We start from the raw sequence: 72,089 nt of genomic DNA, 5'->3' as shown, positions 1-72,089 counted from the left end.
AGAAAAAACTTTGCAAGGGTTGATTTGGAACCAATAAGAAGAATGTCCATTTTATTACTGTTCAATTAAAGAAAACCCTCCATATTCTTAGGTCACACAAGCAGATAGTGAAAATATTGGGGAAACATAATGGAGGTAGGCTTGGTAGATAAATACAGCAGGGTGTAATCAATCTAACAGTGAAATTGATGGAAATTGGTGGAAGATGTTGCCAAAAGGCAGGAGGAAGATGATATACCAGGGGTGGCCACAAAACTGAAACCTGCAGAACTCCCTGGGTAACTACAGTGTTCTCTTCAATTGAACAAACTGCCTCCTGTCAGTAATGTAGGAGGTGAGCCATTGATATACAAAGCCACAAAACCCAGCACCAGCCAGACTTTCCAGAAGAAACGGGTGACGTACTGTATGAAAGGCTGAGCTAAGGTTGAGTAGAATGAAGATAAATGATAGCCCAATATCTGCAGCATGGAGGAGGTCATTAGTGATCTTGACCAGAGCAGTTTCTATGTTGAGTTTAGGATGAAAACCACATTTAAGTGATTCAAAGAGGTTATTATTTGTAAGATAGAACTGAAGCTGAGAGGTAACTACCTCTCCAGAACTAAAAGCTTCTGCAAGTTGACATGCTGGATTTTCCCAAAAGGTGATTCACCATCTGGGGGTTATTTATTAGAGCTGCCAGGAGTGTGAAAATGAACACTTAAAAAATAAGCCCACAATGACTTGGGAATGCTTGGAGCAATTCACTTGCTGCAGATAAGCATGTCTTTCCTATAACCTCAACTGTATATTTGCTTTAGAACTGAGCTAGTAAAAATAGGCAGGGAAGGTTGCTTACACTGACTGAAGAGGGTCAGGTGAATGAAGCATGGTCTTGTAAGCTATTAATGTTTTTTCCCTCTACATTCTCAATCCTCCATTTTGATTTAATTTCAGCAACCCAGCAACACAAATATATGTTTTACATTTTTTTTTATTTTGATGTATCATCTGGTTTTGACAGTAAACATATTGTTCATAGTTTATTGTCTAGCGAAACCTGTAAAATTATCACTGAAAACTGATAATTTGTATAAAATAGTATTTAGTACTGTTTTTAATTCACACAGTACCTTTTTCAACAAATTCAGACAAAAAGTAATTAATTAATTACTTATTCTTAAACTAGCTTACCTTTAATATGAACAACAGGTTTTGCTTATTTGTCTCTTCATTGTTAGTAATGGCAACACAGGTTCAAGTCAGTGAACTAATGCAAATATTCTGAACTCTTTTAAAATTTTCAATTGAAATTTGTATCTGAAATGTTTATATCCAACAACCCAAAAATATATAGCAATGATGGCAGGAAAGCTGAGATAAAGGATTTTAATAAGGTCAATTACTTTAATTTCTTTTTCTTTTAATTTTGGTGGTTGATGCTGCTTTTTATTATTCGTTGGTGAAGAAGGCTAACTTTATACGCAGTGTAAAAACTAGATGAATGTTCATCACACACCATTTTACCCAAAAGCTTAGGATCATTGGTTTTGTAGTTTGATGTTTACAATTCATAATTTAGCAGTAACCCTCCATTGCTGCGCAAAGTCATTTTGAGATACAAAACCTTTTATTTTTAAATGCAGTAAAAAGTTAGTTTCAAATTCAGTATATCATGTAGAGGATGATGTTTGTTTTGGTAGCACATCTGCAAAAAGTTGATGAAGGATCAAATAGCTGGGTACAAAATAGCTGATATTTCGTCATTGTGATGTCTGACTGGCACAGTGTAAGTTTATAGTTATTGCTATTCAAAGATTTGCATAATTAAATCTAAGTACCTACAATATATTTAAAGTATTCGGGACTATGTCGTGGAAAAAAATTTCCTTTGTCTTCAAAAGAGGCAGTACACTGAGCCCCGATGAGAATGCAGAACATTTCTTAATTTGCACAGAGTAGGCACAAATGTCTTAGTCCATGGAGTAAGCAGACTATTAAACAAATAGCCGATGCCCGCGATAGCATACAATAGGAATAGGAACAGCAAATGGTGAGAAAGGAATTCAGAAATCAACAAGAAAGAAATACTTCTTGAAAGACGCAGTTGTGAATAGGTGTTTTGCTGAAGACGATTTGTGTCAAGAAATAACCCACTGATAGGAAAAGGCAGTTGCCAGATCCCGGAATAGAGATGATGTTGTACAAAAACCCGTTGACAGAGAAGATGCTGTCATTTATTTTATAACAAAGGCTTAGGAAACAACCGTCGCAGTATAACAAAAATAGCAAGGAACGAAACCAATAGCAAGGAGCAAAACCAATGCCAATGGTCGAGAGCACTGACGTACAGTATAGACGCCACATTCACTGTGGTGCCCAGTTGACACGATACGTCAGCGCGTCCGCCCTATTGCGAGTGGCAAAAGTGCCATTTAAACTAATACAGGTAGACGTGGAAACTGGGCTTTCTGATGAAAAAACAATAACGTTTAAAACAGTATCGTTTACATACAACAGATTTTGGCAACACGTTTAAATGCAATTATTTATATCCATTTATACACCAATAATGGCAATTATTAAATAATAATTATTATTATTATTAAATAACTCCTTCCATATAACATTTCTCGGACTGCCGTCTTCCATCTCTCTTTTCTTACGCAACACAGTACTGAAGTATTGGTTATTGCCCGAGTCACCTCATGTATAGATTACTGTAATGCTATTCTAACTATCATCCCACAAAAACTTATCCATTGCTTACAACTTATTCAAAATTCTGCTGCCAGGATAATAACCTGCGTTTCTAAATCCACTAAACATATTACACCTACTCTCTCTCAACTTCACTGGCTACCTGTAAAGTTGTGAATAGGTGTTTTGCTGGAGACAACAGTTGCCGTCGACAGAGAAGATAGGTGTATGGGAGGCCGCAGACAGCGTGGGGAAGGGTTTGGAAGAGGACGAATAGGAATCGAGAAATGCCGTGTCGGCTGCATGTGGGCGGGACCGGTTTTGAAGTGGAAGCAGGACGAACCATAAGAGAAATATTTATAAGAGATTCATCTGCTTTTATACTTTTTTCATCATCATTTCATCTAATACATCACATCAACTGACTTAATATGCATAAGTTTATTACCTCCTCCAATCAACTACTTCTACCAGTAATTTCTGGACAATGTCAATTTTCACATTACCCTGGACACCGCATTATTAAAAGGGGTGTTTTGTAGATTGTTCTACTAATCTTAGCACTACATCAAAGGATGGGCTTTTCCATCAGTTTATCCTTGCTTTCTGGAGGGCACCCCTAGTGGACATTGGCAATACAAGGTCCTCCCATTTGGGCTGCACGGGGCCCCAGCGACATTTCAACGTCTGGTGGATAGAGTGCTGAAGCCCCACCAGTCCTATAGTGCCGCCTACCTGGATGACGTTGTCATCTATTCCGGCACCTGGGAGGAGCATCTATTGCAGGTCTCTGCTGTCCTCGTGACACTAGCTAAAGCCGGCCTCCGCATTAACCCCCGTAAGTGTTTTTTTGGCTTGAAGGAGGCCAAATATTTAGGCTACCTTGTGGGACGAGGACAGGTGAGACCCCAATGTTCCAAAATCAAGGACATCCTGGAATGGCCCCGTCCAAATACCAAGAGACAGGTGCAGGCTTTCTTGGGGTTGGCGGGGTACTACCGCTGGTTCGTACCCCGCTTCTCCAAAAGGGCAACACCCTTGACCAATTTAACAAAGAAGGGCGCTCCCCTGCACGTGGTATGGAACGACAAGGCAGAAACACGCATTCAGTGACCTAAAAAAGGCCCTAACGTCGGCACCTGTATTAAGGACCCCTGATTTTGGGCTCCCTTTAACTAAAAATTCCATTAATACTGATTCAATTAAATACATGACAATTTACTGATTATTAGGAGTATCCTGACAACGTTATAGCTAAAAAAAATACTGGAATTTCTTCCTTGAACCTTATATGTTGTTTTAATACATTGGAGGCTAGACATGTTTGTTCATTTTTAATACAGTACTTAAGTAAATTCAACTTTGAAAACAATGCCTGCTTATTTAATTTAAGTGAAGACTGTTTGGATCACCTAAGAAATGTGACTTATTTCCTTCAGATATATTAAAATGAGGAAATCTAGTAAACACAGCAACACATAAAAGCTGTGGATACACTTTTTCAAATGCTTTATCACATCTATAGTTTGAATTGCTGTTCCTAGATCTTTGGGGGTTTCATATATATCATACAATTTGTTATAATCACACAATTTCCCATGGCAATTTTGCTAAAGGTCTTTCAGTATGTCACTTTCATGGGTGATCTGGAGGCAAATGTGTTTTCAGTTAAAGTAGACTTACCAGGTGCAAAATATTTTATAAATAATAAGAAAATGTTTATCTTATGTTGCAGTAGTTTCACACATCCATCACTTAAAATCATATATTAGAAAATAGTAAAGTGTACAAGCTTCCTTCTGCTTGCTCCATATAAAAAATAGGCCAGAGGAGCTGTCCTATAAAGAGTTAAATCAACTTTAGCTGACTTTCTGTATATTTAAGACACATTATTCTTATGTTTAAAGTTGTCCTGGAGAGTTGTAAATATACAGTATTAGTGTTAAAGTGGCAATCTAGTATATGTATAATAAAACAGTATGGTATGTGTGTGCCCAGTCTCTCAAAGCAATCTAATTGGTCAGATTGGTTTTGGTGTGATTGGACTGTTTGACTTTGGTGAAACGATGGAAAGAGGAGGTGTGAGTGTGTGGCACATGAGGAGAAGAAAAGGCATAGGAGTCACAGTAAGAGAGATGAGAAGTATAAAACCGGACAAGAAGAGAGAAAGGTGTCTCAAAAATAATGACAGTCTAAGACGCAGACTCTGAGAATAAATTTGAAAGAGAGAATCCCGGTAAAGAGAGTTTCAGACTTAAGTGGCTAAAGAGGAAAGACGTTGAAGGTATACATAGGGCAAGACAGAGAGAAAATATTATTAAATTATTTTTTTTTACCAGTCTTTGTCAGATAGCATGGCTAGTTCTTAATAAATAAATAAATAACTCATTTTCATATGTTATGCTGACCATGTAGGATCACATTCTTGGCTAATGACGATAATTGGTATATGAACAGTTTTACAACTTGGTTGAATAGAAATGTCATTGTTATAGGAAGACTGTGCAATAAATAAATGCATGGCAGTGACCATTTAAGACAGAGATTCCCAAATGGTTGACATGAAAGCCCATGTATATGCCATTGACAACAGATAGGGACCACCAAGCAAAATGTCAGTGAACACAAGAAAAAAGATAGCCATATAGGGAGTGACAGAAAGTCCCTGTAGGTCTTCAAATTCAAATGTGGTGCAACAGTTTGGACAATACAAAGAACTAATTAACAAAGTATTGGTAGCTTAATCTTGAAAAAGAGTATCCTTAGGGGTTTACATTTTTAGAGGCCATTAAGGGTGTAATCACACTAGCAATTTGTTCTGTGCCTGAGCACATTTGTCCAAATTAACCCCTGAAGTCTAGTTTATTTGACTAGTGTGATCGCTACACACCAGGCCAACTGTACTGTGCCCTGGCATGCATGGAAGAGTAGGATTCAGGAATAGTGTGATCACCAGGAAAACTGACAATGGGCATTGATTGGATGGTTATATTGCATTATTTGTATATATAAGCAAAGATGCAGTAAGTATGAATCATGGGTAGATCTTTAAAGATAAACACAAAAGGTTGATTTTATTGAATTTTGTCATTATGCTAGGCTAGTCAGTTAAGTGCAAGGGCCTTAACTCTTTTAGGGTAGATGTCTTCATTTGTCGACACATAGCTCTGAGGGCTGATGTTGACAAAAGTTGTCCAGAGGAAAATAATTTGCTGTAAACATCAAGAAAACTTGCTGTTATGTTATAGGTAGACTCTCTTTGCTAGGAGGAATTTTAGACTTGTTGACTTCATGTCTAATGAACCCTGTGTGTGTGAGTAGCAAACAGCATTCATCTATCCATCGATTATCCAACTCGCTATATCCTAACTACAGGTTCATGGGGGTCAATCCCAGCCAATACAGGGCTCAAGGCAGGAAACAAACCCCGGGCAGGGCGCCAGTCCACCACAGAGCAAACATCAAATAATGGTAAAAATGGCATCGACACCTTGCGAGAGAGTGGAGCAAATGTGCAAAGGAAAATACTCAGTGAACAACATTTTGCATATTATTGCTGAGTTGGACTCTGACTTTTCAGACTCTGATTTTGATGTGAGTGATCTGGAGCCTCATGCATAACGCTGTGTGCAGAATTCACATTAAAACATGTAAAAACAATGTCAGGACAAAAACAGAAATATACCTATGCACAAAAAAATCCAGATGCATAAATCTGTGAGTATGCCACCTTCCACATTCTTCCACTACATAAATCTTGTCAGAGTGAAATATAACGCATGTGCATGCTCCTGCCGCCCCACCCCTACTCATCCCAAAATTATGCCTCTTTGAAATGTAAATCAATATTAATAGCCTCTTAAGTTCAGTGTTCTTGGAAAAGACAATGGCAAAAGCACGAGAAAAAAAGAAGAATTTCAGCAAGGAACAACATACTATTTGTTGGTTTAAGCAGTGGTATAAACAACAAAAGAAAGTCGATAGAGTGACATAGAGTGGTGAAAACACTTGAAAGTTCAAGGTCAGAAAGTTACACAGTGCCCGAAAAGAAGTGGTCAGATATCAAAGCTGCCGTGAAAAGGCGAATCTTTGTGTCTGAGTGTCATATGGAAGCATATTAGGGTACAGATTAAAAAAAACAGGGACATAGTGGAAAAAAGGTCAAAATTTCCACTTTAATCACGTAGTTTATTTTGTCATTAAAGTAGAACATCATAAACTTTATCTTAAAATTGTTTTTCAAATCCCATCGTAACTAAAGTAGCACATTACACGCTTCTTATTCTATGTGCTCTTCTATGTACTCTATGTGTGTGAATCACTATGTGCTTCTTAAATAGTGTGGTGGACGGCCGGAGTTGGGTTGGAGCGGTGCTTCGGTTTCCCTCAGGGCTCCATGGGAATTGGAGTTGGGTGCAGCCGTGTTGGGTCCCATAGGTGCCGCCAGGGGGTGTTGCAGCTGGGACTCCTGAGCCCGTCTGGGCAGCAGATTCACCACACCTGGAAGTGCAGCCGGATGTCGGCAATCAAGCACCTGGAGCATTTCCGGGTGCCCAATAAAAGGAGTAGCAACCACCACACAGCAGCCAGTCGGGTGGAGGAGGACGAGGTTGCCTGGGAGGAGTGGTGGTGCAGAGGAAAAGTGGTTTGCTTTTGTGTGGGTGTTTTTGGGACTGTGTTTTGGCTGGGGGACATGGTGAAGACGTGCCCTCAAACTGAAGAAATAAAAGTTTATTTATTTTATACATGTTTCTCCATGTCCAATCTGTGTCAGGTCAGGCGCATATATTGCACCTTATTATAACAGGCTTTCTCTTACGCCGAAAGGACACAGAATACATTACATTCATGATAGTACAGCTTTCTGAACAATTTAAATACTAAGATTTATACTTGATATCATTTTCATGATAATAGGCATTAAACCATGTATAAAACATGGGGGCATGGTGACGCAGTGGTAGCGATGAGCTGGCACCCCATCCAGAGATTGTTCCTGCCTTCCGCAAGATGCTTGCTGCACCTTGCGTGACCCTCGATGAAATAATTTGTTGCAGCTGAAAAACTACAGATTGTGTTGGACTAACTTTTTAGGAGTAATGATTATTTAAAAATTAAAATACAGCAATTGCAGGATAATTTACAGTTAATGTGCACCAGTTACTTTGTGTTGCACTTACAAATGATTTCTGTTCTGACAAGTTGAAGCTGTTCTTAGGATACATGTACACCAACTAGCTATAGCTTTGTGTCAATCTAATGAAATGTTTATTTAGTGCATATCATGTTTAATTTTGTTTTGATTATATAGTACTTAATGAAAAATAAGTAATGACCTTGTAAACCTGTCATGCATTAAGATATGTATCTATTGAGTTTGTTAAAAAGTCAATTATTTTTTTAACCTATTAAATGCAAAGTGAGGATATTTGTCAGAGGTTAAAAATAATTTTAAAAATTGGGTTTGTGACCCAAAGGACTGTTATCATAAACAGCAAGTCAGCAGAAAAGACTCTCAGTGATTCATACATATTAACCATGATTCACTCAACTGAGATTCAACAACAAAAGTTACACATTTATGGCAATAAAAATAAAACTCTTTTATTAGCAGTATCATCCAGAGAAATATACAGTTACCTGATCACTGTAAGCATACTGCATGAAACAGATTATTTATTGCTGTAGTGCCAATTATCTGGATGCTGTTTGCAAACGTCAGCATTGCCTAATTTCTTTTAAAAAAGTATCTTTAACATTAATGGAGATTGTGCAAATTGGAGAAAACTTGCACTATATGCTATTAATTCCTTTTTACACAGGACAGAATATTATGTATTTATAATACATAATAATACATGCATGTCTGGGGATCTCCTCATGAGCTCATTCGAGGTACGTGATAAGGTACTAGGGCAAGAGGGGGCACTGTTGCAAACGTTTTTCTCCTTCTTTCTCCACAGCACAGAGAAACCACCCAGTGAGAGCACTTAACTCCGCCCCTTCTAGTCTGCATAATATAAGAAGCCTGGCCACCCAGAAGTAGGTGTCTTTTTCAAGCTGAACAGACCGCCAATGACCCCAATTTGTGACGGCAAAGAGCCAGATATTTCTTTTGTTGTTTTTGCCCAAAAGGGTAAAGGGCCATAAAGGCACTTATTTCAGTTGTCAAGTCAAGTCAAGTCAATTTTATTTATAGAGCACTTTGAAAGCAACAACAGTTGACAAAACTGCTGTACAATTTCCATAAATACCTAAAAACATATACATATACAGATACAATAAATAAATAAACCAAAACTTATTAAATAAATTGTGTAAATAGTATAAGTAATAGTATTAATAAAGTAAAAAGTTTAAAAAGCTAAGGCAAAAAGATAAGCTTTAAGGCTGGATTTAAAAGTTTACCAAAGTTGGCGCTGACCTAATATTAAAAAGTAGAATGTTCCAAAGCTTAGGGGCAGCTGCCGCAAAAGCACGGTCCGCTCTAAGCTTAAGTGTAGATCTTGGCACAACCAATAACATCTGGTCAGAGGACCTCAGTGATCGTGAAGAAGAATAATAGTGTAAGAGATCAATAAGATAAAAAGTGGCTAAACCATTCAGGGACTTACAAACAAACAGTAAAAATGTTATACTCGATCTTGTAGTGAACAGGAAGCGAGTGAAGAGAAACTAAAATGATGTGATTCTGTTTTCGTGTGCCTCTTAGAAGCCTGGCAGGAACATTCTGGACTAGCTGAAAACGAATTGGACTTCCTTACTAAACGGGATGATCCGGTTGGTGTCCCAACTATTCTCCCCTTCCACGACCTGTCATTCCTGCACATGACCGAAATATATAAAGATAAAGTATTATAAAATTGATATTATTATTATTTTTTTTATATTTAAAACTTATATATTTACAGATTCAGATCATATTCAGATCTTTCTATTAACAGCTAGTGCAATACAATATCTCTGATCATAGTGGCATAACCACCATAACTGTTATTATATAAAACTTTAGCTGTGCCACTACCAACTCACTGAGCTTCTGCTTAGAGCACAAAACAACAACAACAACAACATTTATTTATATAGCACATTTTCATACAAAAAAATGTAGCTCAAAGTGCTTTACAAAATGAAGAATAGAAAAATAAAAGACACAGTAAGAAAAAAAATAAGTCAACATTAATTAACATAGAATAAGTTAATAAATAAAATAATAAATTATTAATAGAAGTTAATAGAAAGACAAGAATTTGCATCAGTGAACCTAAAAACTATTGATTAAATCAGTTTGATGTGAACCTCTTATCAATTTTGAGGTACACTGAAGAAAGTACTAATCAAAGACTTAAAAGCATAATTGCACTCATTATTGTCTTCTGCAGTCTATCTATATTTATGTACAGTAGATAAGTAATTAAAAAATGTATGATTTCTGAATTTCTTTTTAGATTAAGCAATTGTAAACTTAACAACACATTACAGCAGAGTATAAATTATGATGGATATAATTGAAGAAGACACCTTTTAATAGTGATTGCTGAAATATGGTCAGAAATATTATTCATGAAAACTATATAAAACATTACTTGAAAAAATTGCAAAGACAGACATGGAATGATTGTAGTAGCAGTGCAGACATACAAGCTGAATAGAAATAGTAGAGCTTTTCAGGTTGAATTGCAAATTAATTAAATGTTTTGTTGTTTTCCAATTTTTTATTATTTCACTTTCACTAGGTCATAGCTCTAAATAGTGCAGTATATCTTTTATGTAATACATATTGCAGAATATTGTATAATATTAGTATTCATTATTTTAGGGAGTGAATATTTAAACAGCATCAAAAAAGAATCCTAAATTTGTTCCAAAAAGATCACCAGCTAAACAATGCAAAAATAAAAAACAAAATAAATACATCTAAAAATAAAAAAGACACTAAATACTGTTAACTGGCGTTGAACTCCTTAGAGTTACTTTGAAGGGTATTATTATAGGATAGAGGTGTTCCTCTGGTTGCTCTGGCTTCCTCTCACAGTCCAAAGACATGCAGATTAGGTGCACTGGCAATCCTAAATTGTCCCTAGTGTGTGCTTGGTTTGTGTGTGGGTGTGTGTGCTTGGTGTGTGACTCTTTCAAGCTATTTGTTTAATTTTGCCTGCTCCACCCATAATGTGAGTGCTGCCTGTTTATTCTTGCATAGCAGCTGAAACAGGCAGTAATGGCCTAGAGGAATTTGTAGGGGGATGAAAATGTAGACATAACATTACAAACACTTTCATTTTTGAAAGCAATGCATGATTTCTCTTAATAGATGGAGAGATCACATAACAGACAATTTTTGTTAAAAATATGATTCCATCTCTGCCAAATCAATATCTTTTTACAAGTTCATTGTTTTCCAGCGTTTTCCAAAACATTCCACCTTTCCTTGGATGCACATGCTGATCTTTGCCTGAATACCATCTTCTGGCAGTTCCAAGCTAGTTAGGACAACTCCGAAGTTCTCCTAAATCCTGGTGAAAGTATGAGTAGTTTCATAATTTAGGAAAATTGATAAAATAATTGTATTCCTACTCCTGAGAGCAGGACCAAATCTGCATTACTCTGAGGTTTCTGAGTCAGTTAGTACTGTCTTTCTTCTTTGAAATACTTGATAAAATACTGTATGTACTCAGGGAATTACAGAGACTAGCAAGGCCAGAAACATACAATGGTTAAATGTTGGAGATCAACAGAACAAAAATATGCATGGTAAAATCAAAATGAACACCATAAATTATAGTCAAAGAACCTAAAATTAATAATTGGATGTCATTACCAACAGCAACAACATAGCTACAGCCAGGAAAAAAGTTCAAAATTGTTGTGTCAGAACCCATGGTAAAAAATGTGTTGACAACACCAAAATACAATTAAAATCTTTAACAATCAAAAATAAAATAAAGATGCAAAAATCCATAAAAATTATTCTATATTTTAAAAAACTTAACCATCTTGTCCAAGTATATGTATTTGTTAAAATAAAGTGCAAGAAAGGTAAACATTTTGTGTTTGACTACAGTAAATATGTTAGGCCTACACAAATGAATTATTGTTGTGTAATTTTGTTCATCAAAGCTTGTAAAGGGAGTTTACAGTCACAATCCTTGCTGGGTGCCACAGTGTCTGTGAGATGCTGAAGAGATATCACTTGATCTTGATTAACACCACTTTTATCGGATGGAGAGTGCAGCTTAGTGACCATATGTTGATCTGCATGTTGCTGATGCATAGTAGGAGGCCAGTAGCATCAGTTTTTTCACAAAAAAATATCTTTTTAGTGTTTTATGGAATTCAGCTTGGCTGTGGGCAAAGTTGTTCAGAATAAAACTCACGGCTTTTACACTTTCAGCCCCATAGCTGAGAAACAGATCTGCTGTTTTATCATGAAAGTGAAGGCAACAAGAATTAAGATGCTCCTACAAAATTGCTACATAAGAATGAACATGAAAAAGCACAGATATTCTCTATCTTGTTATATAAATTAAATTATTTACATATAAAAAGTTCTGAAAGTGTCATAGTTGGTGAAAAAACAGTGAATTCTGAATAAACACTTCAGATTTCCAAACTTGCTACTTTATGTCTTGGACATAAAAAATGCATAAAAATGTTAAACCAATGTAGACATTCCTGTCACCAGGTTCATGTGGTCTGTACTATCTTGAGATGTAAAATGCAAGATCAGAAGCAAAATGAAATGCAGATTCTCAACTAATTTTCCAAAAGTGTAAAGTAAACTTGATCTACCAGGGAGGGACTAGCAGGTTATTCAGTGAAAAAATCAACAGAGCAAATGGAGCAATTGCTGTTTTTAATCATTAAAAAACCTACTATGTTAAAGGATACAATTTTAAGTATTTGCTCCTTATTATTGTACTAAACTATTAAAAGTAATATATCTAAACATTCTCAATCCCATATAATCTAATTCAGGATAATAGGTGGCTGATTGGGCACAAAGCAGGAAAAGACCAGTGCAGGATTCCACTGCAAGGCACATCCACTCACACTTGGCCAATTAAGAGTGGCCAGTTAGCTTAACCTGCAAGACTTTGATTGTTGCAAGAAAACAGGAGTACCTGGAATTAACAAAAAGACATACACCAAGAGAATGTGCCGATTGCACACAGACAGCACCTAAGATAGGATTTGAACACATTACCGTGCTCTCATAATGGTTTTTCACTGTCAAAATGAAACAAAAAGTACAACCAGAAAATTTTATTTTAGTCAGGGTCACAGTGATAGGGAGTGGGGTCTTACATAGAAAAAAAAAAGTATTTGGAGTTGAATAGCTGATGGAGATAAAAATGATTCCTTTATTGATCCATTGACAGAACAGTTTCCTGCTTTGATAGAATCAGTGAAATAAGACATTTACTTGTTTAAGAATATTGTTTCATCTATTAGTCTGCTTTTTCCTTCCGTTTCAATTAAGGATGACAACATATTTTCCAGTCAGTTTTTTGTATTTGTTTTGTTTGCTTTCTGCTTTATTATTGGAATATAATTTTTGGTGGGACTTATTTTTGGGAATATTTGGGTGTTGCACCTTGTTAGCCATTATGGATATAGTGAGAAGTTAAGCAAAATGCCGCCTTTTATTGGCTAACTAGAAAGATTACAATATGCAAGCTTTAGAGACAACTCAGGCCAGATGTTGCCTGAAGGAGGGGTCTGAGTTGCCTCGAAAGCTTGCATATTGTAATATTTCTAGTTAGCCAATAAAAGGTGTCATTTTGCTTAACTTCTTATGAATATTTAACATATATACGCGCGGATAAGTCAGAACTTGATTTTACCGTATAATTTCTGGTATTTTATAATGTCGGTTGTATAAGTTGAATGCGGAAAACTCATGCTATTGGTCCAAGAGATTATGATATGCTAACGCCCACCTGAGAGAGTAACCATGGAGCACACTGCCTTTTTTTCTATGTATTGTGCCTACGTGACCACACGGTAATACCTAAACTATTCCGAAGCAGCATTTGCATTGATTTGTGTTTTTTGTGTCTCACATCCTCATACACCTTTATCATAAGAGCATCCCTTATCTACGATGGAGTATTCGATCAGAAGAAAACATGAAGCTGGTTTTAAATTAAACATCATTAAAGTAGCAAAAGAAATTGCAAGATTGGAGGAGACAAGATGTTAAAAAAAATTTAAGTGCCACTTTTTTGAAAGAGTGTATAAGTCGGGGTCTGATTTTAGGATTGTTTTTCAGGTTTCAAGAACTTATACGTGAGTATATACGGTATGTAATTCACATATATTTTACTCTACTGCAGTAAAACTGCTTATCAATAAATAATCTTGGTGTGTATGTACAGGCCATATTTCAGTCACATGGTCCTTGGACATGAATTGCAACTGGTAGGCATTCAATATCAACGTTGAGAACAGAATTACTGAATAAAAATAAGTGTTATATTCTGCTTTATAAGCAATTCACTGTCCCATGAGGTTTGTGGTAGAAATCAAACATATTAATTAAAGAAAGAAACTTCTCCTCTACCAGGACAACTTTGATAAAACCTTTTTAAGTCAGTAATCAGGCAGGAGAAAAATGTATTCATTGTGTCATTAATTATCTATTCAGTAAATATTGAACTGCGAACAACCTTCACAGCAGTCTGTTACAGAATGAACAAAAAACAAAGGGTAGACTTCCATTTTATAAACAATTTAATTTGCATACAATGTCAATCAATGCATACTTTTTACTGTGGTTGGTTCATTGGTTTACACATAACATAACTTAAAAGACCACTTTTATTACACTCTTGTCCTTCTTATATCATTAGCTTTAACTGTTATCATTGAAATTTCAGTTTATGTGACAGCCTTCCAATCTTGTTGTTTAAAGGACATCTAATGATCTCTGAGTATATTTTGTATATGACATCAACCTTCCTCTGGTACATACTTGTCTTTTCTGTACTTACCAATTTCAATATTTCTTCTTCATGATATTTCTTAAAACAAATGCTTATATATTTGAAAGTGCACTATTGTTACATCTAAATTATTTTCTCACAGGTTCCATACAGTAAATAAACAGAAATCAATTAAAAGGACAAATGAAACACTATATTTTATAAAAAGTTGTCATATATAAAATGAAGCACAGTATGTACAGAATCTATAATACAGTATATTAGTAAGACTTCATGTGCAATAATGTGCACAGTTCTTGTCACAATGGTGTATAAAAGATATGACAGGTCTAAAAACAGACCAAAGAGGAACAATTAAAAACATCCCTGAACAAAACATTATTTTCTGTTCTGTGAGGCCATCTTTAATGTTGAACAAAAAGACTAAGTGGCGAGCTAATCCAGGTCTTAATAATTCTTAAAGCCAAAATTTTATTTTTTAATAATGAATCAAGGCCGAAGTGAAAATCAAGGTCTATTGCATTCAACATGAAAGACTGGAAGCGTGTTTTCGCACACAGGGGCATGGAGGTCTGTTCAAATTTACTATCGTGCAGATAGTACAATTAAATTCTTAGCTGCATGTCTCCCATACTCTGGTGTCAGTAGCAACAAACAAAAAAAATCACACACACATTGGAAATCATGCATTGAATGTATTCATTAATTGAATGCAACATGTATACTGTATGTAAAACATATGATATGAAATTTGGCAAACAAGAGGAGACCATTCTGTACATCAAGCCTGTTTGTTTAGTTAATAGCTAAGATTTCCAAAATCTAAACCGGATACTTAATTTATACTGGTGTCCTTGTGTGCGTGATTCACCCTCTAGCTAAAAGATTTCTGCTGGATTTATTTTAGATAGATAGATAGATAGATAGATAGATAGATAGATAGATAGATAGATAGATAGATAGATAGATAGATAGATAGATAGATAGATAGATAGATAGATAGATTTCTTTAAAACGTATGATGCACCTTGTTTGTACTTCTCTGTAAATCTTCTACTTCTGCTACAGTTGTGTTTCTTACAAGTACATTTTATATTCTAAGCACAACATCCCTCAAGTTTATATTTAACAGTTTTTATGATATAACCTACCATTTTACTAACATGCATGGATGAGGAAAATGATACTTGAACTTAATCCTTTTGCGCTTAATTAAATCCTTTTCAGAGTTTGATTTCTGTATGGCATTATCTTACATCTTGTATTGACGTTCCTTTTACCCACGTGTAGTACTTTGTACTTTTCTACATAAAACTGCATTGCCCAAGCATTCGCCAAGTTCTGAAGCCTTTGTTGTCTCCTCAGTGTCTACCATTCCTCTAATTTTAGCATCATCTGTGAATTTCACAGGTTTACTAACAATACCAAAATCAATTTTATTAATATAGAGCCGGCAGGGTAGAATGGATGGAGTAGAGTGTCAGGACTAATTTGTGACAGACAGGAATCAGCAAGAGTGAAAAGGAAGGTCTACAGGATGGTTGGGAGACCAGCTATGTTACATGGGTTAGAAACGGTGGCACTAACAAAAAACGGGACAGAGCTGGTGGTGGTTTCAAGATATTAAGATTTGCATTGGGTATGACAAGGATGGACAGGATTAGAATGAGTACATTAGAGGGTCAGCTCAGGTTGGATGGTTTGGAGAAAAAATTAGTTAGGTGAGATTGCGTTGGTTTGGACATTTGCAGAGGAGAGATGCTGAGTATATTGGGAGAAGGGTGTTAAGTACAGAGGTGGACATGCAGGTGATGGGTGTAACAGAGCAAGATACAGAGGACAAGAAGTTATGGAAAAAGATGATCCACTGGGGCAACACCTAACAGGAGCAGCCGAAAGAAGAACATTATAAATATATATATTACAAATATAAATCAGAAAAAGTAACAGACCCCTGAAGGACACCCCATGATGGCCTCACGCCACTTGAAGCACTCTCCTCTAATCTGTAATCTGTATCTGTAGTTGTCCATTGCCAATTAACCAACTGGAGATAACAATTTGTAGGCTACTGCTGATGCCTATAGCTTCTAGATTCAGAATTAATCTTCATTGTGGGACTGTATCAAATGCTTTTTGAATGTCTAAGCAAACTATTGCAGTTGCCTGTTCAAAAAAAATATTGGTTTGGCAAGATTTACTTCTCATGCTGCAGTTATTTAGTATTTTATTTTCATATAAATAATTTTCTAATTTTTCTCATTATAGCAATTTTGCCTGGTACAGAAGTAAGACTTACTGGTCAGTAATTACCAGGATCCATTTTGTCTCCCTTCTTGAAGAGTCGTATTTGCAACTTTCCAGTCCTCTGATGCATTTTTATGAAGTGACTGATCAAATATGCATAATGCTATACAGTAAGTATTATTAAATAATGACTATAATATCTTTAAATACAATTGGTAAAATCCCATCAGGTGCAGGGGTTTTATTAGTCTTCATTGTATCAAGCGCTTGAAACAAATCTGACTGTTCTATGTTAAAATGAATGAACTCAGAATTTTATTTTACTTTTGTATTGAGCATTCCATTGTTTCTTCCTTCACAAGCATTTGGGTGAAATATTTATTCACTTCATTTGCAAACTCACAATGCGTATCTTATACCAGACTCCTTGGTGGACCTTACAATTGCACATCTCCCTAGTGCGTTGAGCTATTCACTCCATGCTGCTTCCCTCTTAGAGCTTCCTGTGTGAGTAGACAGAAAAAGGGATTTTTGTCCTGTTAAGTCTTCATTGCATCAAACTAATGGTGTGGTCCCCCATGAAGTCTTGATCACATCAAAGAAAAAGGAGGGGTCCCCCTGGAAGTCTTGAGTACAGTGAAGCTAGGAAAGGAGGGGGTGTCTCCAGCTTGTCAAACCTACTTTTAGTATATGCGGTTCATTGGTTCATCATGTACTGCTTTTTTTTTGGCAGATATGAAGCGGGGTTGAACAGTAATATTTACTTCCAGTATTAAAAATAACAAAATACTGGTACAGTACTGTTTTATAAATTGTGCTTTTTGTTACGTTTTCAGTAGTGGTATACTGAGCAACCCTAATATATAGTAAAAAAGCATTTTTTGTCAGCATGAATGTCTGTTTAGTAACCTTAGGTCCGGCGGATAAAACATCTCCCTGACTCTCAAATGCAAAAGATTCTATACTGTTTGACAGAACATTGCAGACAGATAAGGGAATGTGAATGATAGCTGAGTTCTTCAATAATATTTTTACCTTCTAATGCAGCACACTGAACATTATATATGACCTGAAAAGAAGGTAGCTTAGTGCCAGTAATAATACTGTGCCATCTTAACCACTCTCTGTAGTGTTTTGTATCGGTAATATAGAGCAGGCAGATAATGGAGCAAGCGAGGAAAGACTACAACGTACGCTTCTACAAGTTAGTGACCATAAATGCAGAATTCAAGGCTTTACTCAGATTTTTCAGAATATAAAGATATTGTTGAGTATTGTTGACAACAGCCAAAAAGTGTTGTGTCATGTCAGGTTATCTGTGATAGTACTTTTTTGCAGTGCACTTAACACACATTTGACAACTATTGTCTTTTTGTTGTAAAGCTTTCTGTGGCCACATTATCTTACAACTAATGTAAATTTTATGTCAGCTTTTTGGAGAACTGTTTTGTAAAGGGGGCTGTGAAGAGACTAGTGACTGTTCTGGCGTGGCAGTTGAACTTTGCCCCGATTACAAGCCAAAAAAACAGCTGAAGTCTGTTATCTGGGTTAATATGTTCTCATAGCTTTCTAGGTGGCAAAACATGTTTGGTGCCATTCCAGTTGGGTTTACCATTGGGTTGCATGGTTAATTTTGTTTAGACTGTTGGAGGAATTCAGGGCTACTGGGGGAGCTCCTGGGATGTAGTCTTGCTGTTTTTGTGAGGGTCCAGCTGACCTGGAAGTGTTTTGGGTATGCTCATGAAATGTCATAATGCCACTCCAGCTTCAGTCTTTCTCAGCCTGGGAATTTGGAGTCAGAAGTTTAGCAGAGGTGAGAGCTCACCCAATACAGGGGAAAAGGCCGGGGAAACAGGAGAAGAAGGGTGTAGACAAAGGCAAATGATGGGGTGGGAATAAAGACTACATATTATGTGTCGCTGTGCAGAATCTGTAACCCTTACCTTTCATCATCTTTAACTGAAACAATTTCTAATAAAACGCATGTTACTCTTGAAACTCTGGTAGCTGTGTTTTGGGCTTTGTGTGTGCATATCCACCATCATTTCTGTTCAGATCTTAAAATTAATAGTTTTATTTGGCAGATTTGGGAGGAGATAGTAGAATATATTCCTTAATAATGAAATTAAAGTGATGTAAAAAAATCATGTTTCTTAGAATAACTACCATTTAGCCTGCATCACGTTACTTTAACTGTGTCGGGGCCAATGAGAAAATGAAAAGAAAACAAGTTCGAAACTACGATCTTCCACCCATTAAATTATTGTCAGAATGTGTCCCATGCATATTTTTCACAATGATTCTATGATGAAAATGGAATTGTTAGTTGTTTGTCTTGCCTCTTGAAGAGATGCAATTAAAATATAGATTGCACCTATGATCTTGGAGCTAAAATTACTAAGCCCCACACACTCACCCCGCAGATGGTGCCTCAACCCGCTTCTATTAGCTGACGAGAATTGTACGGAATTTATATCCAAACAAATCAAATTTTTTCTAGAGACAAATACATCCCCAAGATCTCTGCAGGAATACTCTGGGAAACTCTTAAGGCCTTGTTAAGAGGACAGATTATCTTATATCTTTCCCACAGAAATAAATCTGAAGCCAAGAAAGTAGCAGAGATAAAAAGCAAAATTACTAAAATAGATGAAGAACATGCCAGACTACCAAGCGAGACTCTACATAGGAGGAGGCAGGGTCTACATTCGGAATTAAACCTCTTGACAACTAAAGAAACTGAACAACAACAACTAATCTACAATTCCAGACATCAGTATTATGAACATGGAGAGAAAGCTAATAATCTTTTAGCTCAACAAATTCACAAGCAAGAAGTGCAACAAATCTCGTAATCACTAACACAACGGAGATAAAATCGTCAAACACAAAAATATAATGCACACTTTCAGAGACTACTATAAATCCATATATACTACTGAGTTTAAAGAAGACAATACACAATCTAATGCATTTCTGGATACATTACAGATACCACAAATAGACACTTTTAGTGCGGAGGAACTTGAAAAACCTCTGTGTTATCAGAATTACTAGATGCTATAAAGTCACTCCAAGGTGGTAAAGCAGCAGGCCCTGATGGCTACCCTGCAGAATTTTACAAGAAATTCTCCGCTCAGCTAGCTCCCTCCTATTAGCAACATTTACAGAAGCCAGAGATAACCAATCTCTTCCACAAACCTTTCGCCAAGCACTAATCACTGTTTTCCAAAACAAAATAAGGACTTATTACAATGTGCATCATACAGACCAATTTCACTTCTGAATAACACGTTAAAATACTCTCTAAAATCATAGCTAGAAGGATGGAGAAAGTGCTCCCTGGTAATATCACAAGACCAAACTGGATTTATTAGGGGCCGACACTTATCTTCAAATCTTCACGCCTGTTTAATGTAATATACTCACCAACTAAATCAAACACCCCAGAAATATTATTATCATTGGATGCAGAAAAAGCATTGACATGATTGAATGGAAATACCTTTTACTACATTGGAGAAGTTTGGGTTTGGCCCAACATTTGTGCATGGATTAAATTACTGTATACTAACCCAGAAGCTTCAGTTTGCATCAACAACATTTGCTCAGACTACTTTAAACTAGAACGTGGCACTAGACAAGGATGCCCTTGTCACGCTGCTGTTTGCATTGCCATTGAACCACTGGCAATACATTGTCGAAATACTGATCAGATAAAGGGGATTAGCAGAGAAGGACTGGAACAGAAAATCTCATTATATGCAGATGATATGGTACTGTATATATCGGACCCAGAAAATTCTGTGCCTGCAGTCTTAGCAGCACTCACAGAATTTCAAAAGATCTCTGGTCTCAGAATTAATCTGAATAAAAGTGTACTCTTTCCAGTGAATTCTCAAGCATATAATATTAGATTAGATACCCTACCTTTTATCATTGCAGAACAGTTTAAATACCTGGGGTAAACATCACAAGTAAACATAAAGCTCTTTATCAACAAAATTTCACGTCTGCATGGAAAAAATTAAACAAGACTTGCATAGATGGTCAACCCTTCATCTCACACTAGCTGGAAGAATTAACACTGTTAAGATGAATATTCTTCCTAAGCTCCTTTTTATTTCAAAACATCCAATATACATTAATAAATCATTCTTTAAGCAATTAGATTCAACAATAACCTCATTTATTTGGAATTCAAAACATCCACGCATCAAAAGAGCGACCCTACAAAGACAAAAGGCAGAAGGCGGCATGGCTCTACCTAACTTCCAGTTTTATTACTGGGCAGCAAATATACAGGCGATAAGAACCTGGACACAAATAGAAGAACATACACAGGCTTGGACCGCAATAGAAGTAAAATCCTGCAGTACTTCTTTGTATTCCTTGCTTTGTGCTCCAATAAACACACGTTATCGGCAATATACAAATAACCCAATTGTGCTCCACTCACTTAGAATCTGGAACCAATGTAGAAAGCATTTTAAGACGGAGAAGCTTCTATCTGTGGCACCTCTGCAAGAGAACCACCTCTTTCAACCTTCACAAACATATGCAGTTTTAATATCTGGAAAAATTTGGAATTAACTTGCTTAGAGATCTTTATATAGACAACGTCTTTGCATCCTATGAACAATTACATTCCAAATTTAACATTCCAGCTACACATTTCTTTCACTATCTTCAAATCAGGAACTTTGTTAAACAGAACCTTCCAGATTTTCCTCATCTTGCACCCTCATCCATGCTGGAAAAATATTGCTCAATCTCAAGGACTTAGACTCCATCTCTACAATATATAAAATCATTTTACAATCCCTCCCTTTCAAAGATCCAAGAGGACACTGGGAAAAAGATCTCTCAATTAATATATCAGAAAAGGAGTGGAAAGTAGCAATGCAGAGAATTCACTCGAGCTCCATATGCATATCATACAATTATACAACTTAAAATTATATATCAGCACATCTGTCTGACTAAAACTCTCAAAATGTTTCCAGGGCATGATCCAACCTGCGAACGTTGCAACCAAGCCCCAGCCTCACTAGGTCACATGTTCTGGGCCTGCACCAAATTAACATTATTCTGGACAAAAATTTTAATTACCTCTCAGACAGCCTTGGACTCACAATCCCTCCTAACCCATTAACAGCTGTGTTTGGGGTTCTTCCAGAGGGGCTTAAAGTGGAGAAAGACAAACAAATTGTGATTGCATTCACTACACTTTTGGCACACAGACTTATTGTGATAAACTGGAAAAACCTAAACTCTCCTCTTTTAAGTCAGTGTGAAACCGATGTGTTATATTATTTGAAATTGGAAAAAATCAAATACTCAGTTAGAGGATCTGTACAGACTTTTTCAAAACATGGCAGGATCTAATCAGTAATATTTTAAAATAAGTTCATAAAGCACAGAGAATTTATTAATTTAGGTATGTTTACAAGCCTTAAATTTTACGCCGTTTGGCTTGCTCTCTCTCTCAGGGGTGGGGATCGATCTGTTCTTAACTCAATTCTTCTTTTTGTAAAACTTGATTGCTTTGTATGGATTGCAATAAAATTAATACAAATAAATAAAAAAATATATAGATTCTAGGCAATATGTACAGTAAAAGGAGAAAATTCACAGTTCCTTTAAAAATGAAGAATGGTGTGTTTAGGTCAAGTAGACTAATATGCTAGCTGTTGTTTTTATGTGACCTGAACAAAACAATATTCAATTTGTGTCTATAAATGTTTGCTCTTTGGTGTAGCATGTCTGTTTCTAGAGCTAACCTCTCTGGCTTTAAGGGAACATAACACAAAACTAATCTTTAGACCTCATAGCATTAAAGGGGATTACATTTATTGATCTGTCATCCTTGTTGCACTATTTTGGAAAGTAAGATGCTCACCAGTTAATCTTTTTATCATTTTAAGAAAGCTATATATTTGGCCTCTCATCCCTGCCACTCCACTCATCCTGTCACTGCAGTAATACACTTTGACAATAATGATGGTAAAACATATAACACAATTCATAATATCATTGAAGTCATACAGCACAGGTGATTATGCCTTTCTTAAAGCTGGCAGCACTAATATAATCTACAAACTATTTAACAATTCAATACTTATCACCTACAGCTATAATAATTTTTAAACCAATACATAACTTGCAATTTTTGTCGACTTGAATCTCATATATCTTCTAAAAAATCTTATTTCAATGCACTATAATAGGAGTTCAAAATCCTTAAGGTAGAGAACATTAGTCAGTCCTGGCCCAGGTACAAGCAGAAATAACCACACACTTAAACACAATTTAAAGCCATCAGTCAATCTAACTTGTATATCTTTGGGATACAGTGGAGACGACAGTAAATACACACAGAATGTGTAGATTCCAAACCAACATTTTCAGGTTTAGGATTTCACTTGAAAGCTCTAGAACTTGAGGTAGCAAAGCTAACATCTGCTTCACCAATACCACGCCACAATTCACTTTAGACTTTTACCTGAAATAAGTAGGAAGGCAGTACATTTCTTTCTTTAGCAACACTTAACACTGTCATGCATAAATCCTTAAAAAAATGGCATTACATACTTGCATATCTTGTTCATGGGTCCCATGACAGTGCAGTGCTAGTGCCTAACATTTGTCTGTGTGGATTTTTCAAGTTCTCCCTGTGTATGTGTGCTTTTACCTCATACATCACCAAGAGATGTATGTTAACGTTGATTGGCAAGTCGAGCTTGGCTGTATGTTGCTTTATATGAGGAAGCCCTGCCACGGCCTGTTTTCTGCTTTGCACCTTATGCAGCCTGGATATACACAAGCTCCCCTAACCTGGAAAAGAGTCCAGAAGTCTGGGAATGTTATTTGTTGCTGTGAACAGTTCAGAGTGTTTGAATGTTAAACAGTTCAGCACTCATGGCTATTAGCTAATGTTAAAACATTTTTAGATATTAAATAGTCTGATTTCGCCTCCTTTTACCTTCTCTAGCCCCTTATCTGGCGTTGCAATAGGAGCTTTTTCTGAAAGTTGAATGTTTAGCACAGAGTGCTTGGTAAGCATGCAGTTTTTGTGTACTGGAGGTTTTCATCAGTAAAAAGTGAACAAGAGTCTCCAGTAAAACACCTATTAAAGAGCTAGTTACTAGAAACACATTCAAATGGTAACAGCAAGAGGGCGCTCTTAGAATACTGTCAAGTTCACTCTAAGAAATGTATATAGGTCTCATTAAATAAATAATCCTTCAAGTTTTAAAGTTTAATATTTTTCAAGTGATGTCAAACTACTCAGTGTCCAATTACTGAAATGATAACTGCATAAAAATATTTTTTTCCTAGGGATAATAGGTATATCTTCACAGAGTACAGTAAGTAATTACAAAATGTACAAAATCTTTTTAAATATAGTTATGTTTTTTTTCTGTATTGTAACTGTAGTAGGTGTTGTTTATGGATTGCTGTTATTTAACAAAAACACACATTCTTGCCACATTATTAAGAACAGTGAGGCTTAAGAGAGCATCTGTGATTTGTACATTATTACATCTAATTCAGCCTTTATTTTCATATCCAAATTAATCTGAATTAGACAGCTCCATTCATAACACAGCCAACAGTTAATAATCATTTCATGCAGACTAGATAATAATTCTAATTGATAAAAGATGTGTGCAGTAATTTCTTTACTGACTAGTTTCTTTGAGAAAAACACAGCTACTGTGTTTGTTTTTTCATTTATTTTACTGATTATTATGGTATTGCAATAAAAAGGCTAAAATATTTACACAAGACATACTTAGCAGCATATTTGAGCAGGTTTTTCTTTTTTGGATGCTGGTGGGAGGTAAAGGTATTATAAGCCTACTGTTGGTGGTTTAGGTAGTATGACTGGAAAGAAAAGGCACAGTCGAGCAGCTCTGCTTCTTTTCTTCCAGTCATTTAGCTTGGAGTGAATGAGGAATTCCTGAGCTGTTTAATTGTACTCAGACCACGCAGTAGGTGTAAAGAGAGCAGCTGCTCCATGTTCGCATTTGAAATGGCAAAGGCCTCATAGAGCTCAGTAGCTGCTGCTGTGGGTAAACCAACTTCCTGCAGCAGTTGGCAGGCAGTGCCAGTCAGCAGGGAATACTTAAGAGTGAAAGGTGAATGGAGAAGGCATGTGGTAATTTATCTCTGATTGATGAAGCCATGGTGAATTTGGAAAGAACCAATTAGACTCACTTCTCTTCTCAATACCTAGACCAAAAAGCTACCATTAATGAAAATGCTGAGTGTACTGTATTTAATAATCAGATCTGAGTAAATATATAGCAAGGTTTATTGAGATAAAAAACAGAAAAAATGATAGGAACAGATGCCAGACTGTATTCTGTATGAGTCCTCCTTCCTCTGCTCTCATAAAATACTGTAAGGAAATTTATTATCTTTGATTTTTTGAAAATTAATCATATTAGTATTGAAAAGTCTTTATTATTTGGTAAGTTAGCATTGAGGAAGAATTTGATTTTTATCATGTTCTATAGAATATCACATCAAATTGCACCTAAAAAAAGTGTGACAATAAAATTGTACGACCAGATTATACCTTTGATGGAAAATAATAGAGAGGAGATTCAACTAGCACATTTTTTATAACAATATTTAAAGGATTTAGTAAAAGCATGAGTTAAATTTGAATCTGTCTGTTAAACACTAATGAATTTAAATAATAATAAATGTTTATAGATGGGCAGATGCAAGGGGCTATTAATGAAGTGATAATATACCCTGTGTTATAACTATGCTATGCTCAATTTCATATAACCTGTCACATGTGTCTGTTATTTTTTTAAAGCTGTTGTACGTTGATGTGCATGAAAGGGAAAAATCATACTGTAGAGGTGATTAGAAATAGAAAATACTAATATATACATAAACATGAGAAGGTATTACTCTCATGCACTGTAATCTTGAGACATCTGAGGCAGGAAGCACCTCATTTATGAGAACAAGTTGAAAGAAACACTTCATTTAGCAGTCCCATATTAGTTCTTAAGAAATAATAAATAAAAGTAATAGTAGTAGTAGTAGTAATATTGCATGATTAGTAGACAGTGTGGTCTGTTTCCTATATCCTAAGCATCATGTTTGGATCAGAATCATACTTCCCCCCTGGTTTTGATGACTTAAACATCCTAAAAGTTAGCAAATAATTTAATTAATTTAAGCTTTTTTATCTTTTCAACCTTAGCAGTGTTCTTGTTTCCCATTTGCTTATTATTTGATCAATTTACATATTTGTTACAAAATAAATCAAATAAATACTTTATCGTTTAATTCTGTTGATTCAATCTCTTTTTATTTTTTTCAAAAGTATAAAGACGTACAGCGTTTGTTTTATTAGATTTTGCAGACAGCGGAGGTTTTCTTTAAGATTTCTAGGGTTTGTATTGCATTGTATTTTTTTCTGTGGACCACTTTACTCATAGACCTGTTCGAATACCTTGCATAACTTTGTGTATCTAAATTTCACAAAACATCCAAAAACTTGGTGTGACTTTAAAACTATATTTGTACCAAAATATAATAATTTTTTTGTGTGGATTAATGAAACAATGAATAATCTATTACATTTCTCTGTTTATTCCTGTTTTCATCTGTAAATCTTTTATAGATTTTTAGACAAAATAGTTTATTTGAAAATAAGATAAAAAATCCCTGTTGTAAGACACTTTTTTACTAGGTGACAAACACTTGAATTCTAAAGTGGGAGACATATTTTGCTGTCTGTTGGAATCTAATGTTTCTTTATCTTTGAATGTACTATCCTAGTTATCAAAAAAATAATCTATTTTTCTGATCCCTGTGCAACTGGCATTTTCATTAACTGTCACTACTGCCAGTTGCACCATTAAATATGAATCACAGGGTTCCCCCTTCATTGTACTGTCTATCAGGACAGGCAGTGTGGCATGGTGTTTAAAGCTTTGGACCTCAAACACTGAAGTTGTGGGTTTAAATCTTGCTACTTCTGCTGTGTGACCCTGAGCAAGTCACTTTCACTTGGAAAAACAAACAAAATGTAATCAATTGTATCTCAGATTTTGCCAGCCACCTTGGACAAAGGTGTCAGACAAATAAATAATTAATCTTGCATTTAAACACTGGCACGTATCTCACCCTTAACACTTACCTATCCTTGATGTCTTCATATTATTCAATCAAGCTCTTTGAAGTGTACATAGAAACATTTTTTCCATTACTCACAAATTAGGGATATCATCCATTGCATTATACATGGTTATGTATAATGCAACATGTACATATTATGGTTTGTAATTCTACCACTTTGGTTTACAATATGGGCACTTATAATTAATTTAAATTGAATATTCTCAAAACTTTATTGGTGGTTATAAGACCATTCCACTGCTGATTTTCAAAAGCAGTACTAGGAGCAGGATTCTCCTGTAGTAGATCGAAATCCTCCCTGTAAAGTGTACCCTTGTCACATAAAAAAGTCTAAATCATTCAATCTATTGCATTAATCACGTCAGGCTCTAAAGTGACCCAGCCTGGCCACTTGCTTTAACTTTTACCCAAAGATTCAAATATGTTTAGATACTTTCATTTATCTTTTATTTTTAATGCCTTTAGTGTTTCAACAGACACTTGTTCACTTACAGTCCTCCTTGGAGTCAAGTCAGGTAGAAATCCTTTCTCAAAGTTCAGTGTAACATTAAAGCCACTACTGTCTTGTTTTAATCAGTTTAAAGAATCCCAACCTGGTCATCTGTTTTGCATTAGCTTAAGGGTATACTACAGTATATTGCCTAAAATTAGAAACAACAAAATCTTTTTAGCCTTTTTTTACTTTCTGGCTGCAGAGTAGCTGAATTCTAATTAAAGAATTCACAATATCAGTGTTAACCTTGTTAAGGTGTTCATTAAAGCTCTGTAACCAAAAAACAAAATTGACTGAAGTGAAGTGCATTAGAGCCTAACAGAAAAGTCAATTGAAGTTGGATTAGGAGTTGATTCACTTTTGTAATTTATTTGAATTTATAAATACCACAAAATATTAAAACATCCTGAGATATCACATGTTAAATATACAGTATTACATTGCAACAGTGCAGATTTATTTCTGTAAATTGCATTGCTATAATCATGTATTTTATAGCTCTTTGGAATGCTATCCAAGATTCATTGTAGAATAATGATTAAATATTAACCTTTTAAACTCAGTGCTGTGTATTAAATGAAATCAATGTTTTATAATATTATTACAGTTTATGTCGCTGCTTTAAATTACATTATTGTCCGATTTATTAAATTCATTTTAATCTGATGTAAATGATTTTTCTCAAGATCAAAAGAGACGGACACCTGCGAACTACTTTACTACAAAAATGTATGTCTGAAAAGTGTAGTTTTTGGGCAAAAAAAAAAAAAAAACAGAAAACTAACACTTTTTTAATACTAATACACTATTTAACTATAAATATCTGACATTTTCTCTCAAGCACTGTCACCATGTAACTGCAATCTTCCTCATGCCAGATTTATTTTTTCATTTTTACATGCAGCGCTGCAAAAGAATGACTCCAATGCACACAAAACACAGTAGTTCCGTGACTAATGTTATGTAGAGTATGGAAAGTCAGAATCCCAATGTGAACATCCACCTATTTTTTCAGTTGACATTTTTTATCGCTCTGCTGCAAGGAGCTAGAGTCTGCTTCATGGGGGAATGGGACACAATGCAGGGTCCAGCCCTGAATGGGAGTTTAATCTGTTGCATGGTACAATGGTACACATCCATACTCCATGTAAACATCTTTTAAGAAACTCTTTGTTTTCTGTCATCTCAGATTTTGTTCATATCAGTAAGTCACTCTCATATTCAAAACTGAATAAACAGGACTGGTAAAGTGCACACTGATACTGCAATATCAATATATCCATATATCTGTTCTACAAAACAGCTTATACCATTTCAGAGTAGGATGCAAGACAGGAATTAACCTAAAATGGCACTCCAGTCTCATACTACTAAAACATACCAATCTGGAGTCACCACCTGAAATATCTTTTGGATGTCAGAAGAAATTACCTAAACTACCTAAAGAAAATGTACAAAGACATAAAGAGAATATGTAAACTCCTCTCAGAAAGTGCCTGAGCTAAAAATTAAACCCAGAACTGCAAAACTGTGAGGAAGAAGTGTTAACTGCATATTGATTCAGTGGTCTTTAAATCCGTGACAGGCAAATTCAAAGAAAGACAATCTTTAAAATATTTAGTACAACATGTTTTTTTTTTCCACTAAGAATTAAAATCTCTAAACAAAATTATTTATTTCTTCTTCTTTGCTTTTTTAGGATAATCAGCTCTGAGCTTAAATAGGTGCTACCTTCAAACATCAATCGGCATTAAAAGATAAATTAAAATCTGTCACATTCACTAACAATCTAAAGACTTAATTAACAGTTATTCATCAGGGACACACACTTAGTTAAAGTGCAACTTACTGTTCTTAGGGCTGCAGGAAAAGATTATGTAATCATACAGTGTGTTCTAGGGGAAATGTAGTATTTCAGCTTAATTTAGCTTCAGTCAGGCAATCAACAGCAAAACAGAACTTTTGTAGGTCTTGAAAGCATTGACAGGAGAAACTGTCAAAAAAACTTGTATGCTTGTAAAATTTGTATAATTAACGTACTTATGATAAAGAGATAGAACATACTACCTATCAAACTTACTAATACAATTCAAAAGTATTTCAACCTTTGAATTAAGAGCAAGTTCCATAAGAAAAACACGTTGCTGCCCGTTGCATGCTTAATACCATACCATATTTGCTTCTGTGATTCTTGTTTTCCTCTTTGTTTATTAGAAGCAGCCTATCTGCACACACAGCTTCTTGTCTTCTTTTAAGACTCCCTTTATATCTGATTCTGGCAAAGTCCGTGAATTATTCCATCTTAATAAGAAACAGCAAAATTCTATTTATTTTACTTAAATATGTCAGGTACAATAGAAGATATAATAGAGATTTAAGATGCCTCTGTGAATACTTAAAATATGTATTTGTGCTTAGAAAAATTCCCAGAAGCTTAACACAGTCATCCTTTTTTTGACCACATAATTGTTAAATTGTGCGTGCAAAATGACTGCAGGATATTCAGTCCTTTTTCCAGCAGGTTATCAGGAAAACTTGCTCAAGAACATTGTGATGTTTGTGTATCCTTTAGGTTAGGAAACTCAAAGGTCAATGGTTGCCAACGGCACTTTCACTAAGTAACTACCACTTTTCCCAAGCTCTGTAACCTGCCACAGCAGTGATCCTTATCTTTCCCTCCTGGAATCAGTAATTTTAAGGACTTCAGTCTATGGCAACACCAAGCAGAAAAAAGACTAGATCTCAAGTTCATTTACAGATAAGGCATAGCAAACATGAGAAAATAACACATCCAGATGATTAATTAGGTTTTACTTAGTGGCTCACACATTCGCTTAAAATTATTTTTTTGTATTTCTTGATTTAGATCAGAATTAATTGCTCAAGTAAAAAGAAAAGAAAGCTAAAAGTTATGATAACCATGCAAAGATATGTAAGTTGTAAACAAAATACAAATCAGAATGTCACATATAAAAAAAATCAAACACCTGGAAATATGGACAACCACTGGATGTATTTGTGGTTTTTATTAATTTACATTTCTTAGTCATGCACTTTAAGCATTTTTTCTTTTTTTTTTTTGACTTAGTGTTTTTTTAAATGTATCTATTACAGATCAAGAGTTACAGTAATACATTTCCTTACCTAATAGGAGAGCAAAGAAAAAGGATGTTTTAATGCAAGGTAATCAGTGAGAGATAATGAAATATGGAAAAAGGGTGGCAACTGTTCAGCATGTTCTGTTAATTAAAGACTAATAATGTCTTGTAAATTCTAAAAAAAACTTTGGGATTTTTCCTTTTAAGGTGAAATGAATTATTCAACATAAATTTCATGAAGAATTGAATGCTAATCTGAGATTGCATATTCAAAATTCTTTTCTGCAGCTATCTTGAAACTCCCACAAGAAAACATCTATTGGTATTTAATCTGACAGTGTGGTGGCTATTCCACTAACTTCCCAGTTTAATGCACTTTTTGGAAATGAAAGAAATGTAAATGTGTTTTATTGACATTATATGAAATCTATTTATCCTGTTGGTGCCAGTTATTATTTTATTATTATTTTAGCTGATGAATATTCTTGTAAGTAAATGCTGCTATTTGAACTTCATTCAGTAGTGAGATTCATATTTCTAACATATAATTTATTATTGATCATAAAATAAACAAACATTGATAAACTTATCCTGTAACACTAATGCTGCAGCAAGAGAACTGGAGCTGTGGTTTTACCACTGGATTTACCAAGACATCTAAAAATAATGAATTTATTGGAATATCTTTAAGCAACAGATTGCAAAAACTTTGTTTAATTAGGAATGGTCACTGTTTACTACCTGAGATTTATTTTTGTCAAATCTTTGGACCATAACTCCTTTCTTAAGAATATTTAATTCATAATATATGTTTTTTTTCTCATGGAGTGTTTTATAAGGATACTCCTTACAAAGAATCAAATTTGAAGAAATATCACTAAAAGAGATTATATTAAATATGTGGAATGATAAGAATGCTTATTCCAGCAAATAACTTTGAAATGTATGAAGAACATTCATTGTTTTAACAAAATGCTTTCAGACACTTGTTTCCATTTTTTCTAGCTGTCACTTGAGACATCATGCTGTATGTACTGAAATGAGCAAAATAAATATATTAATAAAGTATACAAGTTTTGAAAGATCCATTAATGATTTTTTTTAATGTTCTTTTAGAATGCAAAAAGCTTTGCAAGTAACATTGGGTTATAAAACTGTCGACAGAAGTGTTAAAAGTCACAGTATTTCCATATGATCCTATGTGGTTGTTATTCCTTGTACACATAATTGGATATATGTGCCAATTTTACCTGTTGGGGGGCACTGGAGTTTTGCCATTCAAACTGAGAACTCCCAAGTTAGGAAGAAAGGGTCGCATGAAATGCCATTGAGTTGATGGGCCTAACAGTTATGGCATCGTGCAAAGCTTACCAATGTGTCTAAACTGAGGCAGAAAAAAAGGGAATGAATACAATTCTTGCTTTTTAGCTGACTGAATTACACGTTTTTCGATGGAATTTCACTGTGACCAAACATATCATAGTTGACAAAGTTAAATTGGGTATTCCAGGTCCAAGAGAATTTTGATTAGTATATTTCTTTACTAGAATTCCTAATTAACATTATGTTATAAATAAAACAAGTAACTTTAAAGATTTAAGTCATCAGTCAGTCATTTTCCAACCCGCTGAGTTAAAATATTGTAAATATTAATGGACAGAAGTTGGGAATAATTTGACATACCCAATATATAAAATCAATTGATACTTAAATAAAGCTTTTTACAATAAATCTCAATAATTTCAACATTGTACCATAGATATTAATATGAATGTTGGAAAACTTTGTGTTTAGTTTCACAAGTCATATCTTAAAATTAAGGTCCAATTAAAAGTGCAGCGTAACTTTTATAATGTTTTTCAAAGGTTAGGGGAAGGACAAAATGTTTTTATTTTTCTATGAATGTGAGGCATAATAGGCTAGAACTCAGAAAAATGATGTTCTCAATGTAAAAAGTCCTATTTTACTTTCTAAGTGGTTACATTATTTTGTACAATGTCAAAATCTGAAATCAGCTGCAACAATCTATTGTCCCAAACATGTTTTCTGCCATGAAGGGTCTATACATAAGACATTATATGCATCAAAAGAGGGACTTGACCAGAGATACAGCTGTGTTTGCGTGTCATATACTGCAGATAGGTAGACAGATTTATGTTACCTTCTAATGCCTAAAGAAGCATAAAAAGTGAAATATATAAACAATTCATGTTTGGCTATCATGGAGGTACAAACAAATTGACACAAGCAGTACAAAGAAATACAAAAGGAATGTATCATCTGAGATACTTGAACATGTTGAATGTGTAGTTGCTATTTAACAGACATGACACTTGTGTTACTTTGTAAGCAACATGTAGACATGTTTCCTGACATATTATTTCACGCAAGGTTAAATCAGTTGACATATTACAGTTCATATATTCCATGTTGGCTTGTTTTTGGTTCTATCTTTATTTTTTTTTATTGTGGTAGACAAAAGAATCAATGTCTTAAATGTTTCTTACACACTGCAATTTTGGTTCCCAATGTTAATTTTTTTTTTTAAATAATTACTAAAAAAATTACAACATTCTGAGTTAATGTTTTATAACATTTACTCATATTAAGACCTTTATGAAAAAGAAAAACCTACTAAATCTCCCCCATTGTGGTCTCTTTCTTCATCTGCATCAATTCACTGAACACATGTTGCCCTGAGGTCTGTAACTGAGCTGTACTTGGCCCTTCTTTCCTCTAGCTTACCACTTTACTGACAGGCTGTGCACATGGCAATGAGAAAGTTTCTTCCTGGTGAGGATGTCAGAGCATGGGAAAAGAAAATCCTTCAGCCTCTATTGCTCTTGTTTCACCCCACTTCACCCACACACCAGCCATGCATAACCACTTGTCACTGACCCCTGCCTTGTCCCATTTTTTTTCAACCCTTTGAGGTCACATATGTGTGACAGCACTGAGCATCACTAAGTTCCTCATCTGATTGCACAATATTGTCTCGCACAAGCCATGCAGAAACGTGACTGTCTGCTTGCATAGCTTGTCCACAGCAGAGTAAGGAATGAAAAAAATAAAGGTGGCTGGAAAGTGGCTTTGGGGGTTAATAGGTTATGATAGGTGACTTTTCGTTGACGAAACACATAATACACATAACATCTTAAAGAACTGCTGAAAGAGAACATAAACTGATAGAGCAGCATCTGTAACTGTACAGAATATGTTAAAAAGTTAAAAGACTGTGTGGATAAACAGAAACAGCAGCTGAGAATGCACGTTATTTTATTTCAGCCTCTCTCAGTAAGACATGGAGCGAAAGTCTCCATTTTAAATGATTAAGTCCTATAGAATTTTACGAATTTCCTATCATTGTATGTTCAGTATAAATTGAAATGTACACATTTCCTCCAGAGCTTACTTTGTAGACAAAGATGCCTTTTTTTATTATTCTGTATTTCTGTAAAAAAAAGTTTACAAATTTCTATAATGTTCATGCTAAGCTGCATGTGTTTTTGTACTGGAAAAGATAATATTAAGGTTTAGGAACTTTTTGAATGCAAACATATATACTGTGGTGTTTTGGGTTAGAAGGAACATATACAGCTTTGGAGAGAAATTTAAAATATGGAAAATAATTGCTTTTTGTAGAAAAAAATGCTACTTTTGCATTTTTTTATAGTATAGTTTAATGCAATAACTCATGTTTGCTAACACAAAACTTGAAAGACGCAGGCATTTAAATACATGTAGAAGATTCAACAACAAATATTTCACAAAAACACACACATGAACACTTTTTTATCTACATATGTTAAAACTTTAAATGCAGTAGCTTTGTGTGTTTTGAACAACTGGATTACGATAAGCAGATTTAAAAATACATGGATGAGCCAATATATACAGTATATAAATATTCACATAACAATGGAAATTAAAGAGTTAAAAAGACTTGTATTAAAACAAATAGTGCTAGTAGATTTTAATTACTGTATTGCATGTGGTCTAAATTCAAGCAACCAGTAGTACAAACTAAGCCCTCATTATGGATTTGCAGAGAAAATGATAAAATATTATGTATGAAATGAATCATTAGCATGGACCATTAAGTTCTCTATTTTCATTTAATTGAATTTGTCAGTAGTACCCTCTTTAAATGAAAACCAGTCATAACAGCTAAATTAAATAATAATTAAAGAAACAACTACTACAAGATTTGCGAGGAAGCTAAGGTGCTTTTTATCCAGTACACAGTAATTTATTTAAATTGCATAGCATGCAAGAAGAGCAATGAAAATTACATATCTTCTGTTGGGTATAAATTTAAGGCCGGGTACATTTAGATGTGTAAACCAAAAAGTATTAAGGCAGTTAAGAATAGTTTGCACTGAATTAACCACATTTAAAATCTGTTTTTTGCATTACTTTTCATATAAATCGAGTTATATTGTAGGAGTTTTGACTTGCAAATAGTATACTGTCCCTCCTTAATACTGCTATGTTTATGGAAATGAGAATAATGAGGAAAACGAAAAGAAAAGTTAGGTTATTTCTACTTCTTGATTTTTTTTTATTATCTTGTCTCAAATGATGCTACACGATAAGCTAAATATCTAAAGCAAAAACAACTTTCTGATGCTTTACTGATATAAGCAGTGACCTGTGTCATTTTCTGATTTTAGTGTACAGCATGTGCTACTAGCTGTATTTGAAATGCATGATGTTGGATTATAAAAAAAGAATCACATCTGACCAAGGTACACATCATTAAAAATGAATAAAACAAGGGAAAAGAATAAAATAAAAAATAAGAAAATGCCTTCTGATATCTACTCAACACTATGTTCATAAAGTTTGCTTTTTTGGTAAAACTAGTATGTGAAGCAAAAGTTTAAACAGAGAAAAAATAAAAATAAAAGCTGGCAGCCAGCTTCCAGGGTGGCCTCCCAAATTTTAGAAGAAGTAATTAGCTACCAGCAGGGGGAGGTAAAATGAAGGGAAATAAGGGAAGAGCAGCTGCCTAATGGTGAAGGCTAACAAAAAAGGAGAAATCAAAGCAAATGCAGCACTAGTAATGGTGAAGTGTTGTATTCCACTTTGCATTAATGTTTAACTTCTGACTCTTTAGAATTTCTTTAGACTGCACACACTCACGTAGCCACACATCCTTAAACTTTCTTTTAATCCCTATGATTATCTGGGAGTAGTCTTTGTATTTACTCTGATATATACAGTACAGTGTTTTTACTAGGAAAGTAACTTCCTAGTACACCATCGATATTGTTTTCCAGTTTAGATCTATAAATTCTATATAGTAAGTACACACATAAGAGCAAAATATATATCCTGTGTTATGAAATTTTTAGCACACAGAAACTTCTCAATGTTCTAGTACACTGAGACATATTTTCAAACACAATGTTGGCCCTCCCACACTAACAGAGCCCCATATGTTACTCTACGTTAGTAAGTTAAATACATAGGCTGTCAGAAACATAAATGAAGTGACACACAACCTGCACATTGTCTCATTCACTAAACTCAGATGCATTCAGAGTCATCACCTTGGACATTGTTAATCATATAAGTGTAGGCCTTTCTTTGCATACAGATAAGCGCACAGAGTTAAAACATATATACTTACCTAGCACAGATGGAGTTCAATATGCTCCCTGCTCCCTTGAACACAGAAAACATAAAGACGCATTGTTGAAAACACACACTACTCTATAGTGAGGAATTGTCCTGTCTGTAAGAAGTGGGCAGGGGTACATGTGGTACAAGAGTGAAATGTCAGTCCAGGATGTGTATGCCCTGAATGTCAGTTATATGACATCAGCAGAAAGAGTGAGCAAGAAAGACAGAGAGTGAGATGGTAATGGGGTGAGGAAAACCGGCAGAAGAGGTCAAAGGACATTCTAACCGAAAGGTGGCAGAATATACTCCCTTGCCAAATAATCTATGACCATGTGATGCTTGAGAAGACTGGGATGAGTTTGGTCAGTGCCCTGTACTCTGCTGAGAGTAAAAACATGATCACCATCTCTGTGATACTGTATGCGTGGTAGGCGTCACTGTAGCTACTAAGAGAGGTAGTTATCATGGTAGCTGCAAGAGAGCTCTCACCCTGTAAGTGCTATATAGGTTTGGTTGGTATAGGGTTAACTATGGTTGCTAAAGGCAAGGCAGTCATAGTCTGTATCCAAATGGACTGGCCCTGATCTTTTATTTTTTTGTTCTTTATTTCACCTTAATACAATTTCTCGTATTAGGAATTTGTTAGTTTACGCATACCCCTTGGGGTCAGAGCGCAGGGTCAGCCATTGTACAATGCCCCTGGAGCAATTGAGGGTTAAGGGCCTTGCTTTTGGCAGTGATGGGGATTCGAACCGGCAACCTCCAGGATACCAGCGCAGATCCTTTGTGTTTAAAGCATGTTTAGCATAAAGAGTTAGAGTGAGCCTAGAGTCATGAAAAGAACTGAGATCATTACTGGAAGGCCAGGGCTGACAGAAACATAGAGAAACAAGGTAAGGGAGAGAGTGCTTTTCGTGGTACTCTGGAGGTGTTCAAGTGTAAAAAACATCCCATCAGATACAATAAGGTTTCTCCCAGTGATATCTATGTATTGCCTTTGTTGATTTTCCTTGTGCATTTAAATGAAAAATAAGTATCTTGACTTGATTCAACTGTCCCGCTTGGTTCATTGTCACTGTGCTGGGATACTAAAAGGCTAATTTTCATATATAAAATATACAAACATAAAATGGTTTGTTTTTAGGTTATACACTTAATCTAAATTTGCATTTCATTTTTGGTGCAATTATTTCTACTGTGGTAGATAAATACACAAGTGACAGAAAAAGATTTAGGGAAACTAGATCATCACATTTATTATGCCGTTGAGAGAAGAAAGAGTAATGCACAGTGAGATGCTTCAGTGATTGTACTTCTCTTAAACAACAGATACAGTGAAGCAGGTGGTTCCTTGCAGTTCTCTTCGTTTCTTCTTTTCTCTGTTTCTCTTTCTTGTGCAGATTATGCAATGTACGTAAATTGTCCAAGGGCCCGATATATGATGTGTGCATAAGGGCGCTAATCCTCTGAGATCGGTTTGTTCACTGAAAAGAGGAAACTCATGGTATCCAACTCTCCCACTTCATCTTCTTTTATGTCCTAATTAAATGTGTTCCTATAATAAAACCATATTGAACTCACTTATGAGACTACTTTATATACTGTCATTAATATTTATTATATGCTGTATTTATAGTATAATACTGAATATGATTTCTTTCTTTATTTTTAAGTATCTGTGGAATAATGTTGCATATTAGTGTATCCCCATAGCAAAAAAAAATCCCTCTCGGGATAATAAAGAGTTCCTAATGGGGCACCATTGGTACAGACCATGAATAATGCGCCCAACAGCATACATGAAAAAGTTTTAGAGTGATCCTTTAAGTAGACTGGTATTCGTTAACAAATACGAAGGTATGCCCATTAGTTTCACTTCGCACATTTAGTCTCTGTTCCATTGTCCTCCTCTTGGTGGCATTGCCCCATTATCACCTTCCATTAAACATCTCCATTCCCTGACCTAATCTCTTCATTATCGTCATTCTTCTAAGGTGTAGTCTTTTTAAAGGGTTTCAATTAATTCAAAATGAAAGAATAAAGAAATGTCACAAAACCTTTATGTTACTATTAAGTAATCATAGTACTAATGATACGACTGCTGAAGGCATAGATTCAAATAATGGGTACTATGCTGTACTGTATTGTAGTCAAGTTTGTTAATAATATCTGCCTATATTCAAGATAAGAAATATATACCAAAGTTACCTCTGCATTTTATTATTTGGGATTACCTAAAGTACAGTATATAGTGTATCCCTCAGTGACCTTCTTGTATCTCAGGAAATTAAGTTCACTAGTGGAAAGCTGCAATCTAAAAAAATAACGATAAAAAAGAATACTTTGCACTTGAGTGACAAGTCACTGCTTTTCTTCCATGAAGCCACAAAGTATTTTACAGTGAATTTAGGATATTTTTATTTCCTGTGTGAATGGAAAACCATGGTGAATTCCTTGGTAAGTATCAACTGCTGGTATAAAATGATGAAAAAGTGGCAAAGCATTCATTCTGATCTTACAGAACACCTAATGAAGCCACAACAGTTTAATTAAATATCCCAGAGTGCACAAGGCCCTAACCAATAACGCAAGGTAAGGCCCTGACCAATAACGAATGGTAAAGGAAATATTAAATGTAGACAACACTCAAATATTTTTAATACTAAGGCCCAATTTGACCTTTATATGTGCTTCTGAGTAACATTCCTTTTAGCCTTATTGACTACAGTACAAGAAGAGTATGTGAAGTGGGAAGTTACCTTTAAACAACTATAAAAAGGCATTCTTATGTTTCTTATGCAAAAATGTCAGCATTTTCATCACCTTCCTTTACTTTTCAATTCATTGTGAAGGCATTTTTCCTGATATAACTGGTGCATTGTTTTACAATGCAATTATTCTTCTAATCTTTCCTATAAAGTAAACTACGTGCTCAGTGGATGCAATAGGATATGTACAGTGCATTCTGATGAAATGCGTTTACACACGTCTTTAAAATTGCCTGATGCAGATTAGCATTTGAGCCTTTGTGGTTTAAAGTCACAACAGTTTTTTACAAGGCTACATCAAGGATTCGTTTATGCAGCTCTTTCCATAGTGAATTCCATGTGTGAGCCCTTTACATGAAAGATAACACGTTTTACACTTGTACGTATTGATGCATGATGCCAATATTTGCAGAACCGCTTTAGTCCCTATACTACTGTACTATAGTGCAGATGTTGTATATTATGCTGCATTAAGTACAGCAAGGTATGTGATTTGCATAAATTGAAATTACCGTTTATGTAAATTCATGTTATGTTAAAGGTAAATTGTCATTTTTACTAGCAATTGTTTTTAAGTTTCTTGGATATACTGTAGTACCAGTACAGTGTGGCCTTTTCACTAAAGCATTTGATGGCTAAGACAAAGACTGAGACATCATTGTCTACCTTCTTAAGCTGCACGGCACTGCCTCAGTGCAATATGTAAAAGCAATTATAGTTGCAATGTTTTTCCTCCATCTTGCAGACCTGACAACTGATGGCTTTACGACTGTTGACATTACTTCTGTTGTCCATCCACCGGGACCTGCCTCTTACTGATGGAAGTTCTTATTACTGAAAGTTATGCTATATTGTGTCATTCACTCTTGAGACTCATGTCCGTGAAAACATTTGTTTTCTTTTTAGTGAGTTTCTAACCCACGGTTTGTTTTCAATTACTAGGCTGAACCGCCTTTTAAGTTGACCACTTCTTAAGGCAATTCAATATGTAGATCAATTTGGTATTTTATACAAACTCATTAATTTGGTTATATTGCATTTGAGTGGTATTACTTTAATACTCGTAGTTTCTGTTATTTTTGTGATGAAATTTAAACTTTTTTTCTATATTGAGGTTGCCCTTTTGAACCCCCTGATATTTACTACGCGGTGTGGCATTTGTACTCCATCAACATTAATTATTTCCAGAGACATAATTTTGTCTATTTTTCCAGCGCATCGCGCACAAAAGCAAGGGAACGATGGGAGCACCAGAACTCTGCTCACATCATGTCGCTTCGTACCTCAAGCTGCAAGTAGTAAGTCTGTGATAAGCGGAATACCGCTACGCTTTACACTCACGGGACGGAAGGACAATCCCGACCGCTTTTATATAGAAGAATAAGGGGTACCCCATGTCTTTATAATTATTTGTGGCTTTTTTATCATTTTTATAAATAAAATTTCTTTTTTCGAACATTTCAGGTCAATTTATTAATTTTTTCAAGACCTGTGACTACATACTTTTTTATTGTGATCAATTTTTATTGAATAGAAACAAAAGAACTAAATTATTAAAACCAATTTAAAAAAATAAATAAACAAAGGAACCACCAACTGGCTCTGTGAAGAAAATCTGAAAAAGATGATTATGAGTCGGGAAAGAATGCCAACAATAGAGGGCAGTGGGTCAGTCATATACACTTCTGATGCAGTCAGTTTAGGTCTTTCTGTTTTAAATTTTAGTGTGTAGGTATGTGAACTAAAACTGCAAAAAGCCTAGATCAGGCAAACTGTGTGGTTTCTTTGCATTTCTTGTTAAAGTGAATTCAAACCGCTTAAAATTGAGAATTGGTTGTGACAAAAATATGCTTATTAGGTTAGAAGATTGCTGAAAATCTGGCTTGTGTTTGAATGTGTGCCCTGCTCTGGACTGGCACCATGTAGGATTAGCCTTGCACTTTGTGCTGCCAGGATAGGATTTATAATCCTACAACCCTGAATTGAATTAAACAGTTACAGAAAACAGATGAATGGTTACTTATGCAACAAAAATACCTTTAACTTTTTTCAGTTTAGTTTTCTATTTTTGGCAATGCACCTCTTCTATATCTCTCCAAGAAATTCATCTTCCTGTACTTAAATTACAGCTATATAGTAAATAAGACTGAAATGTACAGAGACCTAATAAAGCACCAAATAAAACAGACTACCTCAAATTTATAAATGACTTTTTTCTCGCAGTCTTAAGAGACCATTATAATGAAATCTAGTGAGGCTCTTGCAAGTGTAACTTGAAGTTCACAGATAAGGAATACAAAAAGGATAATTTAAAAATAGACTTTTGAAGCAGAAGGAGAACAGAATGAAAAGCCTAAAAACGCATACAATATATTAAAGAACAAGAAAGGAATTAATAGATTTGAGAACAAATAAAGGATGACCTTAAAAAAGTGCTTAGAAATGTTAAAAAGCAGTAAAGAGTTTGACTGATGGCATCAGTTAATTCACCTGTCCCAAAGTGCAGCATCAGGTGTATCAACCTCACTGCACTTTACTGTCCTAAGACATAAATATAGAAACTGCGACCAACTTAAATTCTAAATTAAAACCATTTTTAAAAATAAGAATCTCTACATTCCCTCATAATGTCTTCAGAACTGACTTTGAACTTCAAACCCTGAGGATGTAGTTTCAAATCCTGATACTGACACTGTGTGACTGTGAGCATGTCACTTCACCTGCCTGTGCTCCAACTGGAGGAAAAAAAGTAATGTAATTAATTGTATCTCAAAAATGTTGCAACTTGTCTTCAATAAAGGCATTAGCCAAAAAAGTACATAATAAATAAATAAATAATAACATAAACTGTACAGCAAAAAAAATAGTGTTTGCCTTTATCACCTCTTAATGCTTTTGTTTCAATCAAATTTCTTATTGATCTGGATAGACAAAATGTTGAACTTACAGGCTATTGCATGGGTGGTTAGTTGTTATGATCAAGATTAGTGTTGACACTTCTTTGTAAGACACTTTGTCTTGCAAATAAAACACTGCTCTTCTTCTTCTTTTGGCTGCTCCTGTTAGGGGTTTCCACAGCGGATCATCTTTTTCCATATCTTTTTTAAAGTAATACTTATATAATTAATTTAATCCACAGAATGTCTCAAAATATAAAAATATAAGTTTGGAAAAATAGCAGTGGCAAATAGGCAGGGGCTCAGCTGACGAAACTTGAAGATCGGTTTGCATTGCTTTGTACTAATACTTCCTTGTTTAAGGTTCAAATTATTGGCAGATAATGCATGCACACCCAGTGTGCCTGTGATGCAAAGGATCAGCATTATATACTTTCGGTGTTGTGCCTCTCCCTACCTGACTTACACTACAAACCAAGGAAGATAACATGCTTAATCCAGCAGTGAAGATACAACCTGCAACGGATCTATGGAAAACAAGGAAGTATTTCATAATATTCTCATTATGGACAACTAATGTAGCCTTCATTTGAAAATTCTGTAAATATTTTGTTTATATGTAAATGTATTCAGGGTACAAATCTGGTTGGAGATCTGATCAGGTAGTGACATCACTCATACGTGAAGCATATCACGCAGTGATAGTGACATAAAATGTAAGGTAAGTATGCTTATAGTATGCATGCCATGAAGGTTCTGGGCAGAAGTGCTACAGCTCTGTGATGTCATGGTGGCCTGGCAAAGCAGGCTCAAAAGTAAATTTCCAGGAAAATACTCAGTTAACAAGGGCACATATAAATGCAGCATATCCACTGTGAACACTTTTTGAAACTTTATCACATTACATGCAAAGTCAATCTCAACACTGAAACACATCAAACATTTGAGCAATGTAACTCTCACCTTAACAACCAAACAATGTACATTTACATTTACATTTATTTTCTTGACAGATGCCTATATCCAAAGCAAGTTACAAAAGAGGTAAACATTATCAAGTGAGTAACGTTAGGCAAGGGTCTGTTTGTTCAGCAAGTATAATAGGACAGGTAACAAAAGTTGATTCCCACAAGTGAAGAGATGTCAGTCATCTTCCAACCCGCTATACATATCTAAACACAGGGTCACAGGGATCACCTGGAGCCAATTCCAGCCAACACAGGGTGCATGGCAGGATCAAATCCCGGACAGGGCGCCAGCCCACCGCAGGAGACACACACACCAAGGACAATTTAGAATCGGCAATGCACCTAACTTCTTTGGACTGTGGGAGTACACCGGAGCACCCGGAGGAAACCCACGCAGACATGCAATCTCCATGCAGGGAGGATCCGGGAAGCAAACCCAGGTCTCCTTACTGCGAGGCAGCAGCACTACCACTGTGCCACCGTGCCGCCCAGTGAAGAGATGTATTAACTAATAATTTACAACCCTAGATTACAATCAATACTGCAATTAAACTTAAACAACAAATTAGTGAACAATATAAAATATCACAAAGCAAAGGTTTTTTTTTTTTTTACTCTTCTCAATTACACATATATTCACAGACCAGATGGTTCTTCAATTGCTTCTTGAATTCATTGAGGGAGCCAGCAGTTTGGATGGAGGTGGGCAGCCCGTTCCAATAAAAAGGGACTACACACAAAAAGACTCCGGATTAATTCCACGCAGAGGTGGCATCACCAGATGCTGTTCCCTGGCAGATCGGAGTGGGCGAGAAGGAGTATAGCACGTCACCACTGTCTCCATATACTCAGGTGCTGGCCAGTTGACTATTCTGTAGGCAAGCATCAGGGATTTGAACTTAATGTATGCTGCTATAGGGAGCCAATAAAGTGACCTGAAGAGAGCATCTCGGCTGGTTAAATACAAGACTTGCTGCTGCATTCCAGATCATCTGTAGCAGCTTAATAGAACATGTGGGTACTCCTGCCAGGATTGAAATGCAGTATTCCAGATGCAACAAGATCAAAGCCTGGACCAGAAGTTGAGCTGCATGGTCTGTCAGATAAGGTGTGATCTTGTCCAGAGCAAACCTGTATGAATGAGAAACGGTAGAAATGTGGTAAGATAGAAATACCTGCTAAATTATCACCACACCAAGGTTTGTGTACTGACCTAGCTCTGTTTTTGCAAGGTTGAGCTGAAGATGGTGACCCTTCATCCAGGTTGAAATATCAGTAAGACAAGCAGAGACTCTAGCCAATACTGTGCTGTCCTCCAGAGGGGAAAACAGGTACAGCTGTGTATTGTCAACGCAGTACTAATAAGAGAACCAAGGGGATTGGAAGATGGAGCCCAGCGAGGTGTACAGTGAAAAAAGTAGATGACCCAGCACCGATCCTTGGGGCACCACTGTGTATGTCTGATGTGCCTTTGGCAACTCTCTTCGCCAGGGCACACTGTAGAATCTGCCTGAGATGTAGGACTCACACCATCTGAGAGCAGTCCCACTGATGCCAGATTTAGGGTGGGTGGAAAGAAGAATGTTGTGGTTGACTATGTCAAAGGCAGAAGAGAGATCTAGCACAATCAACAACAATATCTCAAAAATGTTTAGACTGTAGCAACACCCCAAATATTGTACTTACTACAACCCCAGGTCAGAAAAATATGGAATGGTATGGAAAATGCAATGCAGTGATTCTTAAATTTTCTTTGACTTTTATTTCATTGTGGATAAAATAAACCCAAGATATTTCAAGTTTTGTCTGGTCAGCTTCATTTCATTTGTTAAAATAAATCCATTCCTGCATTTCAGGCCTGAAACACATTCCAAAAAAAGTTGGGCAGGGGCAAATTTGGGCCAGTAATAAGGTAAAATAATTAAATTATGTGATTACAATAAGGTGATGTCAATAGGGGATTCTAATCATGATTTGGAACAAAAGCAGTATCCACAAAAGGCTGAATCTTTGAGGAGCAAAGATGGGGAAAGGATCTCCAGTTTGTCAACAAATGCGTGAGAAAATTATTGAAATGTTCCTCAAAGAAAGATTGGAAGGAATTTGCATATTCCTCCCAATAATACCATTAAGCGATTCAAGGAATCTGTAAGAATTTCAGTGTGTAAAAGGCAAGGGCGCAAGCCTAAGATGAATACCTGTGATCTCCAATCCCTCAGATGGGATTGCATCAAGAACCATCACTCACCAATAGCTGATATATCCACGTGGACACATTTGGGAAACCTTTGTCAAGGACTACACTACAAAGCTACATTCACAAATACCACTTAAAACTTTACTGCGAAAAAAAAGAAGTCTTGTGTTAACCATGTCTAGAAACTCCATATAGTCCTCTGGGCTTGAAGGCATCTGGGATGGACCGTCACACAGTCGAAATGTTTATTATGGTCAGACAAATCAGTATTCCAGATGTTTTTTGGAAGAAATGGACTCTTGTGTTCTCCGGACAAAAGAAAAAAAGGACTATTCAAACTGTTATCAGCAACAAGTCCAAAAGCCATTGTCTATCATGGTATGAGGTCGTGTCAGTGCCCTAGGCAAAGGTAATTTATACTTATGTGGTGCATTAATAGAGAAAAGTACATTGAGATTTTAGAGCAACATATGCTGCCTTCAATACGACATTTTTTCTAGGGACGACTATGCATTTTTCAACAAGACAGAGAAAAACCACATTCTGCACACATTACAAAGGCACGGTTGCAAAAGAAGAGGGTATGGGTACTGGACTGGCCTGCCTGAAGTCCTGATCTGCCCCCATAGAGAATGTGTGGAGAATTTTGAAACAGAAAATGCTACAAAGACAACTCCATATTGTTGCATACCTTAAGACATGTTTGATGGAAAAATGGGACAAAATATCACCTAAAATGCTTAAGTGCATGTTATCCTCAAAACCAAAACATCTTTTAAGAGAAGGAGTGGCGACAATACGAAATGATGAATGCTTTACCGTCCCAACTTTTTTTGGAATGTGTTGCAGGTCTGAAATGCAGGAATGGATTTATACTACCCAAATTAAATGATGTTGACCAGACAAAATATTACATTTTTTGGGTTCATACTGTCTGCATTTTTTTTTATTTGCATTTTCTATACCGTCCCAACTTTTTCCAGTTTTGGACTGTACTTTAATCAACAGTACCAATGCACTAATCAGACCAGACTACATGGTTGAGAATCAAGGTCTGTTCATTTCCGCTAGGCAACAGTACTGAGTGACACCCTCCCACCTGTTTTTGTAACAAGTATATTTAAACATATATGCTTTGTAAAACAAAATGTTCCTAACTTCTTATGTGTTACAATGCATTTAGGATTTGATTGTTCTCTTGATTTGTGGTGTAATTAACTGCTTAAATATTCTTATCATAGCGACCAATACATGTCCAGGTTATCAAGTTATTTTGATGTTTTTACTGCAAACAATTATCTTTAACAATGTCTTTCACTCATTTCCTTCCTTAAATAGGATTTTAAGTTTGGCTTTTAATTAAATGAGTATTCATTTGAGAATATTGTTTCTTAATCAATGTTTGGTCTTCCCATTAAGATCTTTAACTAGTTCCTCAAAAGATAGAGGACTCTCCTACAAAGACTCAAGTGTAACTAAGAACACACCCTATAGAGTAGCACCTAACTGGTTGTCATTTACATTTGTGCCTGATGTTGCTAATAATCTGCTTTTGCTGTAAAAGACCAATTAAAAAAGAAGAGTAGTAAAAATCAAAGTAAAGTGAATGCTCTTCTATAGGCTAAAAGCTACAACAGTAGAACTCATCCTTGCAGAGTATGTTGTTTGGAAGTTTATTTTTTAAGTGAGTGCAAAATACAAAAAAAGAATTCAATGAAAATATCTGCAATTGCACAAGACTCTGTTTCCAAAGGAAACCTGTGGCCACTACAAGACCACTTTACCAGAATCAGGGGTGGGTCACCCCTGAACTTTATGAATAACTTGATTAAATACATTTTATACCTACATGCTAATATTATGTTTATCAAGATCTGAATGTAATCTGTTTGACTACAGGTTCTTTTAATTATGATCATTTAATTTGTGACAAACTAATCACAACTCCTTTAAAATTAACATTTTTGTTTATATTTATGAATATACTTGGCACTTATAAACGAAGCATGTTCCTATAACTGCTTTTACTATTCTGTGTGGAAGAAAAACATATCCACATCCAGTCTGGGAATGATCGGTCACATCTGTTCATATTTTGCTCCCTCAAAATTGTATCTTATAGTTTTGGCTTTTGCTGATTCACACTGCCAAAATTTTGAATCTGATCATTTTATGATTACTGGTCCCCAGCAGGAAACCATAGCCTCAGGGATCCTTTGCATGATGATACTATTTATCTGTTAGGCCTCAGTGCTCTTTTGTGTTGTGCTTTTACTATTAGGTTGCTGCTGCATTTTATGAGTTCCTTTTTATTTATTTTTTTTATTTTCCATAATTTTTGTGCAATTAATTTTTTCTCTGTGTTTGATTTTAGGTCCAACCACTTTGACTTATAGTTTGTATTTCTCTTTGTGGCTTTTATTATGTGACAAGCTACACTTAGCCTCATTCTATTTTACATGCAGGTATGAATTAACTGTTGTGAGAACCAGATTTACTTTTTAGTCTTTGCCAACACAGGCCTATGAACCCTTTTATTGTAACAAAGGCAATGGCATAATGAGAGGAAATGTAGCAAACTTATGCAAGTGTCCATCTGGAAAGCAAATGTTTTAAATCATTTCATATTTTTGCCTTGACATTTTATGCTGCTTCATATGATGATACATACATTGCAACTAATGGCAACAAATACTGAGTGAATACATCAAGTGATGCTTCTGGCCACATCTTCATACAAGTTCCTGGTATCCTCAAGTTTTTTAGGCACTTCAGCATCACTCTCCTCAAGGTGACCCAGCTGAGGTTGATCAGGCCTCAACTTGTGCCTAGATAGCGAACAGACCACTTCAGCCCCATGGCTGTCCTTTCTTGAGCCACAATCATCTAAAGGTTTTCTCAGCCACTTTGTTGGCATTGCTGATGACCCATCTATTCCTCTCTCCTTCAATGCCCAATGATGGATGGACTCTAGCCAATGACCATCCTACAAAAACCCTGCAATCCTACTTCTACTGATAGGCAACTATCAGTATGGTTCTCCAACCATATCTCCAGTTGCTGACCAGTCCTTCGTAACTAATGAGTTTTCGCTCAAAAGTCTCATTAATACAATCTTCCCATGGGACTGTCATCTCTAGCAGAACAACTTGTTTGGAGGCTTCTGCAATAAGGACAATATCTGGCCTCAAGGTAGTTACTGCTATGTGCTGTAGGACCTTTAGCTGTGTCTCCAGGTCCACCATTAGCTGCCAATGCCTTGCAGAAGCCAAAATTCCTGCAGATTTCTTGTCTTAGGATTTCAGCTGCTCACTGGGTCAAATGAAGCTGGTGGACTATTTCAAAGGATGGACCTGATTGCTCCACTTAATCCCCTTGCTGATGACTTCTGTCATGACCTTCCAAACTTGATCATGGTACTACCGGTATCTCCTCTCTCCTAGTGCCTTGGGGCAACTACTATAAATATGCTTTAAGATTCCATGTTTGTTGCATAGTGGGTAAGCTGGTGTCTTTACTTTGCCGTATATGTGGGAGATAAACGCACTAGGGAGATTACCTTGCACTATTTAGATGAGGAACTGAATCCACTGAGGTTAAGTTCTCCACATCTCCTCTAGAGAGCTGTCCCATCCATCTCTTCCATGCACCATGTTGTTTCACTGCCACCTCCCTGCAGGACCCCTTATCCCTCTCTTCCATTATTACTCCCCTCATATGTTTCTATTATTTGGGATAGGATTAGGGAGGTGCACCACAGTGTGCCTTCCTAGCCAAGGACAAAATTCTGATTAAAAATTCTAAAGTCTGTTAATCCAACAGTTGACGAAGAAGGGTACTGAATTCCAAACATAACATTTTCAAGCCTTGATAATCCAATTCAGGGTCTTGGGGAGCTACAACCTACTTTAGTAGCATTAGGCACAAGGCAGGAATTGGTTGGGGACAGGACTCAAGTACATCGTGGGGCCCACTAATACACATACACACACAGACACCCATATATGCACACACACTCACCTTTACACACATTTGCGCAGGCCAGTGTGGAACTGCCCATTAACATAGCCAGCAGATTTTGTGAGGATGGTGTGGAAAACTGGAGTTGCTGGTGGAATGTAAGAAAGGACAAACTCAGTCATTAAAACAAGTTTTAGTCTGTTTTCTATATAGTGTGATAGACCAGCCCTGCCAAAGACAGACAGACACCGAATGTCCCGAATATACACACGTTTATTAGTCTCGATTAAACAGCACCAAAATGCCTAAAACAGCCAACTCAGTCTCTTTTCTCTCTCTCTCTCTTGCTCTCTTTCTTTCTTTTCCCTCTTTGGCCACCTCCTCCTTTTCACTCTGGCTCCTGTCTTCTCGCCCCCAACTCTGGCCTTGAGTGGAGTGTGGCTGCCTCCTTTATACTGCACCTGGAAGTGCTCCAGGTGCTTCTTGATTAACATCCTGTAGCACTTCCAGGTGTGGCGGAAGTGCTGCCGACCACCGTTCCGGAGCTGTCCAGGTGCCCCCTTGTGGTGGCCACGTCCCCCCACAGGGTTCAGCGTCCCAGCTTCGTGGCCCGCATGCAACCCAGGAAGGCTGCCTTCTCCTGTTCCGGGGGAAATACTGCCACTCTACCGGTCCTCCCCTTCTCCCGGTGGGGCAATGTCCCTGGACATCTGTCACAATAGCACTGATGATTTTGCTTTAAATTGGTCTTTAAACACCTGCATTTGGTTTTATTATTTTTAAGTATCACTTATGGTGACAAAACATAGGAGTTTACCAAAAAGGATGTGTAGATCCTATAAACGCTGGATCATAAGAAAGATTTTGATTTTGCAACAAAGAGAATATATCCATTTTTTGAAAACAGGTAATTTTTGAATATTTATATTATTGAGAGTTATGTAAAAAATAATCTTTCAGTACTGCAATACTTATCAGGAAATGTTATGATTATTAGACACAAAACCACTATTTACTCCTGTATGTCTGAGCACCTATTAATAAATTTGGTGTTATCCCATGTACATGTGTGTCTTATTACACAATATTTTTAATACATATTTCATATTGCTTATTCTGATCTAAACAGTCGAACATAGCTATTTGACAAAATAAAGGATAGAGAACAACGGGTATGTTAAAGTATACATTTTAAAATTTTTTTACCTTCCTTGCTTATGCTCCCAACCTCCTCTTTGCTTTGCATTGCCTTATGAGAGACAAATAAAAAAAGAATGAGGTGCTCTGTCCAATTACAGTGAGGAATGTCAAAGATAACTGATAAGTAAATAATCTAATAAATAAATAAACTCATGATCCTTAGAAGTGACTTTGTTCTCCTATGTTACTTAGAAGTAACTTTGTTCTCCTATGTTTATTGAAACAGGACAGAGGAAACTGAGGCCCCTGAGGTGGTTGTTAGCAGGGCCAAGAAAGCGAGCAAAACAAAAAAAAAATCACATGTATAACACAGTCAGCTGCAGGAGACTCTCCAAGCTTTTTCTAAGAAGGATATGAAAAGGAGTTGTGCTCCTGGCTGAGTATGCTTGTTTGAGTGAGTGAGACACCTCAGCAGCAAGCAAGCATATAGATTTCACTGTGGAAAAACTTTAATAAAGACCAGAATACCTGATGAAAAGAGGCTCTTGATGGGAATACGTATCTCTTACCTCTTATTTAGTTTAAAGATTTTATTGCATAGGTTACAGTGAAATGTAATACCATAGATGGTCAGTTTGATAGGGGGCTCTGGGAGCAGAGCCTTGAGATGAAGCTTATTCCAGAGGAACACAGATCGTAAGACCTAATGCTCTAAAAAGTTGCCCTTACAATGTACTTACACTTCCATAGTTACTTTAGACTTTGTCAGTCCGCATGGAGTTAAACGTAATTTTTCTCATGAAAGGGCTTACACATAAAACCGTTTGTATCTTTGTGTCTCATGTGTAGCATAAGTGTATGGAGCACAATTTGCATAATCCTGAAGCCCCTGTGGTGAAGCAAGGTAATAGAATATTTGAACAGCAACTTAGTAACATATAGCAACTGGCAAACCATTGCAGCCAATTTGTTGCAAGGTCACAGCAAATGTAAATGACATGCACCGGCAAAAATCTTAAGGCAGATGTTTTTGGCTATTTTTGGTAACTGATACATTTGGAGCCATGATAAATAATTGATATTGCCCTAATGGGTATATATTTTGAAGCCTAAAATTCAGTTATGCAAGATGACAAAAAAATAAGTTTTAAATTCCTGTTCGTATTTAAATTTTCACCTGCTCTATGGTTTACAGCCAGCTTTATGTTTGTTCACACAATCTGTGAGATTTATGTTGGAGGGATACATGATGTAGTACATCGCCAGCCTACCAGCCAGAATACATTTACAAGGGTTTCAAGTGACCTGATTTCCTGCACTTCATTTATGGGAAATGCTGAGCTTTTAACAGTTTCAGCTTTGTGAACTTTAATTTGCTGCAGAACATAAAAAATAATCATCTGTTAAACTCACATTTATTTTGTTATCTTTGTTTCTGGAGCAACCAATTTCCAGTATTTTTCATAGAGAGCAATATGAAGGTCACAATGCTAGTTGATTTATTTGGTGTACCTTCAGTTGCTCAAGACAAACGGAGCTGACTTATAAATATTGGTAAATGGTTTACCATTGATTAATTCACATTATTTAATTATTATTAATCTTCATACATTACATTTTTGTATGCAAAATTAAATACAAATATGCTTTACCTAACAGTCTCTTTTTCAGGACCAGCTGTGCTAGAGAGGGTGTGCTAATATTTAATTAATTCAGTTGCTTTCCCCCATCTGTTTCAGCATTGGTTTGTTACTGCCAAGCAGGAACTAAATCTGGATGGGACACCAAGTTCATTATAGGCATTTTGATAACTAACCTGCCAAAAGTCCAACTTATTACCAAGCTTGAATGATAAGGGTGTGATTTCTATGACCTGGAAATGTATCCATCACTTTGCACAACTTTCTGTTTGTTATTTAGCATACAGTGGAAGGAGTAATCTCATAAAGAATCCAGATACAGTAGATCAATTAATTGAAACATACAACTTGTACAAAGTATTGTGAGCCGTTTTTCTTCACTTCTCTCCAGAAAGGTTTGCATTACAGTGATGGCTGATGAGCACTTTTAGTTGTGTGGTCATACATAATTCAGTGTCATAATATTCACTCAAACAACCTCCTGTGTCAAATGACCCTACCCCTCTCTAGATAAAAGCTAAGTATCCTGCACAATTGAAAAATGCAATTGAAAGGGGATCAACAGCTTATGCTTGTACAGCTATAGATAATGACAACCTCAAGGACTACCAATTACGACATTACATTTTAAGATTTATTATTGATTTAAAAGTGGATGAATTCTGTCCTGTATTTAAAGAGAAATGACATTTTGAAAATACTTTTATGACCCAGTTTTGGAAAAATAATATGGATTTGCTTATACTGTATATATTTTTGTTATGCTTTTCCACAACCATAATCTTAATAAGGCAAAATACGGAAAAGATTAATAGGTAGCCTACAGAACGATCATGTTACATGGCTACATGTTAAAATAAATATGGAATGTAGCTAGATGATATATTCTAAGAAACATATAGCTACAACCTGTATGGTACAACATTGTGGCTATTAACATTTATTTGGTGTGCTTTCCTTCTTAATTAAACAGTGCTAATCAATGTCATATGTATGCAATCACGATGTTGCAGACATTCACTGGCTGGTAAAGCATCCTCCTGTTGTGTTGAGGCCCTGCCACCTGTATTTCAAGAACAGCTGGCTATGCTCCACAACTGAGTGTGCAAGATCATGTGTAGCATTATAGCACCTCTCTTCTGTGTTCTGGAGGTCCGGGAAAGGCATATGTAATGACAATTGTTGATACAATGAATAGTATAGAATATATGCCAAAGCATATTGGTCTCGTCCGTTTCACCCGTGAAGCACAGAGAAGATTGAAAACGATCTGTCCAAGCTGAAGATAATGATCGCCGTTATGGCCACCACTCTCGGGGAGCTCAAGAATAAAATAAAGAAGAATATAAATGATATAAGGGAATAAATAAAAGACATACACAACACAAAAGAGAAGCTGCTTCATGATATTAAAGACCAGGAGAAACATTTCAGTAATTGCTCTGAGGCAAGCTTTAAAGATATGGTAGAAAAAAATGAAGAGAGAATCAAGGAAAAAATGCAGAAAAACGCATCTAAGTTTGAGAATAAATTTAGAGCACTTGGTGCTCAGTTTGAAGACATTAAGCAAACGTTCACGACTCGTATTGAAATAGTTGAACAAATGGTATCTACCATTGTTGTAAAAGCAATGGCTGCAAATTCTGAATGCAAAGTACTCAGAGACAGACTAGATGCACTGGAAGATGGATAATAATATCAGAATCGAAGGACTTCCTGAAAACTGTGAAAGAGCATATGCCAAAGCTATTTTGCCTCAAAATAAATGAATCACCCAAGGGGATGTGAGGTTTGCTAGCCTCATCTTGACATGAAATATGACTGTGCATTAATGGAATGTAACAGCTTATAGTTAACAAAAGCAGTTTCATTTTCTAATAGAAATCCCGACATTTGCGTGGGAAGTTGTGTATGCACATTTTGAGCCTCTGTTTTGTGCTTACATAATCTTTACAAATGACACCCCTGATGAGAACTATAAAGGCAACATTTTGGGTATGATTCCTACACCAGGAAATTTTCAGTGTTTTCCTTATGTTTGTCTCTTTTTTTTCCTCTGGTTACTATGGTTTTTCCTATCATGTCCATAGATGATCTGGGTAGGTTAACTGGAGATTGGCCTTATTTCAGTGAGGGTGTGTGTGAGAGAGCCCTGCAATTGACTAGTACCCTGTCCAAGTTAGTTTCATGACTGTCACCCTGAATTGAATACAGCAGGTTTGAAAATGTTATATCAAAATATACAGAAAAGACTGAGAATTCATTATTTACATGGTCTTATTCTTCATAAATTAGCCAAAACAACATTAGTGTGGTGTTCAGTTAATGGTTTGATTCCATACTGCATTAAGGATCTTGAAGCAAAACTTTCCATGCTCAACTGAAGATACCAGAGTAACTATTATAATTAAAGCAGAAAACACCCACTTATGTTATCACTAGAAGAGTGCAATCTAAGAACCTGCAAACTGTATTGTTATTTATGGATGAAAGTTTTGTAGTTGTAAAGTGCACCATTAAAAATTGAAATGCTTACTAGTATTTATATTATATATCTGTGTATGCCTGTGCTGTGAAAAGCTTGGGGTCTTAGAAACTGTTGAAATTGTCAGAAAAATAACTGAAATGTAGAGATGTTGGGTAACTGAAAGGAACTGCATCTCTCCCCTAGAAGGTTTCATTTTGTCGATGTACTTGCATCACTTGTGCATTAGCAGCTAAGCAACTTTGTCTTTCTTCGTAGGTTTTGTTTCTTTGTCACTTAAAATGTGTGAATTGGGCTAATTATCTATATTGGCTTGATGTGAGTTAGTGTTGGTGCATTGACATTTACATTAATTTGCTTAGTAGATGAGTTTATCCAAAGCAACTTACAAAAGAGGTAACCAATCAAGCAACATTAGGCTAAGGTCTGTTTGTTCAGGAAGTGTAATAGGACAAGTAACAATAGTTGATTGCCCCAAGTGAAAAGAGCAATGAATAAAGCAATTACACTTAAATAGTCCATAATATAAAGCATTGCAGCACAAAGTTTTTTTTTTTCAATTAGACAGATATTTACAAAACAGATGGGTCTTCAATTACTTCTTGAATAAGTTGAGGGAGGCAGCAGTATGGATGGAGGTGGGCAGCCTGTTCCACCAACTCAGAACCACACACGAAAACAGTCTGGATTAAGGGTGCATGCATGTTTCAATGTGCCCTGTGGTTAACTGGCATCCCATTCAGGCCCATTTCCTGGCTTGTCCTCAACACTTCCAGGGGAGGCTCTGGCACGCACAATTCTGAAATAAATGAATCAATAATGGAAGGATGAATGCAACTTGATAAGACAGGTATAACACAGTTATTCTCATCAGCAGTGCTGGTCTCAGTATCCTTGAAATAATCTTCACAATGTCATAATGGTTAATTGGTGTCTTAGAAAAAATGGACATTCTGTTAAAAATTAGTTTACTTTCAGTGACATAATACCTGCCAAGTGGATTTCACCACACCATTCATTACACCATTCAAAGAATGAGAAATCAAGATTGTGAGTAAGATGGTTTACCAATGGATCATGTTTGAGTTCTTCTTTGGCTTTTTAGCATGTACAGTAGAAGGGTTAAAAGAAATATGAGAAAAGTTCTTTCTTATGTAGACAATGTATTGAACATACAATAGATCTTTTTGTGCATTTTCCAAATGTTCTGGAAGTCTTTAGCTTGGACCTCCAGGGTCAGCTCATCAGCATATGAAAAAAGCTTTCTGAACTTTCTTTGCGTGCTTTGACAAAGGCTACCAGTCCACAAAGTAACTCTTAAGGTCAGTGATGTACATTTTGCAAATTAAAATATGCAGCTCAGGGTAAATAAAACAAGTACAGCATATTCAGAATTTCATTTTCTAAACACAAACATGCTCATTATTGCTGACTGTATGAAACCTAAAATTTGAAAAGCAATTTCTTCCTTATATACAGTCAGCGTCCTTTTTGTCTCTAATTATCCCAAGTTACTTTATGGTATACTACTGATTCTCTACCAATATATAACAATGTGCCATTTAGAAGCTATAAGTGCAGTATGCTCCTCACTGAGTAGTGAGGCTAGTGAAAAAGTAATAGGTACACTGACACCCATTATTTGTTATCTCTGTCGCTGAACAGTATGAAGAAATTTTAGGACAATGATAAAAGGAAGGAACTGTTTCTATCAAATTTTAATGTGTTTCAATATGACAGAAGAATTATAGGAAAATACTTCATATACATTGCCAGTCATATTAGAAGTTTTTGTTTTATGAAAAAGAGAAAAAAAACAGTTCCTCGGAGCTGGTGTACCAAATGACAGATTTCAAATTAACCACAGAATGGATACTTTTGCTATAAATTTTAAATGAAAGATAAAAAGTATTGCATTATTTTAGAAAAAAGTGCATTTTAGTCATTAAAAACACAGACAAAACAAAATGAGCAGTATTAAGGATGCAAGAAGCAAAGAGTTGCCATCTTAAATGTATACCATTTGTGTGAGCTAGTTGCAAACAGATGGTCAAAACACAGGTAGGCCTGCTAATACTGGCAAATGAGTCCAAAGCACACCTACAAAGGAAAAATCCCAAAAACATGCAGTAATTCACCAATCAGAAAATCAAAACAGAATCTTGAAACCTAAACATGCATAATAATTCTCTCTTATCATCACATCTCCTAACACCTCATGATAGGGAAACCCAACAAAAAGTGACATGAAACTAAACTATATCTTCTTAACCATAATAAATACCATCAGTAAACATTCTTGAATTGCTCATAAAAATAAATGTATGTATTTTAAATCTATCCATTTTTGAATACATAGGTACCATACGCCATCCAAACAGTGTCAAATGGAAAGCAGGAAGTTGCCTCAACACAAACGCTCATTCATATACAGTGATCCCTCCTTGATCGCGATGGTTGCACTTCAGAACCCACCGCGAAAGGTGAAAATCCATGAAGTAAAAACCATACGTTTATATTGTTATTTTTATATTGTCATGCTTGGGTCACAGATTTGCACAGAAACACAGGAGATTGTAGAGACAGGGACTTTAAAACACTGCAAACAAACATTTGTCTCTTTTTCAAAAGTTTAAACTGTCCTCCATGACAAGACAGATGACATAATTAAAAGAATGAAAACATATCTTCCTTTTCAAAGGAGTGTGCGTCAGGAGCAGAGAATGTCAGAGAGAGAGAGAGAGAGAGAGAAAAGCAAACAATCAAAAATCAATAGGGCTGTTCGGGCTTTTAAGTACACGAAACACCGCCCGACAAAGCAACCGCAATAAAGGAAGCAATGTGAAGGTAGTCTTTCAGCATTTTTTAGAGGAGTGTCCGTATCCTCTAGGCCAGTGTGTGAACAGCCCCTCTGCTCACACCCACTCCTTTAGGAGCAGAGAATGTCAGAGAGAGAGAGAAAAGCAAACATTCAAAAATCAATAGGTGCTATTCGGGCTTTTAAGTATGTGAAGCACCGCACGGGAAGCATATCGTATATCATTGAGGAGTTTTATTTAATACATAATACGTGCTCTGATTGGGTAGCTTCTCAGCCATCCACCAATAGCGTCCCTTGTATGAAATCCACTGGGCAAACCAACTGAGGAAGCATGTACCATAAATTAAAAGACCCATTGTCCGCAGAAATCCAAGAACCAGCGAAAAATTTGTGATATATATTTAGATATGCTTACATATAAAATCTGCAATGGAGTGAAGCCGCGAAAGTCGAAGCATGATATAGAGAGGGATCACTGTAGTACAAATTAAGATTCACCAATTAATGTAACACACAATTTAATACATCAGCAAATAAATAAAATAATTATAAGGCTTATTCAACATATTTTATTTTGTAATGTGTGCAACAGTATTTGAATATTAAGGCAGTAAGGGCTGAAGCAATGTAGGGACTTCAGCAAGGCTTAGGTAGAGAAACAAGAACAGATACTGGCAGAAAGATGTCTATTGTTGTTGTCAGGGATGAAGAAAGGACACTGCCAGTGGACAGTACATTTTGTACTTATGCTGAATGTCTCAGGATTGTTTTATCTAGGGATACAGGGGCATGGGCATAAAAAAGTACCAGACAAGGCAATTCATTCAGGGTGGAGGATGCATGTAGCGCAAGGATAGAAGATATAGATAGAAAATTCAGGAATGACTGCCTCAGAAACCTGTTAGTTTGGGACTAAAAAGAGGATCAAAGCTGCAAGCAAAATTAGCTACTACTATTTGGATCTCCATAACTTATATCTTTGTTAGATGTATTCACATATAATGCATAAAACACCTACTGCAATTGCTGTGTTTGTCTGTCTGTTCACATGAACCAACTCTGCTCCGAGTGAAGCAATTTTGTTGATATTGGCACATTCACTCTCTAAAGTAATTTATCAGGAAAGTAACAGAGAAACATTCTGTGCAATTTAAATTACAGATTAGTTTACTGTTTTAAATTTGCCTAGAGCAAAGTTGCTTCAAGTTCTATATTTTGTATAATTTTTTCCTTTATTTATCTAACAGCCGCACCAAATAGGAAAAATGATTCCCAAAACAAGTTAGTAAAACACCAGGGGCCTCATGTATAAATGGTGCATATGCACAAAAATATTGCGTAAGAACATTTCCACGTTCAAATCGCGATGTATAAAACCTAAACCTGGCGTAAAGCCACACATATTTCCACGGTACCTCATACCCTGGCGTATCCGCTTGATTTTGCAGACTGACGGCACCCAGCGTCAAAGCAGTGCTACTGTTCCTATGTGGTTATCTTTCTTTTTTAGATCCACATCCCTAACGAGGATTTATAAATTAACCGCATATTGTTTATTAGTTTAATGCATCTGTTTGTAATTAACCAGTAACAATATAATAGTCCACGGAATTGTCAAACTATTCTAAATACAATAGCTGCCAAAGTGGATAATCTTTTTCCATATTACTCTCACTGCACCAGAGTATTTATATCACTGTATCTGAGTGAGGAATCAAAGATCTACAGAAGCTGAGAAGGAGAATTATCGGTATACAGCATCAAGCACACGACTTGAACTGCTCTCACGCGGCAAACGTTTCAAAGCCTTTCCTGTACAGACCTTGCGGTTCAGAAACAGTTTCATCCCAAAAACTATAAGCATAATCAATCAGTCCATCAAGTGCTCCTTGTAGAACTGTTTGTACTTATAAGTACGATTACCTCACTGTAAACTTGCACTACAGTTATAATATTGCACAACCTGAGCCACTTTATAAAGCGTATATTTACATATGATGATGATATCATTTTTCAGATCAAATGAGGCAAAATATGTTAATTATATTATACAGATAAAACTTTAACTTCATTTCATCATAATCTATATTGTTAATAATTAAACATGCCAGGACACAGTGTCGCAGTGCTAGCGAGGAGCTTGCGCTGTGTTCACGGATTGTTCCTGCCTCGCGCTGTATTCTTGCTGGTGCTGGCGCGACACTGGAAGGATAAATGGATAGAATAATTAAACACGTACTACGAAGATATTTCAATGTTCCATAAAAGTTTTGAAGAATTGGCGTTCTAAGCTTACACATGGCTTAACGTCTATTACAGAGCTGTTTGTGTGGCGATTGGGTATTTGGAGAAAGAAAAGTAAGGACAGGAATTAGAGGTTAATACGTTTGCAAGAGACAGTACTGCTACAATAAAGTATTTCATCGAAGGTTGCGCATGGCGCAGCAAGCATCTTGCGTGAGACATGAACAATCACTACGCCACCATGTTCCCATGTTTAATAAAATGATTTAACTCCTATTATCATGAAAATGACATTACGTATACATCTCAGTATTTTAGTTATTCAGAGAGCTGTAATATCACGAATGTAATGCATTCTAGCCCTGTCGGAGGAAGAGAAAGGAAAAGAATTATCAGAGCATCACTCTGTAACACAGATACCATAATTTCTTATCAAAGCTCCAGACGAGCTCTCATTTGAAGCAGGCAACAATTTTATCTTGAGTCTAAAACAGATCTGAACTGTTCTTTGGGTACTTCTTACAAAAATGCTGTGTTTAAGAAATTTGAACTACAGCTAGTCATAGATCAGGGGTGCCCAATGCGTCGATCGCGATCAACCGGTAGGTCGCAAAGGTAGCGCAGGTAGATTGCGTTGCATTCAAAAAAATTTTTTTTTTAGATGTTACTCTATCATATCCTCCCTATGGCATTTGCCACTTGATTGACATACAGGGCGGCCAGTCTGAGATCTCTTCTCTTCTAACACACTGATCATCCCGCACGCACGATCAAAAAATGTGCAAGCTACTGCAAAACTCTGGCTATCTAAGTGGTCTAGTTAGCCTTCCAATTTATATCGACTAAAGAAGGGGTTTAACACTAGAATTACCAGAGCCTACGAAAAAACTCGTAAATCCGTCCCACCTTAAATCGCTTCTTAAAACCGTTCTCACCTCTCCACCAGCATCTTTTGTTAATCTAAATGTGCTGATAAAAGAAAAGCTGCAAGTAGCTGGCTATTCCATCCCCCCACCGACTTAGAACGTGCACAAACTTCTCCCAGCTCATGCCTTGATTGATTTTCTGGGAGTGAAGTGGAGTTTTAGAGTAGAAATAATAGATCGTTGTTTGGAATACACGCATTTCATGTCTGTTCCGTTTCTACAGTAATCTGTGTAAACACATTGTTAAAACAGAAATGTTTTTTATATTCTAGTAGTAGATGACAAAATGTAGGCATAAACTATATACTGTATGAAGCCTGAAGTCCAATTATCAAAAGAAATATTTTCACAGAAGGTACAAATCTAACAACAACAATTGCGCTTTTATTCAAAAATATAACTGCAGAAACAAAAAGCTGCCTTAAGATGCAACATTGACACTTGCTTATTATGACTGACTCCGCAGCGCAATAGACTCAGCTGCCGAGTGGGAATCAAAAGGTCGCGAGTTCGATCCTGCACCTCTCTGTTTTGAGAAGTAAACTGCTCTTAGTCTTACTATTTTAGAATAAAAACATACATTTGATTTCAGTCTGTAACAGCCAGTGTAATTTATGATACTTGTAAAGGTTAGCTTTGTTTTTTGTTTTTTTAGTCAGTTTTATTATCTCAACCGCGTTCACAAGCCCAAATACACCCTACCCCCGCATCTGACACTGCTGTTTTCACATAGATGCGCTGTAACAGAGGTAAACTCAGCTCCCTTCTACATCGGAGTAAGAATGCACATACCATTGCTTGCATACTAAAGTGTCAGCAGACACTTTTCATGGCATTACACACATTTTTGAGCATGCCCTCTACACACTACTTGTGACTAGGCTTTAGAAAGTAAGTAAATAAATAAAGGTAAATCGTGTCATAAAATGAATTCTTCAAAACGTCACATATATTTGTCTCTTTCTTTTTTTAAAATGTGCGTTGATCACCGCCAACATGTTGTAGCATACAGCATCTGGCTACCTGCATGTTGTTGCGTGCACTGAATAAGAGACAAATATACAGACTGACTGAGAGAATCAGACTGAAAAAAAGCAAACACTTAGAAATGCCATACTTTTACAGCTGATCGGACGCTGTTTGTTTTCAAATAATATTGCATTTGTACGATGATGTTTTCACATTTATTGTCTCTTTTTAGGTGTGTAATAGAAACCACAGCCTAGAGAGAAATGCAATATTATTCGAAAACGAACAGCGTTATTTATTTGGCACAGACATGCTCAAAAAATACATGTGAAATGCCACAAAAAGTGCATGCAGACATGTCCGTGCCAAATAAATAACATTCAACGTTTTGAAGAAATCATTTTATGACACGATTTACCTTTATTTATTTACTTACTTCCTAAAGCCTAAAGTCACAAGTAGTGTGCAGAGGGCATGCTCAAAAATGTGTGTAATGCCACGAAAAGTGCCTGCTGACACTTTAGTATGCAAGCAATGGTATGTGCATTCTTGCTCCGATGTAGAAGGGAGCTGAGTTTACCTCTGTTACAGTGCGTCCATGTGAAAACAGCAGTATCAGATGCGGGGGTGGGGTGTGTTTGGGCTCGTGAACGTGGCTGATATAATAAAACTGACTAAAAAAAAGACAAAGCTAACCTTTACAAGTATCATAAATTACACCAGGTATGGGCTAGATGTGGAATTGGAAGAGGATTTTTTTTCTTACAATGTCACAATCGAAGTGCGTTTGTCTGATCTGTCAATCTATCATTGCTATTCCAAAGAAGGAAAATGTGGAAAGACACCTTTGAACTGTTCATAAAAACTACGAAACAGACTTCCTTCAAAAAGGCGATCTGAGAAAGAGAAAGGTGAGGGAACTAAAATCGCAGTTAATCGGACAGCCATCATTTTTCACTCAGCTGAATTCAAAAGCAAAGGCAGACACACCGAAGCATCGTTCCGGGTGATATTTGAGGAACATCCAAAACCTTGCGTCAGAGCTGGAGACACAATTTTCAGTCTACTCTGTAGCATATGATTGCAGATTGAAAATTGCCTGTCAGACTTTGACAGATGGTTTCAAGACTCAGTCATGTTTCACCTAAAACTCCTCTACAGTAGAGGATAAGATTTTGACACTACAGGATGACATTCAGCTGAAGTCTGGGGCTCTTGGACAGTTTTGCAATTTAATCACAGAGGAAAAGTACCCAAACATGAGGAAATGTGCTACCTCCTTGACTGCATTGTTCGGCTTTACTTATTTACTTGAATCAGTCTTTTCCCACATGAAGATTATTAAATCCAAATACAGCAGTGATCATAAATGCATTGAATTGTTATTGTGCCGTAAAGTTTATTCAGTTATGCAAGGTACAACAACATATATTTTATGTATAAAGTATACTCAGTATATATATATATATATATAATTTTTAAAGTAGGTAGATCATTTCGACCTGGTCATTTTAAAAGTAGCTCGCAAGCCAAAAAAGTGTGGGCACCCCTGTCATAGATCCTAAACATTTCTTCTTCAATTGATGAGATTTCTAGACTTAGAAAAAAGGCGGGCCTATGTAATGTTGCTTTAAATTGATTTGACTGTGTATCAAAAACACATAACATAGAATCAAGGTTCAGTTCTAGGTCCGTTACTCTTCTTTCTGTAAATGCTCCCTATTGTTCAGATCATTTTAAAATACAGTGTAAATTACCACAGCTATGCAGATGACACACAGTTTTATTTATACACAGCCCCAGATGACCCAAAGGCACTAAACTGTCTGAAAAATTGGCTAAATGGCATTGTGCAATGGCAAAGTTGTAATTTTCTTAAATCAAAATAAGGAGAAAACTGAACAATTTGTTGTCAACTCAAACAAAAAACTATAAACAAATTTAGTAAGCTAAGATAAAAAAAATAGTTATTATAGATTCAGAACCAGGATTGCTTTCTTCATTTAAGAAATATAGCACAAGTTCAGTCCTTTATATCTTTAGGAGATCTATCTATCTATCAACTGAGCTTCTGTAAAAAGCTCAATTTCATGTGCTACCTGTGATGTTGTTGAAAGCAGCAATTTAAGTACTTTAATGTTTCAACTTGCCATTATTCGGGAAACATTGCATGAATGAGAATTTGACAAGCTATGTTGGGATAAATGGCCTAATCTCACAAAAAATAAATAAATAAAAATCACATTTATTTTTATGTTTAGCATGGAACACTAAAAACAGCTGAACTTCTCACATGATACATCATCCTCTGGAAGCCGAAGAAGTAATTTCTAATAAATAATGCCTAACCCCCTGTAAGTTGTAGGCAACAAATGAAGACTTTAATAAATTAAATAGAGTTTATAGGTTCACTAGCAAAATACCCGCGCTTCACAGCGGAGAAGTAGTGTGTTAAAGAAGTTATGAAAAAGAAAAGGAAACATTTTAAAAATAACATAACCTGATTGTCAATGTAATTGTTTTGTCACTGTTATTAATGTTGCTGTCATCAAGGATTTGATTATCATTATTTCTTTCAATCAGGTTTGCATTTGGAGGACGCGTTGTTTTGAAGTTACATTCCGTGTTTGTCAACCGTTGTAAAGATAGCAGGTTTCATTATTCGAAGTGTTCACTACGTAAATAGCTACTCGTGAATGTAAGATGTTTAACAGCCATTCCCGGTATTAACTTGTGCTAAACGTACCATGGTGTGACGTAAGGGGAGCTGACTGTAAAAGGCAAGGCATATTTTGAACGAAAAGGGAGACGACAGCGAAGGAGCGGAAAAGTGAGAAGGAAAACTGTTTAAATAAAGAACCAGGAAGGTAAATGGAAAGAAGCAGCCAGCGGTAAAGCAAGGAAGACTTCGTAATAAGGACGGTTGGGTGCACGTAGAAGTTGTAACAATAAGATTGTTAAGCCTTACGATAATGTTCCCGCACGGAGGATTTAGAGAGACGCACTGGGAGAAGTATAATTTGAACCTCACTACAGTTTCATTTATTTTTGGGTTGTAATGTTCTTTAAATTTACATATCATCTGGTGACACCAGTGGAGGACCATGCATTTCACACCTAGGCCTTCAGTAGTGCTCCGTCTGAATCAACCCGCCCCTCAAAAACTAATTTATGGTTATAAAAACCATCTTAATATGCAGAAATACAGTATAAAGAGCCGCTGCATCGCAGATAGATAACTCCTGTAGCCACAATAAATGCCTTTATTGAATAGACAAACCAGGGGTGAACAAGTTTCTCAATAATAACTCATAAACTTGCAATATTATTTAGGAAAATCGCAACATTTTACTCACCAAAAATTTGGATTATTTGTAAATAAAATCCATGCTCCTCTCCTTCCTCAAAAACAGCTCAATTACTCTGTCGTACAAATTATCCATGCGCTTCAGTTCCATCAAAAAGTCGAAGCTAATGCTGAAAGTCGAACCTGCCCTGTCGTATTTCTGGCATAAGTTTTAATTCTCTTTAGGGCTGAAAATGTCCGCTCGACAGAAGCAGTGGACACGGGAATGGTCACCACCAAATATACCAATGTGTACAGCTGCCCCATGCTCTCATTCAGATTTTTCTGATGAAGGAAGTCAAGGAGATCAGTGGGAGATTTTCCTGCAAAATCATCCATGGCATACATTACAGTCAGTTCTGTTTTTAGCTGAGACAGATCAAAAACTGCTCCGTGGCTCTTGTGTTAAACTGGAGAAGGCTGCATGCAGGAAATTTTTCTTGTATTTCCGAAACGTCTGGGGTCGAGGAGCGTGACAAACATCAGTTTTTTGTGGTCTTGAAATCTGGTCTGTGTCTGGCAAATAATATTGTCCAGAATCCTGCCATGGAATTGGCGGTAGTGCGTGTGAGGATCTTGCACTTGGAGCACCTGCGGTGCATTCAGTGGCCTCATAGAGTTCCTCATATCGGCTTCTATCAAATCAATGGGTCTGAATACGGTGACTTTGCCGTACGCCTGCTAGAGGGCCCTACTGACACCAACTCAAAATTTGATTGGTTGAAGCAACAGTTTAATCGACATTTATTCTGTATTAGAGGGCCTGCAGAACAAATTGTGAAGGCCTCTCTGCCTGGCAACAAATGATGGCTGAAATGTGTTTGGTTAAATGCTTTAATACGAAAATACATGTCTGGAAACAGCACAACCATCGGAAAAGCTATGAAAGGAAGCGGACAGACTATTTGGAATTATTTAATAAGTATTCATGGACAAAATATAATCAGTTTGTGATTCAGATATTTTTTAGGCCAGCAGAGAAGGCCTTGCAGGCCCTGACGGCCCACCACTCAAGCTCATGGTTAACTCATTAGGTCTTACATCACTGGTCAGCACCTGACTCAATTCTGTGCCGCTCTCTCCAATAAGATAACGGAATAATCTGACCTTAGTGTTTTCCTCTGCCTCAGGCATTGCAAGTTCTGTGTATAATGTGAACTCGTCCTTCCATGTTCTCCATGACTTTGCCAGGTGTTCAGCATTGAGGCTTTATACCCTGTGTCTTCACATTAAACTTGTATCTCGCTAATATCTCGTGTGATCTTGCGATGCCCACGGCTTTATTTAATTTTAGCTCAGACCCAGCACTTAAAAGTTTCTCTCGCACTTTCGCTGAGGGAGGGTTTCCGCAGTAGCTGCACTTATAAATATGCTAAGCACAGTCCTTCACCCACGAATATTTACCTTATATGGGCAGGCACTCAATTACGTGGGAGGCGTGATGATGCGAGACGCAACTCTGCCTCACACGGCGACCGAGCTGCAGGCTATGGCCGTATACAGTATATGGACGAAAGTAGGTTCCAGTTATGACCGTTATGCGTAGAATTTTAAAATGAAACCTGCCTAACTTTTGTAAGTAAGCTGTAAGGAATGAGCCTGCCAAATTTCAGCCTTCCACCTACACGGGAAGTTGGAGAATTAGTGATGAGTGAGTGAGTGAGTGAGTGAGTGAGTGAGTGAGTGAGTCAGTCAGTCAGTCAGTCAGTGAGGGCTTTGCCTTTTATTAGTATAGATTAGTGTCACATGTACAGAGTACAGTGACATTTTTACTTGTATGTGCTAATCAACATGCAACACCTTGCTATTCTTCGGCACTATGACAAGTGAATATTACTACTTTACCTCAATGTTTGTAAAAAAATGGAAATATCTCTAATATTATCTTTATATGTTAAAAAATGTAAAACTGCCTGACCTACTTAATCATCTAATAGGTATGCTATAGGATAACATAACTTTTGAATGGTGTAAAAGATTTGCATTTTTAATGTATTAATGACTAAATACATTTTAGAAAGTTAATGAAATTTAACAAAAGAAATAGATTGTTCTGGCAGGTATTAACATACCAACATGATTTTCTGAGTAATATTAAGGAATACTTGCTCAAATATTGGAAGCAACATATCACTTCAGTCCTAAAATTGATACTATACATCCCTATGCACCTGCAACAAAAGTCTGAAGATTTCATGTTTGTCAACTGCAACAGCTGATATAGTATTTTTTGAGCAACACAAAAAGTCAGAAAGTACTAGAGACAAGTATGTCATAATGATGGAAGAAAAGTAAAAGCACACATTTTAAATACGATAAATCCATTACTTTTTCCTACATTAGCTGATGTTTTTAGAAAACTAGAGCTCTTTTTTAAGCAAACCATCAACTGCTTGAAAACAATTTAAACTAATTGCATATCAAACAGTGCTCCCTGGTTAATGTTATTCATTTCCAGACCTTTCCCAGACTTTTAGCCAATCATAGTTGCTGTGACACCTTAATCAGCTCCATTGTGAATGGCTTGGAAACATATATTTATACAGCAGGTGTGAGCTTTTAACTGTTGGAAAATTTACAGATTCCAGGTTTCTAGTGATGGTACCCCTTAAACTAAAATATCTTTTAGTTGCGTTCCTACAGTGTAACGTTATTACTTATAGGTCACTGCTGCTGGATAGTTATTTTGCAGGAAGTTCAAAGGAAAGGTCTAAAACTGTGTGAAGTGACCATCTAGGATTCACATTAATATGTATGTATTTAATGACACTGTACCGTCCACAGAAAACAAAATGAACACCTTATCTTGCACCACTTTTTAAACTGTGTAAAAAATAAACAGTCAGTTGTTCAGAGTGTTGTGCTCTCATTTTTGATGATGAAAACAAGGAGCTAATTAAAAATCTATTTCATTTTCTAAAAGCAATTTCCAGAGTACCTCTTTGCAGAACTGATCTAAAAGCTTTCACTATTTACCTTTGTTTGGAAAATTCAAGTTATTCATCATTAGTAAAAGGAGACACAGAAATATGAGTGTAGAAATGAAAAATAAGTATGTTGAAAAAACATAAAAAATACAAAACTAGTATTTAGAATTCTATGTGAAAAATATCATTAAGACGAATTATTGTAAATATTTCTCTTGTACAGTATAACTTTATTCCAATCACAGTGGAATCTGAAACTGCCAGGAAACTGTTGGCATTAATTATGTTTAGAGCAAACCACGTAGTTCTGCATCTTTAAATGATGATTAAATTAAACACAGCACAACACCATGTATCTTCTGTTTAAGAGCACAGAGTCTCAGCTGCTGTAGTAATACTCCTAGAAGCGTAGAGAAAAGAAAATTATGTTTTTGAAAGAACGCATTTTCCATTTTAAGTGCAAGTATGATACTTTCTGTTTCTCCAATGATGCTCTCCTTGTTTATTTGGCAACACTCTTATGCTAATTTGCATCTAAACTTTAGTTATATTTAAGTATGAATTAGCTGCTATTTTAAAACAAAAGTTTACTATGGAAATCGTGAAAGCACATACAGAAACTAGCATAACATCCTCAAACCTGCTTAATAAAAGTCAGGGTTGTGGAGAGCCAGAGTACCTTGAGCTTCTAGTGCAAGACAGAAAACAGCCCATGAAGGGGCACTGATGTATTCCTGAGCCCACTCACAACCACACTGGCACTAATTTTATAATCATACTAGAGATTAAGCCTGTTACAATAACGGGCACTAGAACAGTAGTGCATAAACATTAGTAGGAACAGTCTATATTAAATGGCAAGGGACCTTGACCTCATTCTATTTCTTGTCTTAATTTTGTTTTTGTCAAAAATATTTTTGCAAGAAGCCTAAAGTAAAATAATAATAAAAATAAAATAGAAATGTATATGACAATACAGTAAGTATAATTAATATTGCCTTAGTGTAAAACTTTGTAACAATCTGTAATACACAATATCTGAAGAAAATATTTAGGAAAATTTTTCTATTTTTTTTTCCTCATGAAATTTTTCTATAAAATTTAGTTATAGACAACATTTCTTGTAAATATTCTGTCTGAGTTTGGCAACAGTTTGCCTTGTTCAGCCCCATCTACAACCTTGACAACAACATCTGGAAAACTTGTACCTCTTGATAATGCAACATATAACTGACCGTGGGTGAATACTGGTTCTGGCAAGTAAATGCCAACTTTTTCTAAGGTTTGCTCTTCTGAGTCTTTCTCTTTTAGCGTTTTTCTGATGCTCATTTTCTTTTTCTTCAATCGATCTATTTGCTTGTATTTTTCTTTGTCTTTCAGCCTTTCTTTTGTTGATGTTTACTTGTTGAGCTGACTGTTCTTCCAGGACATGTTGCTTATATAGGATTTGATTGTCCTACTTGACGTGTCCTTTTTTTTTGGGTGGCATGTTGTTAGTGGATACATCCATTATGTTTTCTCTTACAGTAATACTGGCTTGTATGTGGCTGTAATATGCGTCACTGTATTGTGTGTTTTTAAATTTTCTCTCGCAGTAATACTGGTTTGTATTTCTGTAAAATGCCTGAAATTTTCTCTGACAGTAATACTGGCTTTGATGTCCGTAATATGACTTTAATTTTCTGTCACAACAGTGGGCAATTAGGAGATTGTCCCCAGCAACTGATGTAATGTGTTGCGTGTAGCTGATAATCATGCCCGTGGCGTCTCCCCAGCAAGTACTGTGCAGTTCCCCAGAAAGTATTTTAATCTGTGCTGGTGTGCAGCTGATTATTGTATGTGTGGCGTCTCCCCGGCAATGGATTTTATGTGCACGGCCGCGACTACCCAATCAGCACTCTCCCCAGCAATGATGTCCTTTATTTCTTATTATGCGCGGCTGTGGTTAGGCCTTTCACTGTGTGCCTAGCTTGCAGTGTGTGTGCTTTATTTGCTTATCATGTGCGGCAGCGGCTAGGCCATTCACTGTGTGCCCAGCTTCCAGTGTGTGTGCGTCCACGGTACCGTGCGCATGGGTGGGACACAGTGCGATGCGCAGCGCAGCCCCGCACATACACACGGACACCTGGACACACACAGGGGTTTTATTAAAGAGGATTGCTCTTTGGGGATATAGGAATCAGGAGACGATTCCATGCAAACAAGGAGAGTATGCATACAGAAAATAATCAGGCACAAAACATAAGAGTCTGGATCCATGCAGCAGTACAAATTTTCGATTTATTATTCTGCCAAACCACAAACTTGCTTAAGTTAAATATTTGTTATCAGCAGATGCTGTATATCCTATGTCCTATGAAAATAAAGTATCTAATTTTACTTCTTTAGATTTAAATTTAGATTTACATAGAGCTTAATTTGTCCCTAGGGAGATATTTGGCTTTTTACAGAAGCTCTTTAAATAACCAATTACACAAATAGATAAAAAAAATAAATATGCCCACACACACGATATGGTCTGAACACACACCAGAATGACTGAAAAGAAAGAAACATCTGACATCACAGTCACAGTGAGGTATTATATAGGCAATAAAAATTCTGTTTTTTTTTGTATATTGCACTATACCAAGGGCAAATCTTGATTTCAGTTGTCTCTGTTGGCCTTTTTGTTTCCACTGTAGAGCCTCATTCAGCAGACTTTTGGAGTCTTCTCATGGTCCCAAAATTGTTGGGGCAGTAGTTCCTCCCAGCTTCCACATCTACTACAAATGTTTCCTGGCATAGTGGAGTAGACTTGTCATCATCACAATGGACAGAGCAGGATGATGGCAACATTAATTAATGTAGCCATGGTGTATATTTAAATAAGTGAAACAGGGTCTGGTCATTTACCTTTGTACAAATGTCAGGTATTCATTAGGCCAAAATCAGGAGGAACAAAGAGGTACAGAAGAAAGCTGTCTGAGAACAGACAAAGAAGAATAAAATAAGTCTTCAGTCAATGCCAGGATCATCTATAAATAAAATAACTTTCTTAAGCACACTAAATCCAATTTACAGATTAGGGAGAGAATGCCTGTCCATGCACCAATGGCCTTAAGGAAAGAAACAATTCTGGGTCTGTGTGTAAAATAAAGTTAATTGTGTCAAAATGGACCTTAACTAAAGGCCAAGGAACTCCTGCCCCAACATTTGGCATAATGTAAATATCAGGCCTGAGGTGCAACACTTTATTTTGTAATACTTTGTGAATAGTACAGCCAGTTGAATTTAAGCTTTATAACTTACCACACAATTAATATGTGCAAGGTATTAAGTAACCCTGGATTGGATGCCAGTCCATACTAATGCACAGCAAATCACACATCCTTACTCACACCAGGCAACCACTCTGACTTATAATTGTGGACAACTATAAGGAGTCAGAAGGAAGTAACTCCAAAATGTCACTTGTATTTTATACATGACTAGCAAAATACCCGCACTTCGCAGCAGCGAAGTACTGCCTTAAAATTTTTATTAAGAAGAAAATTAAACCTTTTTAAACTGAGGAAAATACACCAATAATTATTTGTTAAGGATCTCTTTGTATACCACATTGTGAGTTCGGCCCTCCGGTTGTAATATGACCAAGCTGTGCGCTGAGCTTACTCTTGAGCATGCAACTTACAGTTGGCCATGTGAACAGTAATCTTGTTTCAAATCTCACAGCTCGAATTGCTGCTATCATAATTGGTTTGAGTTTCATGGTTTGTTTCAATTACGACAGTATTTGCAGGACTTGTGTTGAAGTGACATTCGGCATCTGTCAAGCTTTGTAAGCATACAACCGGTTTCAGCGATAACTTCACATCCAGCTTTTGAGAGTTTAAACATTCATAAACATCAAAGTGTCCACTACTGAAATCGTCACCTGTGAGTCTAAGATGTTTAAGAGGCACTGGCAGTTGTCGAAAGGTGTAAAATATTTGGCCATTTCGGTACACTTGAAAGCGTCAACCGAACAATTCAGCGGCAGCCATCATCTCACATGTAGAACCATAGGTGAAGGGCTTAAGCATTTTACTCTTATAGTGCTCCTGTGTAGTATAATTATCTCCTGTACCGTCATCAGTCCACACCTTGAACCTGTCCCAATCATTCAATACATAAGACACAATGTTCCTCCGGATATCAAGAGTGAGCCTGATATGGCCATGCAACATGTAACACAGAGAATGGAAAAGGTAGGTGCCATCTCCGGGCATGGAAACCCCTCGGTAAGTGACAGTTCTTTGATCGATGGTGATCACCTCGATAGACATGTTAATGGGGGTACAGTTAGAATGATAATGGAAATGGGTACCTGAACAATGTAAAGTAAGTCTAAAATACCTAAAAAATAACTATAATCGTAATAAACGATCAATAAAACAGCGGAGAAGCCGTGGATTAAATAAAATGGCTGTAGTTATCAGCAGGGAGATGTGAATCCCGTGGCGAAGCAAGGAAGGGAATATAGAGACCGGAGCGACGGACGGCCTTATATAGGC

Source organism: Polypterus senegalus, chromosome 2 (assembly GCF_016835505.1).
Source record: "Polypterus senegalus isolate Bchr_013 chromosome 2, ASM1683550v1, whole genome shotgun sequence".
In the NCBI taxonomy this organism is placed as follows: domain Eukaryota; kingdom Metazoa; phylum Chordata; class Cladistia; order Polypteriformes; family Polypteridae; genus Polypterus; species Polypterus senegalus.
This window is presented reverse-complemented; position numbering follows the sequence as displayed.